At 42.6% G+C, this 70,903-nt stretch overlaps 3 protein-coding genes across 19 annotated transcripts in view; 1 reads left to right on the forward strand and 2 right to left on the reverse strand.

Moving 5' to 3' along the window:
- Positions 1–4,628: 4,628 nt before the first annotated feature.
- ALDH18A1 (aldehyde dehydrogenase 18 family member A1) lies at positions 4,629–41,404 on the reverse strand. 7 transcript variants are annotated; one of them, XM_061376757.1, is made up of 19 exons: positions 41,299–41,404; positions 39,100–39,214; positions 31,707–31,830; positions 29,763–29,986; positions 28,080–28,229; positions 27,887–27,991; positions 26,160–26,312; positions 25,497–25,587; positions 23,860–23,984; positions 22,444–22,588; positions 19,288–19,361; positions 18,554–18,653; positions 16,597–16,817; positions 10,956–11,093; positions 10,652–10,847; positions 10,378–10,499; positions 8,137–8,323; positions 6,476–6,571; positions 4,629–5,443 (listed from the first exon to the last, which is right to left on the reverse strand). In XM_061376757.1, exons 3-19 carry the CDS (start codon positions 31,798–31,800, stop codon positions 5,262–5,264), a joined length of 2,403 nt encoding a protein of 800 aa, XP_061232741.1. In that variant the 5' UTR covers positions 31,801–31,830; positions 39,100–39,214; positions 41,299–41,404; the 3' UTR covers positions 4,629–5,261. The 7 variants fall into 7 exon arrangements, with proteins under 7 accessions (XP_061232741.1, XP_061232738.1, XP_061232739.1 ...); XM_061376754.1 differs by having other exon boundaries at positions 26,154–26,312; XM_061376755.1 differs by lacking the exon at positions 41,299–41,404 and adding an exon at positions 39,342–39,459 and having other exon boundaries at positions 26,154–26,312.
- A 2,502-nt stretch (positions 41,405–43,906) lies between these two features.
- TCTN3 (tectonic family member 3) lies at positions 43,907–59,317 on the reverse strand. 11 transcript variants are annotated; one of them, XM_061376702.1, is made up of 13 exons: positions 59,215–59,317; positions 56,571–56,689; positions 52,681–52,811; positions 52,240–52,348; positions 52,053–52,171; positions 51,268–51,303; positions 50,776–50,850; positions 50,549–50,674; positions 49,345–49,440; positions 48,979–49,085; positions 48,237–48,402; positions 47,370–47,507; positions 43,907–44,723 (listed from the first exon to the last, which is right to left on the reverse strand). In XM_061376702.1, the coding sequence occupies exons 4-13, from the start codon at positions 52,277–52,279 to the stop codon at positions 44,502–44,504; spliced, it is 1,125 nt and encodes a 374-aa protein (XP_061232686.1). In that variant the 5' UTR covers positions 52,280–52,348; positions 52,681–52,811; positions 56,571–56,689; positions 59,215–59,317; the 3' UTR covers positions 43,907–44,501. The 11 variants fall into 11 exon arrangements, with proteins under 11 accessions (XP_061232686.1, XP_061232684.1, XP_061232683.1 ...); XM_061376700.1 differs by lacking the exon at positions 59,215–59,317 and adding an exon at positions 57,388–57,671; XM_061376699.1 differs by lacking the exon at positions 59,215–59,317 and adding an exon at positions 57,388–57,671 and having other exon boundaries at positions 48,979–49,076; positions 56,571–56,707.
- A 210-nt stretch (positions 59,318–59,527) lies between these two features.
- The window catches only part of CFAP46 (cilia and flagella associated protein 46), a 75,302-nt gene continuing 63,926 nt past the window's right edge, over positions 59,528–70,903 (forward strand). Inside the window, exons 1-5 of the mRNA XM_061376770.1 lie at positions 59,528–59,665; positions 60,200–60,324; positions 61,280–61,411; positions 63,724–63,788; positions 64,312–64,476. Coding sequence (XP_061232754.1) covers positions 59,617–59,665; positions 60,200–60,324; positions 61,280–61,411; positions 63,724–63,788; positions 64,312–64,476 — 536 coding nt within the window. The 5' untranslated portion in view covers positions 59,528–59,616. The remainder of the gene's footprint in view (positions 59,666–60,199; positions 60,325–61,279; positions 61,412–63,723; positions 63,789–64,311; positions 64,477–70,903) is intronic.

Consider the following 70,903-nt stretch of genomic DNA (forward strand, 5'->3'; position numbering starts at 1 on the left):
CTGCTGCAGAGAGGTGCTGCTGGCCTGCTTTCTGGGCTGGGGAGTTGGAAATCAGGAGAGCAGGAGTCTATTCATAGGGCTGTCACTGAGCTGTTGTTGCCCAGCCTTGAATATTCTTGAGGAAATTGCTTAACCTCTCCAAGTTACTGTGCCTTTTCTTGCAAGAACACACAGTAAGTTGCTTGGAAAGTGTTTGGACACCTGTAGCTGAAAGACTCTAGCAACACGTGCTGTAAATGTGCATACTGCCTTTCTGTATGGTTTAATTGTCCTTTGCATCAAGGAGGATGCTTTTTGATCATTGTTTTTTCCATTAGGCGTTGCTTATTAAGAATAATCCCAGGTATTACCTAGGTGTAGGTAATCCTTAGTTCACAGGAATCCTTGGTGTGCTAAGGACGACATCCTTGTCTCGCTTGAAGGCCTGTGAATTGCTTTGGCAGAAGTACAACTTCACATTTTAAAACTATTTATTCCACATTGCCCTATTAATGTACCTTAGCATTGCTCCTCAGGTCTAGTGCTGATGAGCAGTAGTTAAATTTCTGTGCTAGTGCAGTTCCTTGCATCAGCTGACGTGCTGACAAATGTACTATTTCTAGAGGCATTTGACCTTTAAAAACTGGCCCTGGATCACTTAGCTCCTTCACATTCATCCCAAAATTGCTTTGACACTTTAATGGGGATGAGCCTAATGTTCAGATTTCATTGTGACGCCTGTATGGAAGTAGGATGCAAAGTGCATGTTGCCTACAACTAAATAGTAAGATACTATAAGCCTCTCTCTCTGTTTGCCCATTGTTTTGGTATGCATTTTTTTGGACCTTGGTGGGTTGTTCCCAAATAGTAGTGCTGCTTTTAGCAGAGTTGTCATCTGGACTGGTTGTTGGACCCAAGCTTGGTCAGGAAGTTTTTACCTTTATGAGTTTGTTTTTGTTGGAAAGCCAAGCTGAGTTTTGAAACATTATCAAATTCCTCCCTCTATCTTTTCCAGCTTATCTGAGATCATGAAGGTATTTCTGATGGAGTTGAAACCAAGTGATAAGTTTTTTCTTTTGTATTCTGTTAATTTTTTGTGCATACCTCAAACTGTGGAAAAAAAAAACCAACAGTGAAAGTTGCATTTTGAATTTTTTTTAATATAAAAGTAACCCAAAATATTTTAATGCCATTGAAGTTCCACTTTCTCCATATAAAATAAACACATTCCTTTGAAATGTGTGGGGGTTTTGACTACTCTAGGGATAGCTTTGCAGTATTCACATTGCAGAAGTGACTGATTTGAACACAGGCTATCCTGAGCAACTATATTTCAGCTCAGCAGCTCCCCTTGCTTCCCAAAGAGACAAAAAAGTTGGTCGTAAGGGGGATTCTCTTTCTAAATAAGAAGAAAAAAAATCAAACCTCACAACCAAACAACTACCTCCTCTCTCAAGTTCCTAACACAGAAAGTAAGGGCACTTTTATACTAGGATCCTGAATGAGAGAGCCAATTTCAAAGGCTTTATTTGGAGATTACTTGACAGCAGATTAAAGACTTCACATCTGGAGATAAAGCTTTAAGAAGTCCTGTCTCTTCACCATCTGCTGCTCATCCCTAAACACCCAAGGTGACTTGCCGCCAACCAGTGCCAAACAGTGCCCTCCTGCATGGGCCAATGCAGGTCTCATCGTCATCCTCTGACGTACACTCGCCACTCAGAGCTCGTGCCATTTGTGTCACTCTTAGTGACATAAATCTCCATCTGTGTATGACCTCGCAGGGCAGTGCTCTCAGACACCCCATAAACCAGCTCCCTATGTGTGAATGTTCAGACTCTGTGCCTAAACCTAATGTGTAAACACAAAAAGAAATAGCTGGTCAGGTTCTACACAGGGTGCCCTCCAGAATGGTGCCCCCAACAGGTATATCCTCACTTACTTGGCCACCTACTCCATCTGTGTAAAGCTTCACTGGACAGCAGTCTCTGGTGAAACACAAGCCAGCTCCCTAAGTGCGTGTGTCCAGAAGCTATTCCCAAGCCTATGTGTTAGGCTAGAAACAAATAGGTGGGCATTTCCTACAAATGGTGCCCACCAGAACAGTCCCACCAATATGGATATCCTCACTTACTTACCCATCTAAAGCTCCATCTCCGTAAAGTCACACTGGACAGCACTCTCCACTGACCCAGAAAACAATTCCCTAGGTGACAATATCCACACCCTGCTCCTAAGCCTAACGTGTTAGGAAAGAAAGCTGGTGCTGGGTATCAGCTACATGTGGTGCTCTCCGACACAGTGCCACTGACACAGCAATCCACCCTTGCTTAGCCACGTAAATCTCTATCTGTGTATGACCTTGCAGGGCAGCGCTCTCATACACTCCATAAACCATCTCCGTAACTGTGAATGCCCAGACTCTGTGCCTAAACCTAATGTGTTAGTACAAACACAAATAGCTGGTCAGGTTCTACGTAGGCTGCCCTCCAGAATGGTGCCAACAACAGGGATATCCTCACTTACTTACACACCTAAAGCTCCATCTCTGTAAAGCCTCACTGGACAGCCCTCTCTGCTGACCCACAAACCAGCTACCTAAATGCAAACATCGAAATCCTGCTCCTAAGCCTAATGTGTTAGGACAGAAAGCTGGCGCTGGGCATCAGCTGCATGTGCTGCTCTCTGACACAGTGCCACCAACACGGCAATCCACCCTTGCTTAGTCACATAAAACTCCATCTGTGTATGACCTTGCAGGGCAGCACTCCCAGACACCCCATGAAACAGCTCCATAAGCGTGAATTTGACAGGTCAGATACTTCTTTCTCCTTGTCTCTTCCCTTCCTCTTCTGTAACTCTAGTCACCAGGCTGTCATCCACCTCAGAGAAAACGTGGGTGTCTCACAGCTCTTAGGAGACAAAGCTTCCTAGACACATTGCCTCACACGTCTGTGAGCTACATGGCAACGCTGGTGACTCATACAGTCCCCGTGGTGCAGGTCAGCAATCTGAGCTGCTGCAGACAAGGATGAGGGATCCTTCCTCATCCAGAGATAGGCTCTCTCTTGCCTGCAATGAGAAGCACCTGCTGGCTGGGTGGCCTTTGATTTCATCTTCATTAACTTTCTTTGGCCCCTACAGCTTCAGCTGTGACAACTCACACCCACAGCCAAAGTGCTCTCCTGTCCTTTTCACCCCCAGAAAGTGACGAGAGTGAAACTGGGCAGAGACAGCTCATGCAAGCCTGAGGTGGATGCAGTTAAGCAACATGCCCAGGGGTGGAACAGACATCCGCATCCTCAGCGTGGCCCCTGGGAGAGGCAAAGAAGCAGCAACTGTTATTACCACAGATCACCCCTGGCTGGAGACCCTCCTGCTGGTGCTTCTGACAGCACATTTGAGGTCTATCTGGCTGCTGCCACTTCAGGACTTGGAGGAGGCTCGGGCCAACAGGAAAAGCTTTTGGGGAGCAAACAGCACTCGCCAAAGGGTCTCACTTGCCTCCAGCGGCTTCAGCCCTCACATGCTGCTGGCAGCACCTAAGGCCACTATGCTGCCATGCTGCTGCTGGGTACTGCACGTGCCTCTCGGATTAGGACAGGAAAGAGGCCCAAGCAGCAGAGGAGGGAAAGAGAGACTTCAGTAGAAAGAGGTGGACAGATAGGCAGAGGAATGTGGAAGTATAAGGAGAAGAAAGGAGGAATGATCAGTAGTGCAATAGAGCAATGGAAGGTGAAAATGCTGGTGCAGAGTATGAAGTATTCTGGTTTTGGGGGTAAGTGAATCACAGGAGTACTGGGGGCTTTGTACAGGATTTATGGATGGTTTCAGAACTCTTAGGGCTATTTTAGTGGTGGTGGAGGGGAAGCATATGAGGTGGAAGGAAGAGGGCTGCCTCAGAGGGTCAGCAGGGGAGTCCCACCCCCGAGAGATGCTGAGTGCACGTGGGTCCTGCGGTTGTCTGCGCGCCTGTAGAGAGCAGAGGACACGCAGGCCTCAGTGCCTGGGGGCAGGCTCAGGGAAAGCTTTACTTGCTTAGAGGGCCGCCAGGTACCCGGCGGTGGGGAGATGGTTTTTACCCCGTCTTCTTGCTTCTCCAGTAACTCTCTCACGGTTGCAGTTATTGTGCCTCGATCAACCATTCCCAAACCTGCTCGATCGTTCAGCTTTAAACTCCCTTTCGCCAGGCCAGCCATGTCGCATAGGCGTCCACGGCATGCCCGTCCTGCTACAGCCCCTGCCCGCCGCTCCCGGCCGTCCGCGTCCCCAGCGCCGAGACACCAGGACCCTCACGGCCGGACAAGGCTGGGAAAAGCGCCCCGCTCACCGCGCTCCCGGCGCAGCCGGCCTGAGCTGCCGTGCCGCGCTGCGGCTCCAGGCCGCCCCCGGAGCCCGGGAACCACCCGCGGCTACCGCAGCGCCCCGCTCCCTTCCCCGGCGTCAGCGCATGCGCTAACCGGAAGTGTCGCTGCAGGGTCATGGGGCGGGAGATCCGGCCCTCGCTGCAGCACGCGGGGGAAGAAGCGTGCCGGCCGGCGTTGTGCACGCCAACAGTGAGGAAGCAGCACTGCTCTCGGTGGAGGGGTTGCAGAAGGTCAAGTTTTATATGAAACTAAAGAAAAATAAACCTTCGGTACAAATAGGTATCAAAGTTCACGGGAGAGACAGTTGCGTTATTTATCTACAATAGTAATCAATACAAAGAAATGAGATATAAAAGGTTTCTTGGTCAAAAGCTTATGCATTTGAAACACCTATGCTCTTAACCACAAGAGTAATCAAATACAAAGAATGAAAGTGTAAAGCTTTCTGGCTTTCAAGAGCTGCCTTGATTGTAAGACAGAAGGGAGAAAAACAAAACAAAAACCAACCACCCAAACAGAACTCCCGCAGCTATCTGGCTTGTTCTCAGGACAGACAGCAGCTGAACAGCACAAAGACTTAGAAAAAACTGATGCTCTGCCACTAAGCATATTTGCTAGGAGTAACAAGGGGATAAAAAAGAACACACCAGGTATTTAAATCTTTCCTTAGTTACCTGTGTTTTGAAGAATTCTATCTCTGGGAGAAGTCAGGTCAGTTTGCAAACACTAAGAAACAGAGTCAGAAATAAAAAAAATAATCTCACAGATGGGATAATTTGGTACTTGTTGTACTGTGGAGTGACTGAGAATAATGTTCCTGACGATGAAAACTAAACCCCATCCCCAGAGTGCCCTGAAGTCTGAACATCTCCAGAACTATTTATAGCCCTGGGGCTTCCCGCTGCCCTCATGTTCTCAACTGGTATTTCTCTGAGGGAGAGGGAGGCTCTCATGAAGATACTTCATGCTCCCATGCTCCGAGAAGTCAGAAACAACATGATTGTCCCCCCTCAGCAACCACTTTGTAGTTAAGAGTCCTTCAATTCCCACTGGTCCACGTGCATGGATACGAGAAGTACTAATTCCCACTTCAGCACCTGCAAGAAGCAAACAAGATAAAAGATAGTTAATCTTCGGAAGATGTTCACTTCATATTTATGAATTTTGCACCTTTAGGTAAAACCAGCTGCCTCTCAGTTATCGGCTTTTCTCTGCTCCCCTCAAAATGCCAGATGTTTACCTGATTTAAAAGTTAGAGGAGCTTAACTATTTCATTATAACTTGTAATGTTTATACTTCTGGCTGGTACAGAGAGAAAGATGTGAATGAAAACGTACCTCTCATATTGGATCATAGACTCATTTCCTGGGAGTTTAATCCTTTTTTTTTTTTTTTTTTTTAATTTTTAAATACTACATTAATCACAATTGTAATCTCATCTTCTGTCCTTTTTAATCATGTTGAGGAGGTACTGCAAGACCCTAGCTAGAATTTTTTTAATCCAACAGAACACTAAATGTTCCAGCTGACACAGTAATAGCCTGCTATGGAGATTTCCGAGTTTCTGCCTCAGGAAGGAATATTTCCCTTGTATTCTGCAATCATGGTAGGTGCACCTCTTTATTTAAGCAACAGATACTCTGTTTGTTTCTGCCTTTCGTTCTTCAACACCGCAGGGCTGGCACACCGGACAGCAGCTCAGTCGGCCCAGCAGGAATGAAGTATGGCATTCGTTACAGCATCATTAGAAAGATAAGCAAAAGAAAAACTGTTCACTAGTTTCAGATCCTGTGTTGCATTGTTCTAGCATTATGTGCATACAGCATACTTTGTTCTGACTGAATAGAACTTCAAAGGATCCAAAACATCTTTGCTTCCTATGCTAAATTAATCTATGTAGTCTGTGAAGCAGTATTAGCCGGTGCTGATAGGAAAGAGATACTAAACTGTCTGTCGTTCCAGACGGATGAAATGTCTAGGCTTCAACTTTTCCTGTGGTACCTTTCCTGAAAACCTCGTATTAAACAGTAAGATCAGAGACTAATTCTATCTTCCAGGACTCAGACTGCTACACTTTTCATACAACAGCAAATCCTGCAGTCACATCCCTGCAGTATTTTCTCCCTTACCAAGTCCAAATCTATAGCCATCAGAGAATCGGGTGCTGGCATTCCAGAAAACACATGCACTGTCCACATGCTGGAGGAAGAACTCTGCTGTTTTCTCTGGGGAAGAGGCAGAGAAAAATAAAATCCAGTACATAGAGAATGATCATGCACTCCAGTAAATACAACACAGTACAGTGAACAGGTAACAATACAACTTTCACATGGAGACTTATCAGACAGTATTTAAGCAGCCTGGGCTAAGACATGTTTATTTATACCATCTTCACGATACGCTTATCAAGTAGACACAGCTGCAAATGTTACAAGAAGTTTGCAAAGATTAGAAGAAAGCAAAAGCACTCCAATTCTAACCACATCTTGCCCAGAACCTGCAAACAGGGATAGTTAATATGACTGGGGAGAAAGGACAACTGCCCCAAACAGTATTTTGCAGTCAAACTGAGACAGTTAAACTACAGAGTCAGCTCTCCATTAAATCTTAGACATGGAATTGTTCCAGATAATAAAAAAATCCTAAGCTTAATTGCTATTTCAGGTAATACTTGGGAAATACCCAACAGCAGAAATAGCCCATGAAATCAGCTAACTAAATCTGTTTAACACAGAACATGCAAGACATGAGCAAGCTCAAGCAGAATCATACAAGTCTAGTCCTCTGGAGGACTCTGTTCTCTGTAAAACTGAGAGCTGCAGGTCCTTAGTGACAAGGATGACTTATAAACTTAGTATGATTACAGATCTTCGTGACATTAAGCTTTAAGTTTATATTAAGCTATATTAAAGATCAGCTATATTTCCAGTACACTCCCTAGCAAATCACTAGTGCACCAGCCCCATGGCAGTAGGTTATGGTATCAAATGCATACCTTTTGGTGACACTCATTTAAGCTCAGCAAGAGGTACAGAAACAGAAGTCTGCTTGACTCACACATCTGCCCACCCGCAGATCAACATGAACTTACTGCAGCTGATCCTCAGGAGTTCCAGGTTTGGTCTGGTTGGAGAATCAACGTTTGGCTGCAGCCCTAGCTACATTTTGAACTGGCACAATGTTCAAACTGCATGTGGGGCAGGTGCTAGGGATGGGAGCAGCACAGAGCTGCAAAAAAGGAGCACAGGTTCACAACTAAGAGGCAAGAAACTGCGAACTGAGATCAACGCAGCTTTTGTACTAGGGATGCAGAAGTGGGAAGGACTGGAAGAAGTAGGGAGAAAACATTTGTGGTCCTTGTTTACAAGGCATAAAAATGACATGGGAAGATAAAGTGGATAAAGTCTCATCTTCCCTACAATCCTTATTCCCACCAGCCTTTAGAGGCCTCAGGACATCTTCAGGATACAGGAGATGTTCCTGCAAAACTTTCTGATGCAGTAAGTCTGCATGATACAGGAACAGAAAGCAATTTGCCTGGCAAGAGCATGTGCTAACTTGCCATTGGCCATTCACTCAAGCATATTCCTTAAAATGGTGAATAAGGGTCAAACAACATGTTTTCTCTGAGCTAAACAGGACTGTAGGCACATTTAACTCATAGGCCTCCAGTTGGTTATGCCTGCTACAGACCCAAGAGAAGAACAACTATTGCAATGTAAGTGGCTACACTAACACCAAGAATCGGCAAACTAAAACAGTAGCTTAAGGAAGCAGACTGATCACTAACCATTCTCTGTAATGATAACATCTGTGTGAGAACTTCCATACTTGTGGATGTGTTCAACAGCCTCTTGGACACTGTCCACCACCTCAATGCAGCACTCCAGGTCCCCATATTCTGTGCGGAGAGATTTCACTTCTGAAGGGCTGAATGTCAAGTAAGATGCAAACTTTGGGCCAGCGTGAATCTTCACCTACAATGACAGAAACATTTTGTGCTGCAGACCATACCAATGTGTTCCAGGTGAAAGTGTGGCTTCTGATACTGTGTGGGACAGAGTGAATTTTCTTCTCAGCAGCCCTATGGTGCTATGTTTTGCACTTGGAACTAAAACAGTTTTGAAAACAAACTAGTATTTTTGGTTGTTGCTGAACACAGCTTGCACAGCATCAAGGCTTTCTCTTCCCTCCCCCCAAACCACACTGTTCTCCAGGCAAAAAAGTTGGGATTGTGCAGGAAGTTGGGAGGGGACAGAACCACCACAGCTGACCTGAACTGACTGAAGGGATATTACATGCCATATAAAATCATGCACAGCAATACAAACTGAGGGAAGGGTTTTTTGAAGAAGAAGATAGGCATTGCTCAGAAACTGGCTGGGATTTGGTCTGCATGTGGCAGATGGTGAGTAATAAGTTTTGCCTCACTTGTATGGCTTTTGGGGGTTGATTGTCCATTGCTGCCTCTCCTTCCCTCCTCCTTCCCCTTTCTTCTCCCTCTTTCTTTTGCATATCAAACTATCTATCTTTCAACCCACAATCACAGCAGCTGAGACACCTAAACAATGAGAGACAATATACAATCGATACAGCAAAGAAATCCCCATGCAAACAAAACACAGGAAATTTTGACAAGACAAGCATAAATGGGAAATAAGGCACAAGTCTGCAAAACTTGGAGGCTTTTAAGAAGGTATCTGTAGAATGGCATTTTCTTGTGCAACTGTAAATTACTTTACTTGCAAAATCCTGCTCAATCTGAAGCAGGCCTGCAAGGATGCTGGAGATTGACTCTTCATCAGGGACTGTGGTGACAGGACAAGGGGTGATGGGTTTAAACTAAAACAGGGGAAGTTCAGGTTAGACATAAAGGAAGAAGTTCTTTACTGTTAGGGTGGTGAGGCACTGGCACAGGTTGCCCAAAGAAGTGGTAAATGCTCCATCTCTGGCAGTGTTCAAGGCCAGGCTGGATAGAGCCTTGGGCAACATGGTTTAGTATGAGGCGACCCTGTCCATGGCAGGATGTTGGAACTGGATGATCTTAAGGTCCTTTCCAACCCAAACCAGTCTGGGATTCTGTGTTTGCATGTTTCTTGTTGTCAGGTCATATCAGACAGAGGTAACATCCTCCCCACTGTATTAGGAGCTAGATGGGTAGTGGTGGAAACGTACTAGTCCTCACACTCCCCTCATCCAAAGTCTGAAGACCCACCCTTCACTCTGCCCTTCCCGATAAGCAACCAAATGACATTAAAAAAAAAAAAAATCCATTAAGTGAGGACTTGCTCCTGATTACCTATCAGCTTCTTCTACTGTGACCCTTTCAACATCATCAGGGCATACGGCCTCCCTAATTTAACTGCATTAATCACTGCCTGTATGCTCTACTTGCCAAACACACACTGCTGTGTGAAAATCCTTGATTTATGTGCAGTTCGCGCTACTTCATGGATATTTCTCTCCCACTGCACCTCTGCTACCTGTATTGAGAAAACCATTACCCATGTCAAGACAACTAATTAGTATGCTGGCCTTTGACTGTTTCTTTGACATACTAGGAGGGTGGGGATAATGGGCAGGCAAGATGAAAAGTTTAAAAAATGGGGCTGAAACATATTCACAAAGGAGAAAAACATAAAGTGAATTCACTAAATTAATGAAGAAGAGGCCTTGCATCTGGGAGGTTAACAGCAATTAAATCATAATTAAGAAGGGTAGAGCAAGGGCTGTGTGTATGCTTTTTCAAGGCAGATCATTTGTGCTATACAAAAGGAAGTTATTTGTATCCCAATAATGGCACATAGCTGTCCTGAAGAAGCTGCTTTCAGGTCATTTCTACAAAAAGCCTTGAAGTTGTGTGGAGAATTAGAGAAAGTTCTTCTGTAAGTTCATTTACATGTATGAAGAAACTTACTTAAGTGTTATGCTGTCATAAAACTAAGTACGGCTACACTAGCCAGATCAAAAGTTTCTAAAGTGCTAGGAAAAAAAAAGGCAACAGAACAAAACACAAGTATGAGTGACTAACCTGTTCTACTCTCAACATGTCTATGATTTGATCGAACAACGGGGTTCTCAGCAAGTCTCGATGAATTAAGAGAGTTTCCAAAGCATTACAGGCAGCAGGATATTCACACTTTGAGTCTCTGACTGAGGTTTAAGAGTAGATAATTGGTTACACAGTATTTACAACAAAGATTTTGAACAGCATATGAATTATCAATTACCATCACCATATTGCATACTCAAGATACCAAGTTCAATTACATCTGTGTGATTTAAGTCACCCTCTCCCAGCTTACTTATTCGTGTAACCTTCTCAACACTGGCATCTGTGTCCACATACACGTGACAGATCCCTTCACTGTGTCCCATCACTGGGATTCCCTTAGCAGCTTTCTGGATATTTCTGACTAGCTGTGATGAACCACGTGGAATGATTAGGTCTATCAGCTTATCCAAACGACAGAGATCTTCTACTTCTTCTCTTGTGTTCACCTGTAGTAGTTGAATACAAACAATCGACAGTTTGAACACTCAAGTTCTGCCCATACTTTTTATACATACCACATCAAAGAAATCATTGATTTAATTCTAGGCTCTTACTAGTTGCACTGCATCTCTGACTCCATGAATGGAGAGTGCTTCTTGTGTCAGATGATGAAGGATTTGATTGCTATGTGCTGCCTCCTTCCCTCCTTTAAGAAGTAGGCCATTTCCACTGGCTATGGCCAAAGCAGACACCTGTCAGAAAAGAATTTATTCAATGGGAGGGGGGGTGCAGAGACAGAGTAATCTGTCTCTTCTATCAGAATAACACCCACAAAATAATAACAGGATTTTTAGCCTCAATGTGAATTTACGGTTTTCATTCTATGCCACACAGGAAAAAAAAACTACAGAAATGAAATGTGTTAAGCGTTTCAGGAACAAACCTGAGTTTTCAGGGTACTGTTGCCAGGGGCAGACTGCAGCGGGGAAGTCAGAGAAAACCCTGGATGTAGACTCCAGTATGAATTAGGTAGCTATATGGGCAATCACCCCAAGGAGAATAATTTTAGGCGCAAGGGCTTCTGTCCCCAATCACTCTCGGAGAAAATGGCTAATGAGCTCTTCTATAAGCAGGAAGAACATTTTTATTGTGCTGTCTGAACAGAAGTCACAATCAGACAACACTTGCTGCAAGTATGAGGAAAAACCGTTGTAGACAGTAGGCCCAGCATCACCTATATAGGTTTTCTTTCATGTTCATAATCAGAAGCAACTGACTGATGCTGTTGCCTTTCTGTTTAAGGTGCCAAATTTCACCCATTTGAGACCAGCAACTTAAGCGGACCGTATTTCAAAAAGTGCTTTGAAAATGCAACTGCTTTTTGGATGTTGATAAAAAATTACTTCTGCTGTTGAAAATATATACCCAAGTCGTTAAATCTCCAGACACTAGTTCTTATTGGTGTTTTCCCCACAAAACTGAAAACCAAGTGATGGTAGGTCTTACTGTTTGTTTCAGTTTTTTGTTCTTTTCTACAGAAGAGTGTGTCAGACACGACAAGGCTCTCTTCCCAGACTTACATTATTTTTGTATCCCTTTCTGTCTTTCTCACCCCGATCCTATTCACAATGGCCTCACAATTTGTCCACCTCTTTGGGAGAAGGGGGAGGGAAGCAAAAAAAAAAAAAAAAATTTACACTCCTTTAGAAAAAAGTCATCTCCTCTCCAGAACCTCTGTGTGCAGCCATCCAGCCAGTTCTTTATCCACCAAGCAGTCTATCCATCACACTGATGTCTCTCCAGTTTAGAGACAAGGATGTTGTGCGAGATGGTGTTGAACGCTTTACACAAGTCCAGGGAGATGATGTCAGCTGCTCTACCGCTGTCCATCAGTTCTGTAGCCCTTCATAAAAGGCCACGAAATTGGTCAGGCAGGATTTCCCCTTAGTGAAGCCATGCTGGCTGTCACCAAGCACCTTGTTGTTCTTCGTGTGCCTTAGCATGCCTTCCAGGAGAATCTGCTCGAAGATTTTGCCAGGCACAGAGGTGAGACTGACTGGTCTTTAATTCCCGGGGTCATCCATTTTCCCCTTCTTGAAAAGGGGGGTTATAGTTCCCTTTTTCCAGTCATCGGGAACTTCACCTGACTGCCATGATTTTTCAAATATGATGGCCAGCAGCTTAGCAACTTCATTCGCCAGCTCTTTCAGGACCTGCAGATGGATTTCATCAGGACCCATGATCTTGTGCATGTTCAGGTTTTTAGGATGGTCTCGAACCTGTTCCTCTCCTACGGTTGGCCTAAGGTCTTCATTCTCACAGTCCCTGGATTTGTCTTCCAAGGCTTGGGTGGTGTGGTCAGAGCATTTACCAGTGAAGACTGATGCAAGGAAGTCACTGCAAACCTCAGCCTTCTCCAAATCCAGGGTAGCCAGTTCTCCTGTTTGCTTCCAGAGAGGGCTCACATTACCCATAGGCTTTGTTTTGGTGGCTACATACCTACAGAAGCCCTTCCTGTTACCCTTATCATCCCTGGACAGTCTCAATTCTAACTGGCCTTTACCCCTCCTGACCTGAGCCCTTGCTTCCTGGACAGCATCCCTGTATCCTTCCCGGGTTACCTGTCCTTGCTTCCGCTTTGTATAAGCTTCTTTTTCTCTTCTAAGTTTTCTCAGCACTTCCTTATGCAGCCATTGAGGCCTCCTGGCCTTCTTGCCCCGTTTCCTTCTTGTCAGCACACAACACTCCTGAGCTTGAAGCAGGTGATCCTTGAATATCAACCAACAGTCTTGGTCCCCCCTGCCCTGTAGGGCTTTATCCCATGGAACCTTATTGAGCAGGGTCCTGAAGAGGTCCAAGTCTGGTCTCTTGTAGTGCAGGGCAGTGAGCTTGCTGCATGCCCTTCTCACTGCCCCGAGGATCCTGAACTCCACCATCTCATGATTGCTGCAGCCAAGGCTGCCTTGGAGCATCGCATTCCCCACCAGCCCCTTCCTGTTGGTGAGCATGAGGTCAAGCATGGCCCCTCTCCTTGTCAGCTCCTCTGTCATTTTCAAGAGAAAGTTGTCTTCCACACAATCGAGGAACCTCCTGGATTGCTTGTGTTGGGCCCCTCTGAGATATCGGGGAGGTTGAAGTCCCCTACAAGGACAAGGGCCTGCAAGTGTGAGGCTGCTAATAATGGTAGACATGGGAGGTTAGTGCCTTGTCATTTCACAGGGACTTTGCCTAGAGCACACTCCCTTTCAATGTGAAATGGGAAGCACTCACAATAAAGCTGGCGAGAGGGGTCAAGGACAGCAGAAAGAGCTTTTTCAAATACATGGCAGGTAAAACTAACACCAGAGGCAATGTAGGCCCGCTGATGAACGGGACGGGTGCCCTGGTGACAGAAGATACAGAGATGGCAGAGTTACTGAATGACTTCTTTGTCTCTGTCTACTCTGCTGGAGGCAGTCCTGAAGAGCCCTGTACCGCTGAGACCCCGGATGAAGATAGGTCAACGGAGCGGTCTGCCTTAGTCGATGAGGAATGGGTTAAAGACCAGTTGAGCAATCTGGATATCCATAAATCCATGGGTCCAGATGGGATGCACCCGCGGGTGCTGAGGGAACTGGCTGAGGTCATTGCTAGACCGCTCTCCATCATCTTTACCAAGTCTTGGGAAACGGGAGAGGTGCCTGAGGACTGGAGGAAAGCAAATGTCACTCCTGTCTTCAAAAAGGGCAAGAAGGAGGACCCGGGTAACTATAGACCGGTTAGCCTCACCTCCGTTCCTGGGAAAGTGATGGAACACCTTATCCTTGGTGCCATCTTAAGGCATATCAAGGATAAGAGGGTTATGAGGGGCAGTCAACATGGCTTCACCAAGGGGAAGTCGTGCTTGACCAATCTTGTAGCCTTTTATGAGGAAATAACACGGTGGATGGATGATGGTAGAGCGGTGGATGTGGTCTACCTCGACTTCAGCAAAGCGTTTGACACGGTCTCCCACAGCATCCTTGCGGCTAAATTGAGGAAGTGTGGTCTGGATGATCGGGTAGTGAGGTGGACTGTGAACTGGCTGAAGGAGAGAAGCCAGAGAGTTGTAGTCTATGGGGCGGAGTCTAGTTGGAGGCCTGTATCTAGTGGAGTGCCTCAAGGGTCGGTACTGGGACCAGTATTATTTAATATATTCATCAACGATTTAGATGAGGGAATTGAGTGTACTATCAGCAAGTTTGCTGATGACACTAAGCTGGGAGGGGTGGCCGACACGCCAGAAGGCTGTGCTGCCATCCAGAGGGACCTGGACAGGCTGGAGAGCTGGGCGGGGAATAACTTGATGAAATATAACAAGGGAAAGTGTAGAGTCCTGCATCTGGGCAGGAACAACCCCAGGTTCCAGTATAGGCTGGGGAACGACCTGTTAGAGAGCAGTGTAGGGGAGAGGGACCTGGGGGTCCTGGTGGACGACAGGGTGACCATGAGCCGACACTGTGCCCTTGTGGCCAAGAAGGCCAATGGCATCCTGGGGTGTATTAGAAGGGGGGTGGTTAGTAGGTCGAGAGAGGTCCTCCTTCCCCTCTACTCTGCCCTGGTGAGACCTCATCTGGAATATTGTGTCCAGTTCTGGGGCCCTCAGTTTAAAAAGGACAGGGACCTGCTGGAGAGAGTCCAGCGCAGGGCAACTAAGATGATTAAGGGAGTGGAGCATCTCCCTTATGAGGAAAGACTGAGGGAGCTGGGTCTCTACAGTTTGGAGAAGAGGAGATTGAGGGGTGACCTTATTAGTGTATATAAATATATAAAGGGGGAGTGTCACGAGGATGGAGCCAGGCTCTTCTCAGTGGCAAACAATGAAAGGACAAGGGGTAATGGATACAAATTGGAGCACAAGAGGTTCCACTTAAACCTGAGAAGAAACTTCTTCTCAGTGAGGGTGACGGAACACTGGAACAGGCTGCCCAGGGAGGTTGTGGAATCTCCTTCTTTGGAGACATTCAAGACCCGCCTGGACACGTTCCTGTGTAATCTTATCTAGGTGTTCCTGCTCCGGCAGGGGGATTGGACTAGATGATCTTTTGAGGTCCCTTCCAATCTCTAACCTACTGTGATACTGTGATACTGTGTAATTTAGCCATGAAGTACCACGTTGCTCATTGGTTGAATCCCTCTTCCTTATAAACTGTCTGTAACCATCACTTTCTCTTCAGACACCTGCTCATGTTAGAGAACTCTTCAATCCATCTTCCTAGACACTAATGTTAATTGTGGGAAACAACTTGTGAACTGTGAAGTTTTTTTTTTTGTTTACTTATTAAAAATCTACTACAGTTTCTCAGTATAGTAGTTCGGAGTTAGAAAATAAGATTAAGGTTGCCTCTGTAATATTAGTTCAGTCCCCATATTTGCATGCATTATAATAGCATTTACTGACACCAACAGTCCCACACAGTGCTGCAGATGAAGGTATTTGATTTTTAAAATGCCGGCCTTATTCCCAGCACAATATAAATGACATTCATTTACAGTACACCTGTCAAGATTTCACCAGCCCTTCCAGAAACGTCAGCACCCAAGAACTCAGAACAGCATTCTTCGTGAAACCCATCTCACAGCAACTGAGTAACAGTTATCATTCCGCCTCACACAAGCAGTGTCAGTACAGGACAGATCTCTCAAAGCCTGCAACTTCTGTGCTTTCTGTGCTCAGCAATTTTTTATTGGTTTGTTTTTTTAACCATGTATTCCTAACAGTTACAGTTAATTGCTAGCATCTGTATTTCACAGCTCCTGTTTAATTCTAGTCTGCAGCTCAGCTGTACACAGCATGGACAGATAAAACAAGTGCTCATTGCTAGGAGCCTCCCACGCTATCAGTCAGGCACTGAACATGAATTTTTAAGACAAATGGAGAACTTTCATCATCTGAAAATAACTCTTATGTTGGGTTTATTAAAAAAAAAAAACAAAAAAGCACCACCAAACCCAACAAAAGCACATCAACAAACCCCAAAATAACAAAACAAAAAACCAAAAAACAAATAAAAACCGCACAACCTAAACAACCCAGGCCTGAATAACTCTGCAGAAGGAAGTCCTAACAGTACTTCTGCAGGAAACACAGGGATGCCAACAAAACCAATTTTAGAATAATCTACACAAGAATCCTCTGAGAGAGTACTTCTCAGAGCCTCCCAGTTGCCCACCAACAGAAATACCCTTTATTTTGGCATCAAAGAATTTGCAACAATGTAAATATGCCTTCCTTACCTGTGGAAGGCAGTCAGGTCGGGACTCAAAGATCACGAGAAGGACGCCAATAGGCACTGTCACCTGCTCCAAATCCAGGTCTTTTGCTATTCGTGTTCGGCGAATTACACGGCCAACGCTGTCCTGTGAGGATGCTGCGATCTGACGCAGACCAATAGCCAAGCTGTTCAGCTTCGATGTAGACAGGCTCAGACGTTTCAACAATGGAAGGGCCAATCTCCCTAAAAGCAAGGAAAAACTGGGCTGGAGACAGGGGGGCCCTTGCTACAAGAGAGACATTGAGGTGCTGAAGAGGGGCCAGAGAAGGGCAATGGAGCTGGTGCAGGGCTTGGAGCACAAGGGTGATGGGGAACCTGGCTGAGGGACCTGGGAGGTTTAGTCTGGAGAAGGCTCAGGGGGGATCTTATCGCTCCCTACAACTGTCTGAAAGGAGGTTGCAGTGAGGTGGGATCAGTCTCCCAAGTAACAAGCAAAAGGACAAAAGGAAATAGCCTCAAGTTAAGCCGGGGAGGTTTAGACCTAATATTGGTAAAACTGTCTTCACCAAAAGGGCTGTCATGCATTGGAGCACGCCGTCCAGGGCAGTGGTGGAGTTACCGTCCCTAGACGGATTTAAAAGTCATACAGATGTGGCACATGGTTTAGTGGTGGATATGGCAATAGTAGATTTATGGCTGGACTTAATGATCTTAATGGTCTTTTCCAACCTAAACAATTCTATGATTCCATAGATTGGTCTGCCTTGGCTCAAGCAAATGCAACTTAACCTAAGAAAAATTCAGTTATTTCCTACACCCTAGCAAGAAACCCACCTGAGATGAAAAATGCACAGCATTAAGTCCAGTCGCCACAATAAAACAGCTCAAATGTGACAATGATTTCACCCACCACCACATTTTCACTTAATGCGGTTTAAGTAATTTGTACATGAAGCAACATCAACATCCACAAAGGTAAGGTTTTTTTCAATTTCTAGTACTGCTATACGTCTGAATTTCTCACAAGTTTATATCCTTGCAGTAGTTCTGGAAGGTTTGGGCAGTAATTTCATCTTTCTAGATTACAGCTAGAAATCTCAAAGCACAGATGCATGCACAGCATTTCTGTTCAGACTGCTCAACAACTGTCTGCATTTTCTAGTCTGAACACATTCAGACAATAAGTTAACCCAGCTACATCCCCTCAAGTGCTCTGGTCAGTAACAAAAACAAAAACAAACAAAAAAAAAAAGGTTCTCTGGCTTCTTCCACAAAGTATTGCAATTCATGATATGGCATTTTCATACATTTGCCATCCCAATCCCAATTTCTGACAATATTATCAGTCTAACATGGAAGAATGGGCTTAATCCAAGCTACCTAAAGGAAACCTTCCTTAGTCAGAAGGGGGCATGAATTTTTTTAGATACCAGCAATTTAAGTATAGAGACAATAGCTTTCTCTTCAGGAGCCAAAAATAAATATAAGCAGCCCAGAAAATACTCACTTTATGCATGAAAGTAATAGAGGTGATGTTTGTCATATTTAATTTTTAAGCAAGCCTCCTTTGACAAAACGGAGCCCTGATTTTTATTTATTTATTTATTTATTACAATACACTGCTTTATGTTTTACAAGGCCTTGGGATCTTCCCTGATGAAGGCACCTGTTTTAAATAATTGGACGAGGCCTTGGGTGATATGGTGTAGTGTGAGGTGTCCCTGCCCATGGCAGGAGGGTTGGAACTTGATGATCTTAAGGTCCTTTCCAACCCTAACTATTCCATGATTCTATGATTCTATAATTAAGGAAGCTGTAGCTGTCTACACTGAGAAGGTCTCAAGGTCCTGGGTTCACGACTCTGTGACAGTCATACTACTCAATCCCAGGAGACGGAAGATGGTAGTTCTGCTCATTTCCTTTGAGGCTCCAAGAGGCTCAAGACAATAGGATTACCATGGAAGGACTTGAAATATTACCTTTATTTTCAGCCTCTTCTAGGTCCTTTTTGTTTGCCAAGAGAATTTCTTCTCTCTGGTCAGTTAGTAAGTCAGCAAGACGATAAATAATTTCTGCTCTCTGAAAGAGAAAACAGTTTCTGAACTGACTTCTTATACAAAGTTCACATTAGTTGACATCTGGTCACCTTCAGTCCATTTATGTTGACCACAACCTCTCAGTGTCTTGACTCCCTGAATACTTGGGGCCTGCATCACATTGAAAAAATGAGGCTGAACACTGCTTCAGCCTTTGCTGTTTATTATCTTGCTTTTCATGCCCAGTCTTCTTCCCCAAACCCAGAATGTTCTTTCTTTAAGACCACTTTCTCTTCTTTGCAACAGCTGCAACTATTCTACCCAACTGTGGAGTAGTAATTGGTTGTCTGCGTCTCCTCTTTTGCATACACTACCCACAGGATTGAATGGAGGAAGTTTCTCCAGTTAATTCTTCGGCAGCTCTGAGCACAATTAATTTCTGTGTGATATTCAACACTATTAACATTTTTAAAAACCCATATGAAAGCATATATTACTTCATAGCCCCAAGGTACATTATGTTTTTCTCATCTCTTTAAGCATGTTCCAATCCAACTGATAGACCCGGCACACAAAGAATTGATTCTTGTCCTAAGTGGACCATCTGTGTTATAAATCGATGTAAAACTTGCAACACATTCACAACCTTAACAAGTGAGGCCATATTGTTCTGTCACCTGCTCAGGCTGTAGAGCTGCCAAGGTCCTGCCACCAGTCCGAGCCATTTCACCCTGCTGCTCTACTGTAGGACCTGCAGAAAACCCCAAAATATGATATACAAAGTAACAGCACATGTGAAAGTAAACACTAGCCCTTCCATTTTCTACTTTTTTTCTGCAGGAAAGCAGGTAGAGTCTGAAACAGACATATTCAAGAAAACTGATGTATGCTAGAACAGGAAAATCTGTACCTGATACCATACTACCGTGGTCCCCAAAGACAGAGAGTCATGATAGAGATTCTGTAAGGTTGCTGCATCAGAGGCAAGGGTGCACCTTGCATCAAAAAGACTTGACAAAGGGGAAAAGAACCAGGGTTGCTAAGTCTCAGGCTACTGAAAGAAGAGGCAAACTTTGAAAAGTTTAAGTATTCAAATCAGGAAAACAGAAAGGATTATAAAATAGCATAGGAACGTATAAACAATTACAGAAGCCAAACCTCAACCTGAGTTAACAGTTCACAGAAAATTTGCTTCCCCCTGTCTCTCTCTGGACTCATTTCAGAAGAGCTCCTGCAGAAGAAGGGGTGGGGTTTGTGGTTTTTTTTCCTGGCAGGACCTCAAACAATCCCTCTCAAACTGAAATGATACAGAACAGGTCAGTTGTTTCTATTTCTGAACAAGTAGCCAGGTTCAAGCAGCATTTTCCTGAAGAGTCTGCAAGCAGCTCATGGATAAACCAAAGTGTGAATTTAACTCCCCTAAAATTGTCCAGTTCTGGGCTCCCTAGTACAAAAGAGACATGGACACTGTGGGGAGAGTCTAATGAAGTGCAGCAAAGACGATTAAGGGACTGGAGCACCTCTTGCACAAGGAAAGACTGAGAGAGCTGGAACTATTTATCCCAGAGAAGAGGACTTGGGAATCTCAGCAGTATGTACCTAAAGGAAGGCTGTGAAGAAGATGGAGACAGGCTCTTTTCAGTGATGCTCAGTGACAGGACAAGAGACAATGACACAAACTGAAGCACAGGAGGTGCCTCCCATCAGAAACCACTTCTGCACTGTGAGGATGACCAAGCACTGGCACAGGTTGCCAGGGAGGTTGTGGAGTCTCAATTCTAGGAGATACTTAAAAGCTACCTGTACACAGTCCTGGGCAACCTGCTTGATCAGGGGTAGGACCAGACGACCCTGTCATCTATCATATTCTCCCTTCCAACCTTGGCCATTCATCAATTATCACAGAATGTTTTGGGCTGGAAGGGACCTTAAAGCTCACCCAGTCCCAACCCCTGTCACGGGCAGGGACAACTCACACTAGAGCAGGTTGCTCCAAGCCCCTGTGTCCAACCTGGCCTTGAACACTGCCAGGGATGGGGCAGCCACAGCTTCTCTGCACACCCTGTGCCAGCGCCTCAGCACCCTCACAGGGAAGAGCTTCTGCCTAAGAGCTTATCTCAGTCTCCCCTCAGGCAGGTTAAAGCCATTCCCCTTGGCCTGTCCCTACAGGCCCTTATCCCAAGCCCCTCTCCATGTTTCCTGCAGCCCCTTTAGGCACTGGAGCTGCTCTCAGGTCTCCCCTTCAGGAGCCTTCTCTTGTCCAGGCTGCCCCAGCCCAGCTCTCTCAGCCTGGCTCCAGAGCAGAGCTGCTCCAGCCCTTGCAGCATCTCCATGGCCTCCTCTGGCCTCGCTCCAACAGCTCCACATCCCTCTTGTGCTGCTGCCCCAGAGCTGGATCAGGGCTGCAGGGGGGGGTCTCCCCAGAGCACAGCAGAGGGGCAGGATCCCCTCCCTGAGCTGCTGCTCACACTCTGGGGGTGCAGCCCAGCACACCGGGGGGGTTCTAGGCTCAAGTGCACACTGAAGCCAGGTCATTGGGAGCTTCTCACCCAGTGCCCCCAAGTCTTTCCATGATTTCTTCTGCAGCCAAATTACTAAGCCACAAAAGGCCTAGTGTAATTCACACTAAATAAACATTAAGCAATGTAGAGGGGAAATGGAATTATCAGACCTTAATACTGTCACAAATAATATGAACTACTATGAAAACATCATCTCGGTGAACATCAACATCAAAAAGCAAATTAAATGTTTGGAATTATTAGAAAGGGCAATTAAAGAACAGATCAAAAAATATCATCAATCTTACTAAAACTCAGCTAGGTCCTGCCATCAGATAAATTAAAGCTTCATTTGCATCTTGAAATCTTGATTTTTGCCCATCTCAAAAAGACCACAACAGAATGAAAACAGTTTCAAACAAGAGAAAGAGGGATGACCAAGTTTTTGGAACAGTGTCAGTACAAAATGTCTAAGACCAAACCTCTTTCACATGGAAGAGAGATGATGAGTGGAAAGACTGTGTATCACATCTTTGAAGTTGAACAGGGGCTGATCACCTGTACAGGCAGTAGGGGCATTCAGTGAAGCTATCAGGATGAAAATTCAAAGCCTTCTCCACCAACCCAAACATTATTTAAAGCAAGCAGTCTTCACATAATTCTAGGTGCAGAATTTACACACAGTATCTAGTTAAGGCTCTTGACTATTGTGACACTGTGTATGTCAAGTCTTTACAGGGGTTCAAAGGATGATCCAACAACTTCGTACGAGAAATCAACTGAGGATTATTATACACAAAGAAATTTGCTTGGCTTAAAATTCAAGTCAAACGTGTCACTCTGTACTTGTCCTATTCAGCTAAGGACACATCTTTGGTCTGATTTTCTCCAGTGACTGTTAAAGTGATTCTCCAGTGACTGTTGAGGTGTGCCAGCAGTGTAGTGGCCAGAAAATATTTCTACCTACCATACCAGAAGACTGAGCTGTAAAAGGAACTTATGTTAAGAAATAAAAGTAAACACTATCTTAGTTCAGCTGTTCATTCTATGTCCACATTTTCACACTGAAATCTTCAATGTTAGATGACAACCTCTAAGACTAAAAATGGTAACAACTCTACTCATTACATTCTTCAAATGCAAGTTTGATGCAGCAGTTTATCAGCTGGAGGAAACCACAGAAAATTCAAAATTTTCTATTCCTACTTTAGAAAACACCTTTCAAAATCCATTTTTCAGAGTGTGGCTTCCCAGTTATTGTACAGGTCTAGCTGAACTGTAACTTTTCACGAACTCTGCAAGTCTCAATGTACACATTACCTCTGTACTCACCTGCAGGTTTTACCTCTGAAAAAAAAGTTCCAACTTTTTTCCCTTCCACAATGTCTGTGATGACATGACCAGAGATCTTTGGGTGGGTTCCATTTGCAATCACTACAGAGGTGCCTCCCTGGAGGGCCCATAGAGCTGCTTTCACCTAGTGAAGGACAGAGCCAGTTTCAGGAAATACACTTTTTATTTGAATCACCACTCTCAACAAGACTTCTTGCTCCACTTTGATGTGCAAATTCAAAGAACATTCAGCACAATTCAGGAATTTCCATAATGACGTAGCATTGAATGAGATCACATATTTGTGCCTTACCTTCCTTTCCTTAACTAGCTGCCGCTTTACGAGTGTACTTCAAGTTTTCCTAGCAGCCTGCTTTTGTCAAGACTTCTGCAAAGGCATTTTGATCATATGTTATTTTTCACCTTTACCTTCTGTTTGAAGTTCTGACTGTCTGAAGAAACCAATTTTTCTTTCTTTGTTTTTTCTTTTTTTTTTGGTTGTTTGGTTGGGTTTTGTTTGTTTTTGGGGGGGGGCTTGTTTGTTTGTTTTTTTAAGATTCTGTTGCCAATTTCCCTGATATGGATCAGCCATTGATAACTAATCACTTTAAGGGACCACAGAACACTACTTGTAATGCAGAGGACTGTTCTTGCTCCAGGCCTAGCCACTACCATATACCATTAAAATATTACTCAATACCTTTAGCTGTTCAAATTACTCCCTCAAAGTTTGAGCAGCTAAGCACTCCTTGTGGTTCTGGTTAAGATGTAGATGTATTCTCATTGTTTATAACCCTTTGGTGAAGTTATGAAGTTCGTTGAAGAAGCTTAGGTTTCCACACAATGTTTTCACCTACTCTGTTCACGTTTCCTGTTCATGTCCTAATCAGTTATTTCTTTGCTTCTACTTTTTGCTTGGGAGTACACCTACTGTTAGAATAGTAATTTCATTCAGTAGGATCTCAGCCTCTCCTGGTGTGTCAGATGCTCCAATTCTGTAATCATATTTATTGATTTAGGGCTCTCTACTGGATTCACTGTCATATGCTATGTCCTCCTTGCGCTACGGTGTCCAGAACTAGACACAGCTCTACAGATGTGGTCTCACTAATGCTGATAGAGGGAAAAACTAATTTCCCTCGATGATGGCTATGTTCTTTCTAATACATCCAAACCAAGACCCCTGCATCCCTGCTTTCCAGCCAGTCAGCTCCCCAGCCCATATCACTGAATGAAGCTGCTCCTCCCTAGGGATAGGACTTGGCATGTCCCATTACTGAACTCTATGAAGTTATTCTGCCCATTTCTGCAGCCTGTCAAGATCCATCTGAATGGCAGCACAATCTTTGTATCTATCTCCCATTCCCAAACCTGCTTTTCCTTCGCAATTACAAAACAAATGTTCTATATTTCTACCTTGGCTTCCATGCCTCCCATTCCCACTCGAGATTTAGTTCCAAATGTTACAGACTGCTGATCTCCTGGGTAGAATATGTCAATTAGCTTTGCATCATCAGATCCTGGAGGGCTGTCAAAGAGTCCTGAAATAAATAATAAAAATCTGTTAGTGTTATATACCCTCATCTCCAAAGCTCACCATGGAAAAAGAAAGAAAGAAAAATAATCCCTGCGGCTGAAAAGCTGTATTCCACTTCACAGGACGGCAAACTCTGACTGAACCCTACTTTTTGTGGAACTGAAAGTTCAAGAACTACAACTTCACCAAAAACGTAATGAGTAAGAAACTGAAAGCCCCCATGCTGAATGGCAGCGTGCAGGCTGGGAGGTAGTGACATTTGGTTGAGGTTACAAAGACTTTTTTATATGTTCAATATAAAAATACATATGTAGGCTTACATATACAAGCCTATAACTAAACAGGCAAAGGACAGTCCTCCTCACCAAAATCTCAGCTGACATTCTTGGTTGCTGGGTTGTACAGTGATAAACTGGGCAATTTAGAAATAGGTAAAAAAGGGTAACTATTGAATTCTGCTAAGAAGGAACACCATATTAGAGGCATACTAATTTTTTTTTTTTAAATCTGGTCATTTTATGTAACTGTGTTGTTGACTGACACTTTGATTTACATAGCATGTTAAACCTGAACTTGTTACACATTAAACTAAACACCACACTTCCCAGAAATTCTATGTGAACAAATACTGTCACTACAAATTAGAAAGCACAAGTGCAGACTATCTGTGTCCTAGCTGGCAGAGGAGAGAACATTAATCTTTCCATAAACAAGATGTCACAATTGAATGAGTAAGATTAGGGGATGGTGGTGTTGGGGGTTAATTTTTTTAGAAGTTGTTTTGACTATTGCTTTTATGAGTTGTTCTCAGTAATTTCAACTAGAATCAACTATGAAATCCAGCTAAATGTGCTAAAAGAAACTGTGCTTACGGAAAGGTATCTCCTTCCTCCTCAGGGCTTACAGTATGTGCTAAAGTCCAGGATTCTTTCAGGATTCACTGAAAGAAGCCCGGAGAAGATGAAAAAGACTATGTGAGTTGCATGATGTTGACTGCACTGATCTGAAACTGCACTCACTACCCTTTTCTCTCCCTAGAAAAGGACCTTTAACACTCATAGGTGACAGACTTATGTCACAGCAGCACAGCTCAGAACACTATGGCAGAGTAAGCAAAAGGCCTGGGAGTCAGGAAAAGCTAGCAAGTTCCAGGTATCTGGAAGGCAATAACCAGGACTTGTACCTGTAATTCACTGAAAGAAAGAACCTGCTCCCAGGAGAAACAAACTATTGTAGAACAGTACTTGGCTTATACTCCTGATTCTAAACACATATGTATAAATCATGACTACATCATACAATTCTGAGAAGCTAGCAGAAGTACCATAGTACATATGGCATTCTGGGTTCTGGAACAAGTCAAAGTTCACACGCGTTCTGACAGTCTTTAGCTTATGTGACAGTATCAACATTGGATATATCCCTTAAGGAGTTATGTAGTAAGTTGTAATTGTCCCTGTAAAATATATGAGCTGAAGAGATCAGTAAACCCCAGTTAAAGAAATGACTCACAAACCTTCTACATCTGAGAGAACAATCAGGAGATCAGTTTTCATTTCCACAGCCAGTCGTGCTGCCAGACTGTCATTATCCTTCACACTTATCACCTGCAATGCACATGCATATCAGCACTACTGAACAGTGGGAGGAACTAGAAAATACATAGAAAAGCAAGCTACCTCAGCACTATCAGGTCCTTCTGAGCTTCTTTGTTCACACCCACCAGAAACTTAGGTGATCTCTGTGTTTAAGCAGATATACTTCTGGAATGCAGTAAAGTGGTACCAAAATGACTAGCAATGTGACCAATACCTGCGTTCTCCACCTTAGTGCCCAGTGACGGGGCAAGAGGTACTAACTGACTCTGCTTTTAAGAAGGGGTCCTGAACTACATGACCTGCAGAAGTCCCAACTTCAGCTCTTCAGTGAAAACCAAACCAGACATGCTTGCTTTTACAGAGCAGACATCACCTGCCCTGCTTTTACCCCACACCACTATACCATGCCAGAAACAGACAGGTCAGCATAGTCTTCCAGTACCCTCCATCCACACTACTAATTTTATATGTTTGTTTCCCATCTGCAGGCTTCAGAGGTCCCTGATTATGGCATTAGTGAAGTTCAGATTAGTGCTGTACCAGCAGGATCCACCCCTTTGCAATACTTTACCCACATTTACCCCCTGCAGATCACTGTTTGGCTCTGGAGGTGGAACAACAGCATCATTAGTGTTAATTATAGGGACGATATTCATTCTTAAAAGCTCATGCAATGTTCCATTTAAGTTTCGACGCTTCTGTTCATCATGGAAGTCCAGGTTGGTGACTAAAATCTAAAAGAAGGGAAAAAATTAACATTACTTAGCCTACCACTTTCCCTGAGAACATACTAAGTGTATGTATTAACATGCCATAACAGATCAGTGGTGCCTTTCAGGTCACTGCAGAAACATAGGATAAAGAATACAATTAAGAAATATTCTCCCCACAACATTTTCAGGTTTATGTGACTGAACTTCCACTGGAACCTAGAATAGCCTTCCTTAGGCTGACAGATCACAGGCTCCAAGAATCAAGTGGAAAAAAAAAAACAACGTAAGCGTAACATAGATGCTGATAATTACTAAGACCCAAAACAATTCAATAGCTTACTTAATACACTGCCTTTCCTGCTCTCCCTCACACTGTTATGCTTCTGGTGTTACAAGCAGGAGAGATGCTTTGTCTCAAGACTTTTCTCCAGCTCTCGAACTTGCTTTTCTGAAAGACTCTTGATGTTAAAGCCTTCTGCATGCAGCCTCCACCCATTTCCTTTTAGTATTTTAAGGGAAAAAACCCTCAATGTCTGAAGAGACTTCTGTTGGTTTGTTGTTTTTTTTTTTCATTTTTACTCTGCCATTGGGTATTTGAGAACTAAGCAAACACAACCACAACAGAAATGTTACAATAGCACTTGGAATCAAAGTGTACACTTACTTTTCTGGCATGGACAAGCAATTCTTTTAAATCAAAGGAATGACAGCTGTCTACAGACTTCAACAAGAGTAAAACCCAGTGCAACTTACAGTGATTGTTAGATATACTGTAAACATTTTAGTGATGACAGTCACTAAACAGACAGTCTCCCGGCAAAACTTCACACTTTAAGTACCTAAATTTATTAAAAGTGTTTAAATAAATAAAGCCTTACAGTTGATGCAATTCTGTATTCTCACAGTATTTAAGATAAAGCTTGTTTACAAGTACTTCAATTAAATACAGTTGCAGCATTTGGTATTGGTAGAAGACCCAAGCTAGGAATACCATCACCCACAAGTTAGAAAGGACTGAGGAGAAAGACAGGAAGCTCCAAAGTATGGATATGCACTTCTATCAGCATTACAGAATGAATGGCAGCAGCTTGGCCACTTGTGATTTTTAAGCACTCACTTTCGATCACCAACTACAGCTTTTGTTAGGAGATCTTAACAGGCACTCCCCCACCATACGTAAGTGCAAGACACACACGAACACCAAAAAGAAAAAGCATATTTGCTTCACCTCGATGACAGCTAACTCCATTTCACAAATACTTAGCAGGGCACTCCTGTATAAGCTACCATCTACACTATAATAAGCCCCCAAAGTAGGATGGCAATAGAAATCATAGAATGGTTTGTTGGAATGGACCTTAAGGTCCTGGCAGTGTTCAAGGCCAGGTTGCACGGAGTCTTGGGTGACACTGTTTAGTGTGTGGTGTCCTTGCCCATGGCAAGGGGGTTGGAACTAGATGATCTTAAGGTCCTTTCCAACCCTAACTATTCTATGATTCTAAGTATAGCAGCATATAAAACATGGAAAAAATGCAACAACAATTCCATCACTGACTAAAGTAGCAGGTCAGTCTAGAAAAGCAGTAATCCCTTACCTGAGCTGCACAGATGCTGTACTGAGTAAACATGGCCTCATACAGAGCCATCAATCCACTCTGGCCAGCTGCTGCACAGGCTCGGGCCTCCAAGACTGGAATAGCCTACAAAGATGAAGTGCTGTCAGGCAGTGCCCTTGATCAGGTACTACCCAACATTCAAGGGAAAACAGGAATGACGCTAGCCACTCACCATATCTTTCAGCTGACTCTGGCCTGAATGAAGTGCTTGCCTCACACTCTGAGAAAGCAAGATCTCATGACGCAACCGCTGCTTTCCAAAGGCTACAGCACCACTGGTGACAATCATCATCTCCCGGCCCTGATTTTGCAGCACAGACACCTGTAAGCACAGTACATAAGAAACAGGAGTATGATCACTGCAAGCATGACAGCTCTGGCTATTTATAGATAAACCTTAGGCTCACCAGTTCTTGCTAACACAAGTGTTTCTCCTTATTCATGTGCAAAGCAAGGCCATCACCCTCTTAAGATACTCCTGCACACCTTCCCAACCCCTTAGGAGCTACGCAAAGGACTGCATGCAGTCTATAGCTTCTGCTAAACTTTCTTTCCACAATACCAGGTTTTATGTCAAAATTATGCTTAAATTTTCAGAATACCTATTACGTGGTAAGACTTCCATGCCCTCACCCTCCTCTTCCATTGCTACAGATAAGGAATGATACGATGAAAAAGACGTAAAGTAGAAGCTGTCCCTTCCATTAACCTTCTTATTGACAATCCATTCCCAAAGCTGCCATTATACAGTAACTTCGAGTGCTACAAGTGAAGCTAAGTCAGTACAGCTTTAACTACTTCTTCCTCACGTGCATCTGGCCAGATTCCTTTCAAAGTTCTAAAGCTAAATGTCTTACATAAATTTACAGTATTATGTTAACTTTACTTCCCAGACATGTTCAATTCCCCCTCCGAGTCATAATTTCATTTTAGAGACTCAATCCATGAGTTGATCCCCAGTTGTTTCTACAAGTAATGAGGTTTCAGGCTCTATCTGCAAGTGCTCAGGTAATAAGAAAGGGTCCACTCTTTCTGCAGACATCACAAACTTCAGTGCAGCTTTCCTACTAGATCAAACTAATGTCCCAGTCATGTCTTACCTACTGCATAAAAATCTCACTGTCCAAATCTCTCCCTCTATACTGGGTCTGGCCAAGACAGAGGTAACTTTCTTCAGAGGGGCCCGTATTGCACTGTGTTTCGGATTTCAAGACCAAAACAATATTAATAACATTCCGATGTTTTGCCTGTTGCTAATAGTGCTTGCACAGCATTAAAGAATTCTCTTTTTCCCATGCTGAAAAATACCTTCACAGCATCAAGGCTTTCTTTTTCCACTATGTGCCATCACAGTAGGTAGGCTAGGGGCTGGGCAAGAAGTCTGTAGAGGACACATTATGGACAGCTGACATGAACTGGCCCAAGGGACATTCCATAGCATATAATGTCATGCTCGGTAAAGGAACTGGCATAGCAGAATAGGAAAGGGCAGGGGCTGTCTTTCAAGGTGGCTGTCACCTGGGCACTAGTTGAGCATATGTCTGCTTGTGAAAGGTAGTGAGTGATCGCCTTAGTATCCTTGTTTCTTTTCCCCTTTCCTTCACTTATGGGAAGTGTATAAGGATTTGGGTGCTTAGCAACTGGTCGGGGTGAACCCACCTCACCTTCAGTTATTTACTGAGTTACATGGTTTATCCGCTACCACAGCACAAGGGATGAAAAAGCAAAAGGCCAACATATTGCTTTAATGGGCCATCACCGTTTTAAGAGTTTTACCCTACAGTCGTCTGTGCCATCCAACAATCAACAAGTATCTGAAGTTAAAACAAACGTTCCACTTCAGTCCCAGAATTACCTGCTCTACGATAGATGCCAGCCTCCCAAGCGCCAAGCCACACTCATCCCCTCGAGTCACAACAGCACTACCCAGCTTCACTACAATCCGCTTTGCATGCTTCAGCTCACTGCGGTGCGCAAATGATTTTCCATGCGTGCGGCTGAGTGGCATAGTGATAAATGGGATGCTGCTCCAACAACGGATGGATTCATTCCTTAATCTTTGGTTATGATGAGGGAGATCTGTGGTTTAAAAAAAAAAAGAAAGAAAAAAACGCAGTTTTATTTCATTCAGACTTTAAGGCCTTGAAGTCATGTAACGTTTCCTCCCTTTCCAAGGCTACAGCTCACAATATACACTTCTCAGTGAGTGGGAACGAAAAGCTAACTTTCAAGTCACAAAAATAAAGAATAATATCCAAGCAGCACTAACCATCCTTAAGGTGTATAAGGCAATACCTCATGTGTCACAGAGCTTTGACTCTGCAAAACTAGGAGCCCAAACTGAAGGATGCTGTAAAAGAGCCCATACAGCTCACATTAGGAATGAAAGCAGATGGAAAGCACTTCCAAAATACTTCATATGAAGCTCTGCAGAGCCACAGTGATTTGTGTCTGAAGAAGGAGTCATGCACATAATATATGAATAGCGAGAGGTGTCCCTGTCCATGGCAGGGGGGTTGGTACTAGATGATCTTAAGGTCCTTTCCATCCCTAGCTATTCTATAATTCTATATCTGCAGCCCAAGCATGTCAGCTGGATAATTAATATAATATAGATAAGCCATACCACTTGAAAAAAATTTAAACTACATTTCCTTATTCAATATCTTCTTGTATTGCTATTTAGAAACTGCATTAAACCAGGTCAACTTTGGACAGTCTCAAGAATGCCAGGACAAAAAAAAAAAGGCTACTGACACCACATTCTGGGACCAAAAGTGCAACTTAGTCAAAAAAAAAATCAGACATTCATGAAAAAATTACAGAGATCAGAAGATCACACTGGATACTACTGAAAGGCATTTAAAGAACAATGCAATCATCAGGCACAGTCAACATGGTCAGGCAGTTGGACTAGATGATCACTGCAGGTCCCTTCCAACTGACCTGTTCTATCCTAATCAATCCTAAACAATATTTCATCTGAAGATGCAGAGGCTTCTTTACAAATCAATAAACATGGTCAGATTATGTGCCTTTATTTAATCTGTTCAGTCTCTCTGATTTTGATGCTCTATAATACAAATAGATTAATTTATAATTTAAAGTGACTATTCTGGGTATTATTTCTGCTGGAGAAAGATAGAAATGAACACAGTGCAACAGAAAAGAGAAATCAGTAATTTATTAATGTTTTAAGTAAATCTTTTGTTCTAAATGCAGAAGCAGCTTAAATGATTAACTGTAACTGAGGGCTGCACTAACACAGCACACACATAAAAGTAGAAAATGGAATCGTCCAGAGATGAGTTTCACTTACCCCTCATTTTCATGAGGTACTATCTGAGAATGCAAATAAGGCCTACAACACGTATGAAAGAATGGGTGAAGGAATCCAATTTAACTGTTCTTTCCAGCATTATACATAACTATATAGCAGTTACCTACCCTCATACAATATGACCAGAAAGAAGAACAAACAATTCATTTCCAATTCTCTTGCCTAGAGCTTTAGGATTTAGAAGGCAGCTTTGAGGGGTAACCACTGTCTGAAGAGACACCAAGAAACTACTCTTTTTTTTTAATTATTTTTATAAAAAATAAAACAGTTCTAGAACAAGCAGAGAATTTCCTTCCTCTCCACTAAAGTCCTAACTGCTAACTTTGCTCTATCCTGCATAAATCTATCCTTTGAATGATGTTAATGAGGTGATTTTCCTTAACACAGGAAAGAGTACAGGCATGCCCAGACACATACTGACCAGCATTATTAGAAATGTGTGCTTTCTCTCATACATACATAAACGTGAAATGGCTGCAATGGCATGTGGCGATAACACAAAGCACCATCCAGGGGAGCGGACAAGAGGGCTCAGAGCAGCTCGACACAACATTTTGAGATGCCTTCTGCAAGCCAAGGATATCTGCAAGTTAAAGTAAGGGAGGAGGGGGGAAAAAACTGGTTAAACATCAGTGACTTTTTATCTATATTTCTCTCCACACCCTCCCCCCAACTCTTCTTTGTCCTTACAGTCTTAATGAAATTTCCTTGTGCAAGAGACAGACAGCCCACACTCTCCATTTTGCAGAATCCTCAGACTGTGACTTAGAAGAACCAAAGGCCCCTATTCCCTCCCTACCTGCTGGCAGAAGATCATTATTAAAGATCAAGAACAAAATATGGTTCTCCAAGAAGGGAAAAGACCATTAGTGAGCGTACCTACAGTGGAGAAAAGTGGTAACTTTGTCCACAGAGAAACCTGGAAGAAGAAAGAGGGAAAAAAAAAGAAAAAAGAAAAAAGAAATTGAGAAGGTTGTAGCAGCCAGACTTCTCTGTACACCTCACAACAGAGCATCTATTATACTTCATATGAATCTCAGACCTAGTCAATATAGAAGACAGGCTGATTCCCTTTTAACTGAGCACTACCAAATGACAAGATGTTAACCATGATTACAAATAAGGACACCAATTTCCAAGGTATTTGGCATTAGTTTCCCTTAACTGAACTTGTAAACACTCAGAATTCTTGTAACAAAAAGTCCACTAGAGCAAGTACTCAGCAAACAAGGGATACACAATCAGCAATTTCCTGTGACAGGTTTAGTTGAATTAATGCATACAGTATCACAAAGAAAGGAGATTAACAAGAACCCAGTTCTCCCTGACAGTGCTTAAACCGTGAAACCTCTCCTCCCCCTTCTACAAAACTTGGATTCCTTTACTTGCTTTCCGTCCCTCTGCACTATTGGAACAGAGCAAATAGCATTGCACAAGCTATAAGGAGAAGGTATTGAAGAGAGGACAGGGAAAGCTCATAATAACTGCACTGGAAGACTGCTATTACAAATACCATGAAAATTACAGCTCCTGGCAGTTCAGCATAGGTGTACATGAACACTTAAAGTTGCTTCATTACCCTGCATCAATGTATTGTTATTATACCTCACTATAATCCTTACCAAAATATACACCTCTACATAAGGCAGCTGTCAGCAGATAACATTCTCTTGTTTTGTCCAGTAAACATTAAATAGCACAGCATTTTAACAATATTAATCTGCAATGTCTTTCCAGTTCTGTATTTCATCTGAAATGCAGTATTGACCACTGCCAGGATAAGGCAGCCAAAGGACTTGGAGCAGATGATACAACTAAGCAAGCAGTTCAAGTTCTCGTAACAGGGCAAGCTTAAAGGAGCTTGTTAACAGTATCAACCAGACGTGCCCTCTGAACCTCTCCCAGGCACCTCATGCACCTGCCTCTGGGAGGCACAGCAATTCCCACTGTTACGTGTCTACCTGTTTGAACTTCACCTTGAAGTTCACCCTCACATCTACTGTCATCCATCATCTTTCCAGTAGGTAGGGCCTTAGCTGTGTCTCAGAGAGATGCTTGGAGTTCAGCAGCTCCTGGCTAACAGCAGGTCCTTTATCCAGAACCCTTTGACCACAGTTATCCTGAGCAGAACTGCCTGTTCTTCTGGCAGCTCCTTTCACAAGACCATCTGCCTTAGTGAACAGAACCAGGCACTATGCCTGAAGTTTCAACCCCAGTTCCTGTTACAGCCTTTCCTGACAGGCCTTCGACTCCCACTGCAGTAATAATCACCTGGTATTGCAGTCAGTAAAATACAGACGCATACTAGCTAGCCGAAGCTGTGCCGTCTCCTGGGTTGCATGTACTGATGTGCCAGAGGACCACTTCACATTCTCACTACTGGGCTGCTGGCAACTAAAAGCAACCTTGTCTTTTGGAAGACTGCCCCTCATTTGCCTCTGCCAGAGACAACTTTGCTAATAAGCAGACAACGAGGAGTGAGAGAAAAGTGGTAGACAGCGCAGACCTTTTGAAGGAAGAAAAATAGGAAGAAATAAGGAATAGCACTAGCACATTTTTGAAACTAGATTGTGAGAAAAGGCAAAAATACTAACTTAACAAGAAGATAAAACCAAAAATTTTAAAGCAGCAGCAGACATCAAGAAAAGGAGGTAAGTGAAATGGGAATGATGTTGCCAGAGAGCACAGATAGAGCACAAGACACCCTGTTACAAACTGGTTTCCAGGCTAGTACGAGGCTACAGAAAAACTCCCTTCTCTCCTCCCGCTCAGTAAATAATTTAAAGTTAATTTCAATCATCATTTTCCACTCTACTCCCATTCCCACAATTTCCATGCTTGGGATGTTCTGGTCTACAGTAACAAACCGAAAAATGGTACATAACTTAGGGAAAAAAAAAAATAAACTCTTCTGCCTTACTTGGAGGGCAGGGAGCAATAACATGAAACATAACATGCATTATTCAGGTATTTCTCCAAGACTAATATCAACTTAAAAATCTGTTTCTTTCATTACCAGAGGAAAACCCACTCCCTCCAAACCAGTCTCCAAACCCGATTTTTAAAAATATAATTCTCCTATCATCTCTTTAATAAAAGTTATCATTATCACTTCTAGAAAGCAATAGCATTGGTTAATTTTCATTGATTTATGATCTTCAGAACGGCTGTTAAAGTAACACAGTATACTTAGATTCAGTTCAAAATCAGTGTTAAGTGACTCTGTCACCTTCCCAAGCATCAGAGCTCTAAACCCTAAAACTGATGCCTTTAACAGCAACAATCTGTAACGCTGATTTTTTAGTCTGTTGGCTGCAGCCCCACAGGATGTTCAAAACTATTTACAGCAAGTTAATAAAACTGAACATACTTTTTTCAGTTTTATATACAAGGAAACCAAAATCCTATAGAAAGTTACACAGAGATAAATTGAGGTTTTGTCTGGTTTGGGTTTTTTTTTTTTTTTTTTAACAGCTATGTTACCAATTAAAACTTTTGTGGAAAAATTTAAATCTGCAGTTCTTAGTCAAAACTCAGAAACAAGAAACCTTCCAATTGGGAAGCCAGTTCAGAAGAACTTCCTAAAATAAAGAAAAGCTTCAAATAAACTGTCTTCCGAACAGTTCGCACATAGCTTTGCCCAGGTTCTGTACAAGTTATACACACAGAGAACAGGGAATTCAAAGCAATATGCACCATACCATTTCTTTCTACCAAGAATCAGCAGGACAGTGTGGTCATGGCAGTCCGCAATTCTTGGCATTGCCTTGTACAGCAGAAAAAAAACCTGTCACTGGCCAGTTAGAATGGTTCCAAGTATCACTTTCAATCTGGTATCTCAATAGAGAGCATCTGCAGAAGCTCAATATCGTTCCATTCTGTTACACCTTGTGTGTAAGTTAAGCAGCACCAGCAGGGTGTACAGCAGCAGCACTAGAGACAGCACCAGGACCTCCTGCCCTGGAAAGGGTGAGCTGAGGAAGGGCACGATTCACACTAGGAGACAACAGCACCCATTCGAGCACAGACAGGAAGTTCAGTTTAATGAAAAGCAATGGCAGACAAACTACTTCTTGCACACGTATCACTGACGTCTGCAGGCGTCACACCCTGGCCAAGCACGTAGATCCAGCAGAATTCCCGTACCTGACCCCTCCTGCTGAAGCTGCAACACGGGTGTCCCGGAGAAGCAGCACATGCAGGGAGCACGGGAAGCAGAGGTAGCGGCGCCAGCCCCAGCCTCTCCCAGCAGATGCCACATCAGCACTGCAAGCGCAGTCTGAAAACCAGCTGCCTGCTGACGTAACCCTGGGGCCTCCAGCCTCATTCCTCCCATCAGCACGAACACCTTCCTGCCTGCTGTCCCAGTGGATGATGTAATTCTACTCCACGTTGCAGCACAAAATCCAGGGCTTTACCAGTTCCAGCATTAACAACTGTTTTCTGTCTAGTCCCAGACTAGTCCAGACAGCCCTTCCCACAGCTCAGGGTGCCTAGCCATCTCCCACATCCAGCTTCCCTTGACCTGGATTCTCCCTGTGCTGCAGACAGTAGATTAAAGCAGTCTGCAGCAAAACTTATAACAGTGGATTCGCTTCCTCAAACCCTTTATCTCCTTTGTTTTCTCTGCAGCCCAAATCCCTCCACAAGGGCCAAAAGTGCTGGCTTTGCTCTTCTCTTATAGAACAGAATCACAGAATAGCTAGGGTTGGAAAGGACCTTAAGATCATCAAGTTCCAACCCCCCTGCCATGGGCAGGGACACCTCCCTCTAAACCGTATTACCCAAGGCCTCATCCAACCTGGCCTTGAACACTGCCACGGATGGAGCATTCACAGCCTCCCTGGGCAACCCATTCCAGTGCCTCACCACCCTAACAGGAAAGAATTTCCTCCTTAGATCCAATCTAAACTTCCCCTGTTTCAGTTTTAACCCATTACCCCTTGTCCTATCACTACTGTCCTTAATGAAGAGTCTCTTCCCAGCATCCCTATAGGCCCCCTTCAGATACTGGAAGGCTGTTCTGAGGTCTCCACGCAGCCTTCTCTTCTCCAGGCTGAACAGCCCCAACTTTCTCGGCCTATCTTCATATGGGAGGTGCTCCAGTCCCCTCACCATCCTCGTGGCCCTCCTATGGACTTGTTCCAACAGTTCCATGTCCTTTTCACGTTAAGGACACCAGAACTGCACACAATACTCCAGGTGAGGTCTCACAAGAGCAGAGTAAAGGGGCAGGATCACCTCCTTCGACCTGCTGGTCCCGCTCCTTCTGATGCAGCCCAGGATACGGTTGGCTTTCTGGCTGCAAGCGCACACTGAAGCTGGCTCATGTTCATTTTCTCATCGACCAGCACCCCCAAGTCCTTCTCCACAGGGCTGCTCTGAATCTCTTCTCTGCCCAGCCTGTAGCTGTGCCTGGGATTGCTGCGACCCAGGTGTAGGACCTTGCACTTGTCATGGTTAAACTCCATGAGGTTGGCATCAGCCCACCTCACAAGCATGTCAAGGTCCCTCTGGATGGCATTCCTTTCCTCCAGCGTATCAACTGAACCACACAGCTTGGTGTCATCGGCAAACTTGCTGAGGGCGCACTCAATCCCACTGTCTGTCAGTGACAAAGATGTTGAACAAGACCGGTCCCAACACCAATCCCTGAGGGACACCACTCATTACAGGTCTCCAGCCAGACATTGAGCCATTGACCACAACTCTTTGTGTGCAGCTATCCAGCCAATTTTTTATCCACCGAGCGGTCTATCCATCACACTGATGTCTCTCCAGTTTAGAGACAAGGATGTTGTGTGAGATGGTGTTGAATGCTTTACACAAGTCCAGGGAGATGATGTCAGCTGCTCTACCGCTGTCCATCAGTTCTGTAGCCCTTCATAAAAGGCCACGAAATTGGTCAGGCAGGATTTCCCCTTAGTGAAGCCATGCTGGCTGTCACCAAGCACCTTGTTGTTCTTCGTGTGCCTTAGCATGCCTTCCAGGAGAATCTGCTCGAAGATTTTGCCAGGCACAGAGGTGAGACTGACTGGTCTTTAATTCCCCGGGTCATCCATTTTCCCCTTCTTGAAAAGGGGGGTTATAGTTCCCTTTTTCCAGTCATTGGGAACTTCACCTGACTGCCATGATTTTTCAAATATGATGGCCAGCGGCTTAGCAACTTCATTTGCCAGGTCCTTCAGGACCTGGCTTTCATCAGGAGCCATGGACTTGTGCACATTCAGATTTTTAAGATGGCCTCGAACCAATTCCTCTCCTACAGTGGGCCTAAGGTCTTCATTCTCACAGTCCCTGTGTCTCCCTTCCAAGACTTGGGTGGTGCAGTCAGAGCCTTTGCCAGTGAAGACGGAGGTAAAGAAGTCATTGAGAACCTCAGCCTTCTCCAAATCCTGTGTAGCTAGTTCTCCCGAGAGCTTCCTGAGGGGGCCTACGTTCTCCCTAGACCGTTTTTTATTTGCTATGTACCTGTAGAACCCCCTCCTGTCATACTTAATATCCCTAGCCAAGTTTAATTCTAACTGGGCCTTAGCTTTCCTAACCTGGTCCCTAGCTTCCCTGACAATATCCCTGTACTCTTCCCAGGACACCTGTCCTTGCTTCCACTTTCTATAAGACTCTTTTTTTCATTTGATTTTTCCTCAGCATATCTCCCATATCTCATTTACATTAATTTTTAAATTAAGAGAATAATTAAACATTTAGGTTGGAAAAAGACATTTAAGATCATTAAGTCCAACCATAAGCCTATCACTACCAAATCCACCATTAAACCATGTCCTGAAATGCCACATCTACATGTCTTTTAAACCCCTCCACCGCTGTGGGTATGGTGGGAGGGGTGACTCCTTCACTGTCCTGGGCAGCCTGCTCCAATACCTGATCCTCCTTTCACATTTTTCCTAATATACAGTCTCAACCTTGCCGACACAGCTTCAGGCTATTTCCTCTTGGGAGGTACCTCGGCAGAAGAGGTATCCGCACCTCCCTCCATCCTCCTGTCAGGTATAGTTGTAGAGAGTGATAAGGTGCCCCCTGAGCCTTTTCCATGCTAAACCCCCACAGATCCCTCAGCCTTTTCTCATTACACTTGTGCTCCAGGCCCTGGACCAGCTTTGCTGTCCTTCTCTGGCCCCGCTCCAGCACCTCAATGTCTCTCTTGTAGAGAGGGGCCCAGAACCAAACACAGGATTCAAGGTGCAGCCTCACCACTGCCCAGTACCAGGGGGTGATCACTGCACTGGTCCTGCTGGCCACACTATTTCTCACACAAGCCAGATGCCACTGGCCTTCTTGGCTACCTGGGAAAAAGCTGGCTCATGCTCAGCTTCATCAATCCACATCCCCAGGTCCTTTTCCCTGAGCAGTTCTCACAACCGTGGAAGCCTCATGAAAAGTGATCAATATGCATGTGCTGGGGGTAGAGCTCAAGACACTTGCAAAAACCTCAATAGTCTCAAGAATTAACAGAAGACCCAACTCACAATTATCACTATCTCCACACAAGTGAAAAGTAAACAACACCCCCAAAACAACCACCCAAAAGAAATATAAGGTCATCACTTTGTTAAAAGACTATCTAGAGATTTCCACTTGCTAGAAGTGGATTTTGTTTTCATTATCATAGTGCACATAAACCCTACTCTCCCCTCCTCCCACTCCAATTACTAGCAAAGATAAACCCTGTGTATGTAACTGCAGAATAAAGACAACTCCAACATCAGCATGTTGGTCACTCACAATCACAGCAGCTGAGTTTTTACATTAAGCCAAGCCTTCATTTTGTTTTGGGCTTTTTTTTTTTTGTCACAGATAACAAGAAACAATACTGCCCTCATTTTAGGCTCACCTGGCCAATTTTTAGCACACAAAACTTCTTTGAATGTACTTCCAAATAAAAAGCAACAGGTTTTCCTCTATCCCTGCAGCAGATGATGAGGAGCTGCTTTTCTTTTTTTCAGACACTGAAACAGAGGAAGAACTGGTAAGAGAAAATGAACAGAAACTAAATTGGTACTTTCATTTGTCACATGAAACTAGTAGTTTTATGGAAGGATGCTTGTTAGTGGTAAGGGATCCTAAAGTTCCTACCTGGTCATTAGTTATTTACCTCAGTGTACAGCAAGTATAGTAGGAAGTGAGCAGTGGAAAACTATGCTTTCAGATAGTTAATGGTAGTGAACACCTTGAGTAATCTTAAAAGAGAGTTCCATCTTCAAGAAGCATGGGACCATCTTGATGGAATTAACAGTTTGTGCAGGCAGACCTGCTACAGCCCACATTCAGTCCTAGACACAACTGCAACACAGGTTTATCTCTGTGCAAAGACTTCCCCACACACACCTAATTAAAACAAAAAAAAATAAAAAGCACACAGAGTAGCTGCTTTAGTCAAGATTACCAAGTGAGGAACACAGGGACACAAATTTGTTTAAACAAGCACTAGTCCTCACTACGAAACCTCAAGATAGGGTTACTTAGCATCTTTCAAGCATTTCCTTACTCCTAACATAATCTCTTTACTCTTGCATTGATCAAATCTGCCTACTTTCTTCTAACACCTTTTTTTCAGCACTGAGAAGCAGTTTTCAGCACTGAGCAGCAAAACATCCAGTTCCACCAGCTGTTATGGATAAAGATCATAGAACTGGTATCCCAGTTCTGCTCCAGTTTTCCGAGAGCCCCAAAATAAACATTCTACAAGTGCCAAAGATCATTCAGGAAAAGCAGTTAAGACTGAATAATCATTTCTAATAGCTATGGTTAGTAGAGTGACAATAATGTCACTAAGCAACAAGGTGCAAATCAGGTACCTGGACACATATTCATATCCAGGAGAAACTGTAGAGAGGGACATGCAAAAATGGAATGAAAAGTCTGAAAAATGTAGACTGAAGTCAGCACTTTTGTTTAATGTTTCAGGAGAAAGACTGACTACTATATTTAGTACCCTGGCCTTTCTTCCAGAACCTCTTACAGAAATTTTAGTCGCACTTTGTCAGCCTAATTTTCTTTCTATTCATATGCTCCATACCCAAATCCCTATTGTGCAAGCTCTTCAACAACTGCCTTTTGGCAACAGTTAAGTCAGTCAGCCGCAACTTCCTAAGGAAAACTAGAAAATACTCACCAGCTGTAGGATTTATGTCTAAGCCCCTGTCCTATCATTTCCAAAAGAAGAGCACCACTCAAAGCAGTATTCATCAGCATCTCAACCTGAAGGGAACCGTGCATGCTCAGCTCAGCAGTACCTCCAGTTCCTTATTTTTAAGCCATTTGCCTTTATCTACCTTTCCCTTTTTTTTTTGTTCTCTGCCCTCACAATGTGCTTCTTTTGGAGTTGGAGAGAAACAAGATGGCATTTAGTTTCTATAAAGGCTAAGCTAACACCCAAATCCTAATGAGGAAAATGAAAGTAAAACACAAAAGTAGAAGAGCAGTCTGTCATATGCCCAGACAAAGTACACAGGCAGGACAAGAAAGCACTTAAAACTACCTGAGTACTCTCCTAGTCTCCAGCTTTGTGTAGCTCTGGGGCTATTCACCTTCTCCACACCAATCATGATTTTACAGACTTACAGTGCACCCAACCTCTCATTGCTCCTTCTGCTGTTGTCCTAGCACCAGAAGTGTGTCAGTTTTGGCACGTCTCCTGCTCAAAGCTGCAGTTCCCACCCCCCCTTCAAAAAACAGCTTTTTACCAATATTGCCAGTGATTATGGTAATATTCTGGTCATAGACCAACTGACCCACCTGTCTACACAGTCATGTGAGTACTGCCACCACCAAGAGAGATCCACAGCAACTTCTTAGCCTGCACTGCCATTACTATATTAGTATAGGATGCTCTTGCTGTTCTTGTATCAAGGCTATTTCATATGTACAATAATTTCCATTGCTCTTCCTCCACCTCCCCAATTATCCTAAACAGAGTTCAGCATATTAGTCAAGGGAGAGTCCATAACTACACAGAATACTCGAGTTTGGACAAAGCAAGGGTTTATATAGTTACATGATACCATCTTTTAATCTGCACTTCATTCCTTACCTGATAATTTCTGCCATTCTATTTGACTTTTGGCTTTCACTACACCTTGAACTGACTTTTCAGAATACCATCCACAGTGACTCTCAGATGTTTTCTTCCCTGGATCCTGCAGAAAAACACAAGAAAGCATTGCATTCATATTCTTACTAATACAACACGCAACAAGAGCAGCTAAAAAACCGCGGAGGCAAAACTGAAAGGTGCTCACTCTGCCACTGAATACACTTCTTATAACAACTCTGGCAAGAGCAGTTTAGAACGGGAAGGTGGTACAGCAAACAAATGAGTAAAGCACTTAAAAAATTACTGACACAAACACAGTAAAGGTAACACTTTCTAAAATGGCTAAATATAAATATTTTAACACAGGGAAGAAAAAACCCCATTACTTTAACACTTAATAAGTTGTCTGTCAGTGTCAAGTTTGAGAAGAGAAAGAAGGTAAATGCTTCCAAGCATCCATCACCGTCAGCACAGCCATAAGCATTTACATGAGCATTTTAGTTACCTTTCATTTAAGAAATTAAAACTGCTCTTGATTTCATAGTTCAGAGACACTTGCCAGAGGCTTTTGGAAAACTGTCTAAGCTTTGCTCGTTAAGTCTCCTTTACCTACAGTTTTATTACTTCTTTCAGGGAGCTATCAAGTTTCTTAAAAACCCCTCTTATCTGCTCGTGTTACATCTCCAGTGAGGAAACGGCAAACAACACCGGCTTATCACCAAGAAGTCACAACCCAGGTAATCGTTTTTACGTGTCACGCAAGTGTCAGGAGGGTTTGAATATTTTCTTTGGATATGGAGAAATCCTGTGAGTGGACACAGGAAAGGAGCAAGAAAAAGGAAACCTCAAGAGGAGCAACACGAAGAACAATGAGGCCAACACTGCTCTTACCTAGTCTAGTGCTTGCAGTCTAGTCAAGTGCTAACCCTAACTCCACTCTGCCAGTATCTCCACTCAGTAGCAAAGCTCTGCGGCAATCAAGATCTGAAGCAAAGCCTACGAGGCTCTGGGAAGCTGGCGAGGACCAGTAGCGCAGGGAGCGTCCCGTAGCAAGCAGCACTACAGCGACTGCCCATAAGGGTTACGGCGTAGCTCGCTTCCCCCACCCCAAGCCCTCATCCCTCTGCTGCAAGCAGCACGGAGCCCGCTCCTGACCCTGCAGCCGCAGGCGGGAACCGACTCACGGCAGCCACTCACGGCCGAGCGCAGCCGCCCCTACAAGCCCCGCCGGCGGCAGGGCGAAAACCAGGCCCCACCCCTCTCACAGCTCGCGACCCGGGCCCAACAGCGCGGCCACCTCAGCGCCAAAAGACGCCGGAGCGCGCGCACGCGGCAGCACTCACCCGCGCGGCGCAGCCGCCCCAACTGCACCCACGGCCCCGCTGTGTCGCTTCCGGCCCCGCCCCGCGGGACGCACGTGCGGCGGCGCCCGTGCTCCGCCGTGGTGGCCGTGTTGTTCCGGCTGGGGGCGGGTGCACGGGCGAGCGGGGAGCTGCGGACCGGGCCGTACAGCAGCGGCAGCAGGAGGCGCGCAGCGGGGCAGCGTGGGAGCGCGGGACGCCAGTTTCCCCTTCGGCGCTATTGGGCGGAGCCGGGGGATGGGCTTACCGCGTGGCCGAGCCGCTGCCGCGAGCGGGGGGCAGCACACGGCGGGGGGCAGCGCGCGCCCCGTGTGCCCCGCGCGGCGGCGGTTCCTTGCCGGGTGAGGGCGCGTGAAGGGGCGGTCGGTGCGCGCCGCCTGCGCCGTTCGCAGTGCTCGCCTTGCTGCAGCGAGGCGCGAGCGGTTCCTGGAGCGTTAACGGCGGCTTCTTCCCCGTTACAGGCGGTGCGGGCTCCTCGCGCCTCCAGCCGCGGCTCGGGCCGTGGGGAAGCCGAGGGTGAGGACGGACCCCCTGGTGCCGGGTGGCGGTGACGACTCCGCCGCAGGGCGGGTGTTGGTGGGACTCGGCTCTAGCCACCGGTGGGCATAAAGCGGCGCTGGAGGGAAGTACCGCTTGCTAGGAGTGCTGAGGTGCCGCCGGTGTGAGGCGGTGACACGCTCCGTGCTCCGCCGGTTCTTGAGTGATCTTGTGAGGAAACAGGACCGCGTTTATGTGTTCTCGTGGTAACTTTCTTAAGGCACACGGACGTAAGAGTGGGGCACAGGGAAGATGAGGAAGCAGGTGTTGGAAGCACGGTTCGTGAGGCACCTCTCCTTTCCTACAAACCCTATGGTGGTGAAACAGCGACTATAAATTGGCGAACAAACGTAACAGTGGATCATGTACATAGTGCCTGAAGAAAGTGGCAGCACATTAAGGAGCTTATAGACATTTTGAAAATGCCTTCTTTAGCTTTTTCTTTGCATTTTATGTACATTTTACATTATAGAAGGGGAGAATGATCTCAGAATATTTCATTTCAGAAATTCATTCTCCCTATTTCTGTTTGCTGGGGGGAGGTGAGAGGTTGTAATCTATGATGATCATAAGTGGGACTCTTTCAAACAGCAAGAATGGAAACACTCACTGCTCTTCATTTCCAGCACGACAACAAACTGAGCACCCCATAGGGAGATGGCTTTGTGTAACACTATTGCTAATGTGAACACTGATTAAAACAAAAATTTCAATTGAGTATCTGTATTTGAAAAGGCAAAACAGTAAGTAAAAAACTTAGAGAGGTGTGGTTGTCATGTAACAAGGACAGGTAAAAGGTCACCAGTAGACACATCTACCCATAAAATAATACTTCAGTCTGCTTGGGAGGACTCCTGAATTTTAATGTTTGGTTAGTTCCATGTAGAAGAATCACATGCTTCTCCAACAGGAGGATGAACGAATGCAGTGCCAAGATGCTTGCATTGAACTTTGCTCCTCTCTTCAGATTCCTTTTTTCAGAAAGCACTCTTGTCTTCTGAGAACATGAAATACTCATTTCAACATCTTCCTCCTTGTTCCTTATCAATGCAACATCTCTCCATCACTCCATCTCTCAAGTGTTTCACTGCAGTAACATTTGCAGATGGTGCATACAGAGAATAGGGGCATGAGAGTACACAAGACAGAAACTAGTCACGTAGCTTAAACCAAGAGCAGAAGGCACACAGATGTCACAGGCGCAACATCAGAATCTGAGGAGAAAAGTCTGCTCTAGATCATATTCTGAATGTATAAATTCACTTACCAAACTTTAAGTACAGAACCCAGCTATTTGACTTTTCAATAGCAGAGAATACTACAGATTATTAGAATCAAGAAAAAACAGCCAGCCAGATAATCTCTGTAACTTCTTTCCAAATTCACTGCCACCTTAAATGGGAAAAAGATGTCAAATGGGAATTTCCAGTGTACTTGGGGCTGGCCTCTTGGAGGTTCTGGCCATTCCGTTATGTCAGTGAAGGTAACAACAGTTGTCAAAGGTACGGTGCTTGTGCTTAGGAACTGTAACAAGAAGGAAAGCACAGAGTTCAGCAAGCTAAATACAAAAGATACGTCCCCCCACTTCGGTTTGGTACAGCGGAGACCCACTGGAGATTACTGGCAAGCAAAGTGTCTTTAGGATGGTAGAAGCATTCCAGATAAAATTTTTAGTGGAGTAACTGTTCTTTCCCAAGATTGATACTTGGCAGGTAAACTGAGGACACAGGTTTTGACAAAGGTCAGTAACTACTGAGCATTGTGTTACAGAGCTCCAGAATGTAAGCAGTAACTCAAGCTCTACTAGAGTATACCTTCTGTTGAGAGAAAAGATGTACAAGGAAGCTGGTAATAAGAATAGAAGCAAAGCTAGCTTTATTTTGTATTAAATTGTATTTTTTCTGTAAGGTAAGATCGCCTGGCCCTTTGCTGCCAGCAGACATGACTGCCACAAGATTTGATCCTCTCAGTGTGATAAAGCAAGGACCCAATAAAACATTTAATTTATTTCTTACATTTTAGGATATTGTTTCAGAAAGGAGACAGACTGGTAAGTCAGCTGGTAAAGACAGAACAGTGGACTGAATGTCTAAGGCCTCTATTCCTTTCTGTTTCAACCAGATGCTGCAAGACAACCAATACACTCGCTTCTTGAGCCATCTGGAGTTTCATGGTTAGCTTGGGGGACTAAAGACTATGCTGTTGTTGAAAGAGCCATCTCGCTCCTTGCCCCAGCTCCCCATTTCTGCATGCTAATCTCTGGCAGCATACTTTCTCTGCTTGCACTACTTTAAGCCAATGTGTAAAATCACTACCTCATTCACCTCCCAGGAAAAAAGCAGGTCAGCATGTGGGGCACATCAGCCCTGCTGTGGGACCATCCCCCAACCCAGCTCTGCTGCCCAAAGGTGGCGCCTGAGTTTGGGACCCTGAGCGTTCCCATTCCAGAATGGCTACAAAACAAAGCTGAGGCTGTTAATCACCCAGGGAAACCTCATTCACTTGCAAGGAGTCAGTCTCCGGCATTCCTGCTTCCAGCTAGTTTAACCCCTTCTTCCAGTTGGGCCTTCTTGCACTCAGTGCCAGCTCATTTCTCTTACAAACTGCCCCTGCTTAGCTGTTACGATTAGAATTATCCCTTCACTCCTGATGGATAAAAGTTCTCCTATCAATGAGTAAATACACGATAAACAAGCAGCAGTTTCAGGTGATCAGCAGTTACCTGCAGAATCTCTGCTTCTTCCAGCTTGGCTGATCCCTCCTTCTCAAAGGGACCAGCCTCCCCTCAGCTTGGCCAACAAGCCTCAGAAAAATTCAGGCTTTGTGACTGGACCTTCAGAACATGCCTTAAGATCAGAGTAGTGCAGAAAAAAACTCCATACACAACCCCTCCTCAACTGCTGGGAGAAGACAGGCAGAAGCAACTTTCAGCATTTACCTGTATAGCTCTACATCATTCAAGACTATCTTATATTTTCAGGAAGTTCAAATGTAACTGCCACCAGGTATTGTGGATGGGTGTAGAAAACAGGATGTTTTTCCTGGGTTCTATGTTTTCTGGTCAGTCACTAAGGCAACTCTCCAGTGTCAGAGTGTAGTCTAAAGGAAAAGATTTTCTCTAAAGAATGGATAGTTCTCAGATAGAGAATCTGTAGACTAAAACTGGGCAGTGACATAATTCAACAGTAAAGCAATACACAGCATGCATTGGTGATCTCACTGCTGTGCTTACAAATAGCTGCAGATCTTAACTGCTGGGTATGGTACCAAACAGTACTTTTGCTAAAATGTCTTTACTAGCAGCTCTAATTTGTGGATTGCCACTGGTGAAGTGTTTTTTTCTTGCTGCCAGACTTGCTCTTTTATCATTTGCTTTGCAATATACCTTACAGCTCTAAAGTAATTAGCATCAGTTGCTCAAGCAGATGAAACCTAAATCTCATAGTTCCTGATTGGCTAATACTTATTGAGGCATATACACCCTGCACCTTCACTAGGAGCGCAAATCTTCCTCAGACAGAAGTTTCCTTTATGGAGCCAGATAGCAGCTCAGATTTAGGAAATAACTTTATGGGGTGGAGGTGTCAGTTTGCCTCAGGGCCACATGTGTTTTACAAGGTGAACATTTTCCTACTGTGTTCTTTTCATCTATGTTGCAGGAAGGGAGGATGAAGAGGTATCAGGAGACAAATCCAAATAAGTGATGCAAAATCACATCTAGACAAGCCTGACATTAAAAGTGTGATAACAGATCACACACTTGCCATGTCATACCCCACTGCCATAAGAATGTCATGCGCAGGTGTCAGCTCCTCCCCCTAAAGCCCTTGTAGAAGAGTATAAGCCTTGAAATACATGTGCTGCTCAAAAGACTGTAATGTCAGGGCCTGCACCAAAACTGGACCCACTGACACGGGCTTGAAAAATGCTATCAATTGTCCTGTTAGCTCCCCCTTCCTGCTGACATCATAGAATTGCAGAGTAGTTTGGGCTGGAAGGAACCTTGAAGCTCATTCAGTTCCAACCCCCTGCCATGGGGAGGGACACTTTCCACTATGTCAGGTTGCTCAGAGCCCCATCCATTCTGATTTTCAATGTGTTTAATCATCTAAGGTTCTCAACTCAGTGATATCAAGACCATTTGATTCCTTGCTTCATAAACAACCATACCTTCAAGGGGTGACACTGATAGAGGTATCGTGCACCCAGTATTTGAGCCTGTGGGTTGGACAGGAGGCCCACTTTTGTCCACAGTATCTGTATCTCCAGGGTCAAAGGAATCATGCAACAGGAAGTGCAATTCACAGCCTGAAAATAAGACACCCAAACATCAGAATAGAGTATTTTTAAGATTAAAAAGGATCACTATGGTCAAAGTCTAATATTTTGGACAGCATATGTTACAAAATCTTAATCAGTCACTTCAACACTAACCCTGTAACTTCTGGTCCAGTCAACCACCTATTTTAGAGCTATATCCATCTCAGTGTCCTCTCATTTCCAAACAGAATTTGCCTCAGCACTACCACTTGGATTTTGCATTCTATTAGCCCACTTCCTGACAGATTTATAATTATTAAAATAGAATTTCTGTCCTCCAGAAGTACTTGTATTGCAAACTTTTACCCTTATTATGTAATATATAAATATCCCTAGAAACTGGAAAATCAGAAAGGATAATCATAAAACTATCAAATTAACAGGAAGTGACCAGGTAGTATTAATTCTAGAAGGCTGTGAGAAAACAGATAATACAACACTGGATTGAGTCTGAGATTCTTTTTTCCCTTTAAAATGGCAGTAACAGAATGCAGGGTTGGGTTTGGTTTTGTTGTCGTTTAGCAAGTACAGTAATATGAACCATAGTAAGAATCACTGCTTACAGGCATTGAGACCCCTGAGCCAGTGGCTCATCACACAAAGAAAGTAAACCTAGATGAACAACCTAGTTCTCTTTTTTTCCCCCATGCCCACACTTCCCCAAGGCAAAGAAGAAAGGAAAAATATTCACAGCTGGTCTTTTTGCATTCTTATTACCTGCACACTGCAGTTCTGAATCAGAATGGTGACCCACTGTTCTGCCTGGGTGGAATGAGCACTGCCAGTTATAGCAAGGTTCTCTACTCTCTTCATCCCCTGAAAAGCCTCATACAACTTCTGCTGGGTATACCTACAGTTACTTTCTTCCAGTACTGGGGATAGGCTGGAAATTAGAAAATAACAGCTCTGACAATGTGATTTTCAGGATAAGAAAGAAAAAAGCTATAAAGATTCTTCCTTCATAATGAGCATTTCTTCTGCTCTTATGAGTCAACAGAATCATTACAGGAAGAACTGGTATTAAATGGATGCAGTTTCAATCCCTTCTGCAGTGAGAAGGGAGAAGAACCACATAGCAGGGTAACACATGATAAGATGGCTAAAGAGCTGTCAGACCTGCTCTGTCACCAACAAAAAAAAATTACCCAAATCAAAACAATCACTTTTTAAGGTTCTGTTATACTTCATTCCTCAAATACAAACTCTAGTCTTGCCCAAGACATCGCCACACTCCAGCTTCAGAAAACATTCACGATGTTCAGACTGTTCTAGAGTTCCATCATCTTTCTGACATTCAAGTTCCCTAAGAAGTATATGAAAGATCTGTAAAGACCCATTGGTGATCTCAGGGAAGGACCTAGGCTCCACAGCAGTGCATGACAGGCTACAGAAAAACGTGCTCAATGAGTCCACAACTTCCAAATGCATCAGGAAAGGTGACTTCAGAGTGTGCTGCTACCTGAGCTTGCAGCCTGATCTCACATTTCTTCCAAATTGTACTGTGTGTCGGAGGAACTGTGAGCAACTTCCATCACCTTCACTCTGTAAAATGCTCACCTGACAAGACTGCATGTCAAGAAGTCAAACAAAAGCATAAACAGACATAATACAGGACACCCAATTTGTATTTAGCTATTCTCTCACCCAACATTCCTCATCCTTCTAGCTGGACTGCAATTCAGTCATGACCAAAAGGGCTGCTGATGGCTGCAATGTAATACTCTCCTCACAGGTAACAGCTGAATCTGAAAAGTCCAGACAGTAGAGTACCAGAAGTCAATACACCATTTATGACTAATAAAACTTGATAGCAGAGAAAGGATACATGCTGCATTGCACCCCTGTTTGTAATCAACAGTGGTGCTCCAGTGATGTAGCCAGGGTTTCCACTTCTAGGCAATGCATGAGAAAGAGTTCTGGTCTACAAAGAGGCAAAGGGAAGAAAGAGAGGAAAACGTTAGTACCAGTCAAATCAAATTTGCATTCTCAAAGATGTAAGTGTAACCCATTTTTGAATAACTGAATATTGTACACTACCAAAACCTCAATTACTTGTTTTCAATTCTCTTTCTTACCTGGCAAGTTCATCTGCAGTCCAGGAGGTAAAAAAAAGTCAGTACCCTGAAAAGTGGATTCTACTAGGACATTTCTTGAGACAATGAATTCCTATTGCTCAGCATTTGTCTCTAAGGAAGTGAATGTATCAGTCTGGGCAATTCTACAGATATCTGCAGAACAAACTCTGCCTTGACCCTGATTCCAAGTGGCAGATTACACTTCTAAATTGTTTTATGGGGAGAGCCTCTGGGGATAACTTCAGCAAGGTTACACTGCACACTTACCAAAACCCGAGGTCACCACTTATCCCACTTCACATTGCCCTTATGATGCAAGGTTTATATGAACTTCAAACACATAAATATTTCCCAGATTTACACCCCCTCCAAAGCAGCTCTTTTTCCCACTGCACAGGCAAAATTAAGTAAGCACCTGGAATAAATTTAGTAACTTTGTTCACAAACATTGAACACCTCAGACATAGCACCAGTTCTTTCACAAGATCATGCTGGTGACCCTGATCTCATCCTCTCCCCTTCTCCCCCCACCATTAAAACAAAATAAAATAAAAAAAACAAACCCACCACACCACCAAACAAAACAAACAAACAAAAAAATGAAAAGAAAAAAACCCAAACAAACCAAAAAGACCAAAAAACCAGCAAACAAACAAAAAAAGCAAACCCAAATGCAAACCAAATTAAACCAACAGCAAAAAACGTTCAGGTAAAAATAGCCAGCCCCTTCCAGCTGGTGCCGTGCAAGATTGTGTGCTTGTATCAAGCCTGAGTCTTTCTGCTAACATGGTTTACTTGAGACCAGAGCAAGTGTCCCCTCCTGCTTTCAAGCACCGTGTCCCAGGGTTCTGGTACTACCATAGCACAATGACACTGCTCTAAACTCTTCACATCTCATCTGTACAAAATTGGGTCACAAACTTGGTGAGAGCCTGGGAGGATGGGGGCACTGACCCAGAAGTGCAAAGTGAAGCGCTGCTGCAGAGCAGATCCTGAGTTCCCAGAGATGTTGCTCATTTTGAACTGGACAGAAACACTCTGAATCCCATGTGTGCCACTGAATTCTATCTCATAGATCACCTGTAAATCCAATTGAGAGAAGAATCAGAGGCAGAGTAAGATAATAAGGCAATGACTTCAAGCGAGTGTTGAGCTGCCCAAAGGGAAGAATGACCAGATACCTCAGAAACAACGTTGATACATGTGTTGTCTCTGATCTGGGGAGCTTCAGGTGGTGCGACTGCAGTGACCTTTACCTGGAGACAGCACGCATGTTAACTGTTAGTAATGTTTAATAGGAGTGTGCCTTTCCTATTCTTCTCAACTGCTTTTCTATCCAAGTCAGATTTACCTTCCTACTGTAGCTGTCATATATGGACACATCACCCTGCTCTAGATGCTCACTTTTTCCCTAAGAAAACAAGCTATCTCCCTGACTCCAGCACTATCTATGTCCATTTATTTTAAAGTACATCTTTCCTTATACCCCTAATTCTTTTTTCTATAATGTCACACTGTCAAAAAAAACAAAACAAAACAAAAAATCTTCTCTTGGACACAGAACATTCCCATTCTCCCAGGTTCCCAACCCATGGGCATTACTATGAATGAATGCCTAAGATTCCAGATATGTTTTATTTTAGAAGCAGAACTTACTGGCAATAGAGACTGACCTTCATGGACTGCTCAATGGTGTCATTAATTGGCACCTGGGGAAAACAAACAAACCAATATACAACACCAAAAAAAACAACTGATTTTCTGGGTTTGCAAGTGCCTGAAGTCATAAAACCATCACTAAATGCAGCCTACATATTATACTGACAAGAATTTTTTTATTACAGACGTGTAAAACTTGTCATCAATTTGTGATCTAGAATTTACAGACATAATCCACAGAAAGCATTTTTAGAACATCAGCAGACAAATTTTGTACTTGGCTCTGCTAATGGTCTGCAGAATGCAGGCATCCTTGATCCATTCCTGGAACTCTCCTTTCTGGAATCAAGTAATTACTTCAGCTTCCATTTAAGGAAAAACTGAATTTGGGCCACAGTGACAAAGAGAGCCCCGAAAACATGAGTTAAATTTCATCAGTAGAAGACTTTCTACTACAGTTATGTAGCTTTAGATTCCCAATATAAGGTAAACTGAATCATTAGTCTTAATAAGGTGTTATTATTTACAGCGCCATTTTCTCCTGGAACACCAGAGAAATTCGAGAAGTCAAGAGGAGATATTTTCATATTAATATTCAGTAAGACCAGCATGATGAATCCAGAACAATAAATCTGTTATTTTGAAATTATTTTTAACAGGATTTCCAGCAAGAAGGCCTTAACAATTGGGAGATCAGGGATGACATACCAGGTGACCTTTAGTTTTCCAGTTAGATGAATTTGCAGTGGAAAGTCAAGCAAATAAGATGTTGAGCAAAATGAAGAAATACAGCATGCACCTTTAGCACACAGAAGTCACGGTAGTAGGAGGCAGCATCTAGGCCAGGGTCAGTAATGCAGCTCTTGCTCAAGTTGGCAAAAATCCGAGTACAACTTGTGCTTTTACTGTCCAGGAAGCCTGAGTTAAGACACAACAACAGATAAAACAAGCAAACCACACTGAGAAATTCTTCCCCCTCTACTAACCAGCAGGATTTCCATCAACGCAAAGTCCACTGGATCCCATTTTTACTGGCTGTCTAAGTGTGCTCAGTACAGATGATGAACCAAAGTAGACTAGGATTGGATCCCCAGCCTGCAAAGACAATTTGGAGAAATCACAGACAAAGTTGACTGTGGAATACTAAAGCCAAATGCAAGATGATGACATAATCAGGGCACAGAGGCAAATTTATACTTCTCCTTAGTGTACACCCAATTTTGTTTAAAGAATTGTCCAAAATTCTAAATACAAGAAAACTAATCAGATTTTTCTTTTACACAATAAGAAATAAAAATAAATGAGTGATAATATAGATTATAGGTAGAAAAAACAAGAATCTTTCACTCTGTTCTCATTAGATCTCATTGCAGACAGCTTTAGTAAAAGTGTATCTGCAAAGTGATTGCTATTTTCTTTCAACCTACCCGGTAAAAGGGAGAGAATGATGGCTGGGCTTGTGATGGTGCTATGAAAGAGTGTCTACCATACTTCTCTGAGAACTTCAAAAAATCAGATTCTTGGATATCCTGTGGCTGTTGGTAGTAGTTCAGCTTTGCTGAAGGTTGAAATGAGGAAAGAAAAAAAAAAAAAAAAAGAAGTGCCAGTGTCAAATTACTAGAAAAAAAAAATATATCTAAGACAAAGTATTTTCTAAAGGAAAAACTTCAGTAATTATAAGCTAGATAGTGCCTTGTATTAAGTAACTCATAGTAACACAGCCAACAGCCTAATATGATAGTATCAGTAGTAGTTTGTATAGTTTCATGGAAAAACATGGGAAACAGGTGTTTCAGAAATCACAAATGCGATTTTCCAAAAATGATGGGAACTGCTGAAGGCAATTATCTTAATATGTGCTTTAATTTCCGTAAGATGTCCAAATTAGTCACACAAGACACATGAGTCCACAAAAGGCAACATTAAATGGATTCAAAGTAATTAAGGTTGGTAAAACCCAAAATAAGTATGAATAAAGAATAGGCCTCCTAAAAACCCCAGACTTTCTATTAGCATTCCACAGTAATGCCCTCCTGAGCCAGTGGTATTCAGTATAGTTACAATGGTTTAATGTACTATTACTGCTAAAACACTGAGTCATAAAAAAATGGCAAACTACTAAGGGTATACTATGTAGACTTACCCTAATGAGTCAATAAACAATAAACTTTTGAACATATCCAAATAAAACATCTTACAAGGTCTGAGGAACTACAGATCATCCTGGCAATAGGAGTGAGTGGCAGTATCCTTGATTACAGTAGTACCAAAGAAGAATTTAGGCTGACTAGTAGGTTGGGGGGGACAGAAGGGAAGGGTGAAGAAAATCTTCAAAACTTCAGCTCTCAATGTAATTTTGTTGTTCAATGGCTGAGCAGATCCTCAGATATATAGAGCAGCAGGATGAAATAAAAGCTTTTTTATATCCAAATACAGCATTAATCCAGCTTAAATCTTTTAAGGTCATAAAGGCCAAAGGAGTATTAAGCTCCTATTTCAGTCACAAAAATAGTTGCACAGAACAGCTTTCTTATTATTCACTTGAGAGTATAACCATTACACTGAAAAGGGAAGCATTGATAGTTGTGCTTATCACAACCATTTCTTTTCTTTGGAATGCAGTTCTTTAAGTACTCTCCTGTTATCAGAGCTGAGTACCTGCTAATGCAGACTAACAACTCTACATAATGCAAAATATACCTGAAAACTGGAAGAAAAGGCCTTCTGCAGCAAAACTTAAGATATTCAAACTGCTCAGGTTTTCAGACATACATAACTTGTTCATAGCACACTCTACTTGAGAAAGCACGCCAGCTACTAAAGAGTATTTAATCTTGTAAAAAAGGGAAAAAAAGAATTTCAGACAATTTAATTTGTCTGAAGCCAGAAAAAAAAAAAACAAACAAAAAAAAAAAAAATCCACCACCACCAAAAAACCACACAATCACTCAACTGAAACAAAAACAAACAAACCCAAACCTAACCAAACCCCACAAACAAACAGCAGCAAAAAAAGAAAACAGGAGTCAGGCTCATGGATGGTTCTTGTAAGTTTAAAACGCATTTTAGTTCTTCCACTGATTTAGAAGTGGAAATAGCAGCAATATTCTCCTAACATCTGCAAAAGTTAAAGACAAAGTTGTCATCTTGAGAAGTTAGTGGGTGAAACAGGAATGCTTTTAAAAATATTTTATACATTTTGAAAATATCCAGTATTTCCAGCTGTCCCTGAGAACTGATCTCTTCCTCTTAAAGAGTTACTTTCAGTTGGATCAGCAAGACTGCCTGACTCAGCCAGCTACAGGATCATCAGACAGAAGGAACTGTTAGGGATGTGGTGAACAGCCACGCTGCTCCATTTAGTATCAATACAATCTAAAATCCATTTAAGACATACATGAAACTCAACCCTTAGCACAAGACAGGCAGTACTGGTAAAAATTGCAAAGGAAAAGAGGGCTACAGAGGGGACAAAAGAAAGATTGTGTGTGATTAGCTCTCAAGGTTAGAGGAATGCCAGAGTTGTGGACAGCTGTTAGATGGAGAACAGTATGAAAAAGCAGAAAAATAAAGCAATTGGAAGGATGGCAATAGTAAAAAAAAATATCTATAGGCAAGAAAGATGACCGGGTGAAGCAAAGTAAGCTTTATACTTCAGAAAAGACAGCTGAAACAGTCCTGCAGCCAGGAAAGAATGAGGACAGTCATGGAAAGAGACATTAGTAACAAGCAGAGGAATAAGAAAACCTCCATCTTTTAGAAGTATCCTTTCTAAAGAAGTATTAGTAAAACTTGAACACTACTCTAGTATCTGCTAGCAATGGTGAATGATGCTTGTGCATCAGACCGTCTTTGTTACTGGCCACAATAGTTCATTAGGGTCAGAGCCTGTTCCCACTCGCCCTTTTCCAGGAGGCCATCTGGAGTCGGCTTGATTATATTTCTGCCAGATGCAGCTCATGTCACGTCCATCCTGGAAAGGCATCTTCCACAATCAGTTGATGAGAACATATGCATTTCTGTGTTTCCTTGGGGAAGGTCAAAGGGGAGAAGGCTGTTTCTACCAGAGAACTTTTATCGTCCTTCAGGTGATCTCAAATGAAGTTTCTCATATTTCTTCCAGCAAGCACAGAAAAAGAAAAGGCTATGTAAGCAGTGAATTCTGTTGTCCCCAGGTGTGCTACACCTAACAGACATGTGCAATTAAATATCTATGGCTTGTTTAGTTGGTCAAATCATGTGATAGATACAGGGCCCAAATAATCAACTGACAGAAAAATCTCCTGACATCAGTCTGGACACAGATGATCCTTCCTTTGGACAAGATTACAGATTCAGAATTCTTCTAATCCTATTTCTATGATACTATGGGTGGTATGGGAAAAGGATAAAATTTAGCTACTTCCAAGTTGGAGGCTGCAATACCCAGGAGCCTGATGGCACTTTCAGCTGTGGTTAAACCCTCACCAAAATTCATCTTTACTCTGAGACCTACTGAAAATTGGAATGGATGAAGTTCTAGCACTACTACTTATCATACCACGTACTATGAGGCTCCCATTGTTTCTCCGCTCTTCCCTGTATGCAAAACATTCCGTCATCATCTGTGAAGACCTGAAAGCAGGACTAGATAATGGGGAAGCTAACCCTGTTTTGACTAGTTGTTGGACCACTTAACCTCCTGAGCCCCTCCCAACCTAAAATGCCCTATGATTTGGGTCAGAAGTAGATGGGACTGTGGGTCAAAACTCCCAGACAAAAGACTCAAATGGGAAAACCGTAAGTGTTCAAATGTTAGTGAATTTCAATGAATGTCAGAGCTGGACATTAAACCAGCTGACTGATGTACAATGTGGAAAACAGAAAGAGGAAAAAAGCGTTAATGGCATGTTAATCCTATGAGGGTATATGATTAGTAGAGAAAAAGCATTGCCAGAAGAGAAAAAAGTATGAAAATAAGCATATGAAATAAAGAATCCAACATATAACAAATCACTTTCTGGTAAAAGCAACAGTGGTGTATTTCAAACATCAACCCTTATTTGTTGCTGTAAGTGTAGCAAACTCAGATACAGAAACAACTGATAAAAGCTGATTTGTGTTTAGCAAGAGACTCTACCCTTAAACTGACTGCAATGATCTTTATTTTTGTTTGGTTTTGGAGGTCGGATCCTGAGTCACTGTGGTCTCTCTGGAACTCCTATCAGCCCAAATACTTAGTAAAAATCATAACATGCGAGTTGAAAGTTAAAAAAAAAATAATCCCTAAGCAGAGGCAATCTATCAATTAAATGCATGGGAAAAATAGGCTACTTACAGTCATGCAGCTGCACACAGAACAGAACAGGTCCATCCAGGACAGGAACGGTATCAGTTGGATAAGGAGCGTTACTTCTGAACAGGAGTGATTTTTCCACACACACTTGACTTACAGACCTGCAAAGACAAGTTCCCCTCCCCCCCCCAGCAAACTGTTAGATTCTATTCTTGCATCATTTCATATTTTACATTACTAAATGCCAGTCACAGAACACTATTATTTTTCATGACTTTACATGAGATATTCTACAATTCACATTGATAATTAATTACTGAAAGGCTCTCTCGTCATTGTAGTAACTATGAGGATACTCTCTAGTTGAATATTCAGAAATCACTCTGAAATTTCCTGGAACAAAAAGTGGTAATTTCATGTCTGCGTATTAGAGCTCTCCTCGGTCCTCCTCTCAACTGCAATCTACAAAGACGGTCAGCAAAGATCCACGTATTTGAACTCTTCAAGCAGCTGAAGCTATCTTCCTCACTCACAGCATCTCGCAATCTGGAACTAGTTCACTGTCGCTTCACTGTCTCCAAGCTGTATACTGAAGCTCTTCTTCCTTGAGATAAGACTTCCTAGTTCCCACCGCCAGTGGCCTCACCCCAGTAACCAAGACCTGCTCTACTCGGGCAATTAAGATGTTGGCCACGGGACCTCTTCCCAAGCCCTCCACTGGGGGTTAAACTGCCCCGTACCCACAGGCGCGGCCCGCACGGCAGCAAAACCAGCAGAGCCGGACGGCGGCTCCCACTGCCCGCCCGGGTTCAGGGGCAGCAGCGCCTGCAGCTGCGCTGCGGGCCTGTCCCCTGCTCACCTGCTGCCACCGGACAGGTGGGATGACTCGGCGGCCCCAGGGTCGCGCAGGCTGCGGGCGCCGGGCGGCAGGCGCCGGGCGGGGAAGCTGCCGGCGGAGGGGCGATGGCGGGCTGCCCGCGGAGCGCGGCGACGGATGTGAGCAGCGGGACCGTCACAGCAGGGCCCGCAGGCGGAGGTCTGGGAGAGGGCCCGGGGCGCCGGGGCTCGGCGCGAAGCCACCTTCTCGCTTCGGGGAACGGCTCGATGCGCGATCCCTGCAGCGAGCTCGGCGGCGGCTCCGGGCGGGGTCACCCGCACCAGCAGCAGAACCAGCAATACCTCCCAAACCCCGCGCATGGCGGCGCCTCGTCGCTAAGAAACGTCGGCCGCCGCAGCTTCGGAGGAGGGGAAGCGCATGCGCACCAGGGGCTCACGTCCGCCCGCGGGCTGGGGATGGCCGGAGCGCCGCCCGTCCGCTGCAGCGTAGCTGGGTCACGTGTGAAGAGGTATGAAGTTTGGGGACAAACATTGTAGCATGGTAAGTCACAGTACGCCGTTGCTGGAACTACCTGACATAATTACACAAGGCCAATATATTGCTTTCTTCTTCGGAAATCACCGCAGGTTCACTATAGGGTTTTGTTTCCTTTCCCACCTAAAGTACACAGATGAGGCTTATTTATTAACATTTATACAAGCATATTCATGCATATTTATTAACATTCATACAAGTTACTTAATTTCAGAGGGCTTCGTGGACAGGAGCAGGTAGGAGAATGGAGAGAATAGGAAGGAGTCTACTGCTGAATTCTCGTCAGATTCTTATACATATTTACAATGTTTCCCATGCTTCGTAAACGGAAGGACCTTCTACTGTTCTGAAATATACAGCACGTGTGACTTATTCAGGAGCTGAGCCTCTAGCAAAAGAATTCGTTGCACTTACCATTTGTATTTTTTGTTACCCTTACGGCCCTGCTAATAGTCATCTTTCATTCAGCTAAGGATGGCTGCAAGAAAATGTCTCTGGAAAGTCACCAGCAACACCACACATAAGAGTGATGTGTTCTGTCATTGGAATTGAATACCTGGCCTGCACAGGATTTCAATTTAGCAGAAAGTGCAAAGGGCTTAGGTTTAAAATTAAATTTATATATGTAAACCTTTCTATTGTCTTCATGACTATGGTGATTTACCTCATAGAATTTGCCATGAAGAAGCAATTGAGGGAAATCATGAAGGCCTAAATGCTTCATCTGGTGTCCTCATGTCAGGGCAGTCAGGGAGCTTCCAGGGGTTTTTTGACTTTCTCTCTTTTCTGAACTGTTTTTATCTGAAGGTTTTTGTTTGCTTGTTTGTTTTGGTTGGTTTTGTTTGGTTGGGTTTTGTTTGTTTTTTCTTTAATCATAAACTTGTGAGTGGTGACATGCAGTGAAACAAGTCTCCGAAGAGAACTGTTCATACTCCAGCCTATGGCTCCTCTCTGCATTGGCAGAAACGATGAAAACGTACTTTCGCATTTTGTTCTGCCTGCTCCCCAAGCTTCGTCACTGGTGGTGTATGCTCAATTTCCAAAGGTTTCATGTTAGAAGCTCTCAAGACAGGGACAAAAAGGACCAGTGACAGCATTTCTCAGTAATAGTTTTATCTGTAGGAGGCTACCAGCCATTGCCTTTGCTACCTTGCGGCTGGCTGAGAAGTTTATTTTATACAGTTTAATCACGAAAGCGTGCGTTACATGCACTGGTTTTCAGGGGGAGTAGGTGACACGTGCCGTGGCACAAGCCGCAGCGGTAACATTGCTTCAAAGGCAGCAACGATCGTTACCGGAGAAGGATGTTGTCACTTTCCCTCGGAAGGACCCGTCGGGGTGCCTCCCGGTGCGCTGGCGGCCGGTGGCGGGCTGTTTCCAGGGGCCGAGGGGCCCCTGTGCAGCGCGGCAGCGGGCAGGGCCGGCGGGGTGGGCCGGCGGGGTGGCCCCTCCAGCTCACCGGGCGGGATCTGTTGTGGAGCGTTGCTGGGACACGCGCGCCCGAAGGGTAACGGCAGTCTCCAGTGGCGGCGGGCGCGAGGAGAGGGCGCTGAGGCCGCACCGGGGCCGCCCTGAGTGCGGGTCTCCGGGCGGACCCCTCCCGCCGCCGGTGCTCTCGGTGGTTCGGCCAACCTCATCGGAAAACGCCTCGTGCTCCGTCGCTCGGGGTGAAACTTCGTGGGGGGCGGCCGAGCGGGGCCCGGCGCAGTGTGCGGCATGGAGCTGGCCGTCAGGGAGCGGCTCTTCGTGGCCGAGAGATGCCGAGGTCAGGGGCAAGGGGGAAGAAGTCTCGGCCCCCTTTAAAAGAGAAAACCCCCACTTTAAACACGCTCACTGCTTGATCTTAATCTGTTTTGTTGCCAAATATGTCGAAAACGTATTTCTTCTCTGAATGCTTTGACTGTGCTTACTTAGCTATGAAGAGAAGTAGCTGCTATAGTGGTGTTAATTTAGTCTAGTTTTCTTCCAGACAAATTAACTTCGGGTAACAGCTTAATTTGTGTGTCAGGCAGTACTGCTGAGTTCAGGGAGTTGAATCGGGCCCTCAAACTAGTTTGCTTTCTCATGTGCTAACATTGTTGATTTTAAACTGCAAGAGGGTTGTTAATGCTTCTTCATCTTACAACTGTGGCTGATTTGGAACAACATTTGTTTGATATTATTTTCCTTAAGCATTATTTGTTTCTGTAAAGGAGAAACAGGATGCCTTATAGTTTGTTTGAAATAATGCAGCCGTGTATGCTGGTCCACCATGAAGCCTGAATTTCCTGTTACATTCTTTATTCTTTTTTCATTTCAGATGTTCAGGCTTTGAAGAATGCTTATGAGTTGATCAAATCAGCCAGTCAAGGAAAATTTGCAGTTGACTCATCTGATAACTTCAGCACTGACTTATATGTTTTATGTGCTGAACAAGCGTTTCAGGTTTGTCATTTAGGCAGTTCATTGAATAAAAACATTTATATGACGTACTGTATTTAGAGTTGTTAAAGTTACAACTTAAAAATATTCCCTGAAGTGAAAAACATCACTTTTCTATTTTTGGAGAGCAATTGTTTAAACATACATTTTCACTTAAAACTTGACCTCTAGAGTATCACTTCTTTATAATCAGTCAGCAAAATGTAGTTTGTGAAGTATAATATGCAAGGTATACTATAACAATATAAAATAGTAATATAAGAAACTAAAATTGAAAATTAACATTAGCAGTTTGGTTATGACTGAAGAAAATGTGTTTGTGAACTGTCCCTGCTGGGCAAAAGGAGAAAAGATAACATCCTAATTATGAAAGACTGTTGCTAATTGAGCTGACTTTTATCAAATGCCCAGGTTCTTAATTTGGATGCATTTGTTTCAATCCATGGGTATAAGTGATTGGATTTCAAGCAGACAAAAAGTTTCTAATAAAACAGTTTTATTTTTTTTCCCAGGCTGCAAGCCGTTCAAATTCTATCTGTTGTCTGAAAACTGAGGTGCAGCACTGACATTCATGCAAAATCATGTGGGCTAATATCTGTCATTTAAAAATTCTACTAAGAATTTTGCTTATGTGTTAACAATTCTGTTAATGGCTATTAGAAAAGTAAACTTTCTTTGTTGCCTGTGAAGGGTTCTATGACTGACTGATCTGGGAGCTTTGTTAAATAAAGGGTATATTTTCCTATACATTTGGAATGACAAAAGTCTAACTTTAAATTTTAGTAAGTCTGAATGAGTTTGTGCCAGATCTGATATACAGCTTTATGGAGTAATGTTCGCACACTGACATGCAGACAGACACTACATTTTTCTTAGGTCTGCATTTTTAAAAACCAAGAAATCTTAATTATTTGTTACATGTTTTAAATCTTAAAATGCCTTTTTTTTTTGGTCTTAGCTGGGGTGTCTGGAAATGAGCAGAGACTGTCTAGAGATGTATTTTAAAGGAAGATTTCCTGTGAACCAGTTTCTTGGCAGAGCATATTTGTGCCAAGGCCAGTTGTACACTCCACTGTCTACAGATAATTTGGTGAGAAATTATGAAGTTTGTATTATATTTAGACAGTTTTTAAGAGTTTTTCTTCCTAGGTTTTTATGTATTGCTTTCAGTCACTGAAAATACACAAGGTTAATCAGGACTTGGGAAAAATCAAAGGAAAATATATTAATGGCTAATTTGGGAATAAACAGAACTTACCAGCTGAATTAGACTAATATTGCAAACACTTTGGGGAGGGAAAAAGAAAGCTTGCAAAATTTTTCAGGAAGGGTGATTGTTTTAAAGTCAATCTTTTCACTTTTTACATCAGTATGATACAGATCAAATTTGGCTGTAACTGGTAAAACAACTTCAGGTTTTATTCAGGTCACAGTAAGCATGTCACAGGCTTGTGGAACTGAAGGACTAAAGGGGCTCTCGGAGAGGTTTACAATTCATTTCTCTTCTGGGGCAGTTTGCTTCCAGCACTGACCAGTGACCTTTCCATGTAGTACTTTGGATGCTGAAGCTTTCTGGTAGAAGCTCAGCAGGATACTTTTGCTTCTAAAGGCTTCTGTTTGGTGGTACCTTGCTGTACATGATGAGCAGTTTGTACCTCCTGCGGAGTTTGAAGTGAAGTGGGATGCTTTCAGTATTTCAGTTGTCCTTGTACTGTGGTCAGTCAGCTTTGACAATTTGTCAATGATATCTGACCTTCTAAGATAGGCTTAAGATATACTCGTGTTATTTGTGTTCACAAATTTCCCTGACAGTAGTTTCTGTAGTAGTTGCTGTAGTTTCTTTGAATAATGGGCTTGAGTTAACTTTCAAACTAGAATCTTTTCCCTGTTTTATTATCTGTATTTTCTCTGCCTTCTCCCAGTGCATACGCAGAATAACTGATCCAGGGTTCGTTTAAAATTGCATACACATTTGAAAAGTATTTTCTAATGTCCAGTTACCGTTTCATGTGTCTAAATTAAACAAGTGTCTACTGTTGTCTGAATCTCAGCCAAATTTTGCTGGTTTCTTCTTTCTAACTTCTTAGAATTTAAGAACCAACTCAGTATGAGCAATACTAACTTGGTTCCTTGTGCTGTGTGTAGTAATATACTTTTAAGTTACACTTTATATCAGCTGTAGAGTTTTTACACTGCTGTGTTCCTAGGTCATTTCTGAAAGTAGGAGTGGCACGACACTGGTGCTGTATGACTAGTAATCGTCGTTCACTTAGAAAATATGTTTGATCTTATTTCAGTTTCCATTATAAGCAATCCTTGTTAGCTGATTAAGAAGCTTATATTCTTAGGGGCCAAGTGCAACTTTTCTGCTTTAGTGTCTTAATATCTCTCAGGCTCTTAAACCTGCTTTTCTCTTTATGTAGGTAGTTGCATCTCATTGCTCAGTAACCTTCTTATCCCAGTCATGGAGTCCAATAAATCAATCCCAACTCTTGGAGTTCTGTTTACTCAGTTCTATCTGTCTGAACCTTCTTGACTAGGTTAAACAGTCCCCGCTCTCTCAACCTTTCCTCTTATGAAAGATGCTCCAGTCCCTTCATTATCTCTGTGGCCCTTGGACTCTCTCCAGAGTATTCATGTCTCTTGTACTGGGCAGCCCAGAACTGGGCACAATACTCCCAAATGCAGCCCCACCAGTGCCAAGTATAGGGGAAGTATCCCTTCCCTCAACCTGCTGGTAATGCTTACTCAGTGTCCTGTTAGCCACCGTGCAGCAAAGGTGGCTTAACAACAGCCTAGTGAGTAAAGCCTAACAGAACACTGCTAGCCATCTTGGCTGCGAGGGCATGCTGCTGGCATGTGTTCAGCATGGCATCCCAGGTCCCTTGTGTCCTCTGAAAAGCTGCTTCCCCACTGCTTTGATGACCAAAAGAGCATGCCTGACACGCCATTCAGGTGGCCATTCAAAATCTTGTTGGAGCTTTTTCTGAAGAAAATAATACCTCAAGTTTTTAGTGGGACAAACCAGTATTATTTATTTTTCCTGGCCTTGCACTTGGATGTGTCTAAGCTTCTTTGCTGAAGGCTTAAAAGGTACACAGCTTTGCTGGTTTGGAAAATTTCAGTCCTGATAAAGTTTGGCAGAAATTAAAGAAACTGCAAATACAGTCTTAAAATCTAAAATCAGGAAAACATAATAATAGTGCTACTGATGTTTAGTTATTCTGTTTCTGTGTCAGCAAATTATTATGGCAGCATATTTCATTTGACATTGGTCTGAAAATAGGAAAAATAATGTACTGACTTGTAAAAGCCATACTCCAATTGCACTAATTTTTTGTGGGGCTTTTTTGTTTGTTTGTTTGTTTTGTTGTTTGTTTGTTTTGGGTTTTTTTGTTCTAGGAAGCGTTTGAAAAGTTTGTGCAGCTTTTTATGAAGGCAATAGATTTTGCCATCCATGATCAAAGGTAGGCCCTACTGACAGAATTAACTTTTTAAATCTCAAGAAATGCTGCTGATATACTGTTTGGCCTAATGTCTCCGCTGATTGTGTCAGATTTTCGCTAGGTAGTCTGGGGTTGTGCTGTTCAGGTGTTTTTTTCATTTGTGGATTTTCCTTCCATTTTGTTACTGTACTTCTGCACTTCTGTAACTGCTGTGCATGTTGCAATGTAAGAGTACTGAACAATCTTAAACAGATAGGATGAATCAGCCTGTTTAAGGCTGGTAGATAACTCTGAGCATTTATTTCCTTTTTATGTTTATGGTCTGTAACAGAGAGCACCATGTTATCTTATTTTAAGTGGTTAATTACTGGGTAGAGTATAGTTGTTGTTGGGCTGTTCTCAATTCTTAGCCAGGCTTGGTTCTTATTTAAACACAGTAAAAGTCCCAATTTTTGATGCTTAAAAGTGTCTTAAAATACTCCATCTGTAATTTTATGTCTACCTAAGTCCATGAAATACTTAATTCCTGATTCTTATTTTTCAGATACTATTTTTTGATATATAATGCCTCAGTTCTTTATTGGAAACTTATAAGGCCCTATCTTAAGCCTGGATTCCGCTATTGCCTTATTCCCAGCCTGTCTCAGATTGTCAAAGTGTTAAACCAAACTGAAGAGCAAGACCATGAATGGAGAGCAGAACTCATGATGTATGTTAATTTTAGTTTTTCATCCGGGCATTCTGTAGTCGTCTCGTACATGTGACTGCCACCTGAGGTAGTCTTTAGTAATGTATATTTCATTGGCAATATTGTAGACACATTTATTATAGAAAGCTTAATTCATAACTTTTTAAAGATATATAAATGTACTGCCTTTTATGAAGCAAAAGGTGCTTCATTTTAATATTTACTTTGAGGTTAAAATTTTAGTGGCAGAGGCAGTTAGGCCTTATATATAAATATTATATATATATATATAAATACTGTTTATATAGCTATAAATACTATATATATAGTGACCTGTTTATTATATATAGAATCTGCATAATGAAGAGAAAATTATAATGTATCCTGAATAAATAGTATTTTATATAGTATTTATATGTAAATAGTATTTTTATATATAAATACTATATATATAAGTACTTTTTGTGTATATATAGTAACCTAAGTTATCTTTCTTACTATTTTTTCTTTTGTTAATCCATAAGTCTATGTTGAAATGAAACTTTATGAAAAATAAGTGAACAAAATATTTTTTGTATCATTAACAGAGCAATTAAGAATGCAGTGATGAGTTGTCATCAGTAGTGATGTGGGTTTTTTTATATGCCAGTCACATGCTTTAATGTGTAATTTGGTAAGGTATAGTTCTTATCAATGTAATTAGTTTACATCAAGTTTTCTTTTCTAACTAGTGTTATAGGCAGCTTTATTCAGTATTAAATTAAAGGCTGTCCCTGATAATTTTGGTACACTGTTTGGCCTAATGTTTCAAAGCATAAATGAAATAGGTGTTCTTTTAATTAGTCTTATGCAAAATAAGAGCAAAAATTATGAAAGAAGAATAACTTGCATAAATCTTAATTATAATTAATCTTAATAGTTTTGGTTTAACCAATAGGTTTTCTTTCTGGGAGGTAACAAAGGGAAATGGGTTGTTATTCAAGAGTTAAACCTCCCAACAAGGTGAATTCACAGAGTATCTTCAAGTATTATGCAAAAAAAAAAAAAAGAAAGAAAGAAAGAATTAAAACTCTAATAGTTTTTAGCTAAGAGATTAGTAATCTACGGTTGAATAAAAGTGCTTTCCACATTTATTTCTGTCATAAATGAAAATTTGAAATTTTTCAGGCAATTTAATGTTCTATTTAGGAAATATGTAAGTTTTTATGCATTCAGTTCTGTTCAAAAGTATGTGTACTGTAATTTACCCTGAATTAAATAATTAATCCTAGTCAGAATTTTAGCAATTGATATTTCACTGAAGACAAATTTGTTGCTGAAGAAGTATGTTGTAGTTATTTTCCCCATTTCAAGATTGCTCTTATTAAGCACGACTTAGAGTCCTTATTACTTGTGTAAGGAAATGAAAAATGCAACCCTATTAAAGGTAATTTTGAAATATAGGTACAGATCCAGAGTTTTTCAGTTGACATGTATGTTGTTACTTTCTGCTCTAGCTGCTGGGGTTTAAGTGACTGAATAATATCTTTTGATGTGTTGCCTTTAAATACATTTTTCCATACTAAGAACAGTAAAAAGGTACATCTTAACATATTGTACAGTATGCTTAAATACTTATCAGTGTATACACTGAAAATATGCTTGCTTGTTTGAGCTATGTATGGGTGGTCTCAATCTGACTCCCATTGAGTGTTGAATGGTGTGTTGTATGACGACACCTGCATGCCCATTTTTTGGACATCATCAGCGGATTGTTCAGGCAGTAGGATTTAAATCTTTTTCTGTTTAAACATTATCACTTCTGCTAAGAAAAAGTATGTGACTGTCCTCATGGGGGAAAAGTTTTACTTAATTACTACTTCAAACTGCTCTTTTTTCAGTGTACACCTGTTGTCACTTGTCTTCCTGCCATGCACCTTAGTAAAGAGCCTGAGTGCATCTTCTCAGGAATCCGCGGGGGCCTCCATGATCTACTGTATGAACTCCTCTTAATACAGCCCAGAGTTCTGCAGCTGCCTTTGGTTCCATAGCTGAACACTGCTGGCTGGTGTTCAGTTGGCTGCCCACCAGCACATCAGGTCCTTTTCTGTTGATCTGCTTTACTGATGTGTTCGAATGCTTTCCCCAGGCACAAGGTCTGGGAGACTTTTCTGGTGAAAACTGAGGCAAAGGTGGCATCAAGTCTCCACTCTCATCTTCTAATTTGAACATTAAAAGGAATACAGAAAGTTAGAAAAACTATTTTTATAGCACCTGATTCTGCTACTGAATTAATTTGTCAATGGTAATTTTACTTTTAGAACTGCACTGAATGTTTTTTTTCCTGAGATTAAAATGGAGGTAAAAAAACCCGCATAATCAATCCAGTGCACTATTTGAACTATTATAGATATTTGCTTTATTATCAATTATTTGATAATAATTTGATAGTAACTGTTAATAAATGGTGTACCAGTATCAATTTATTACCATTCTTACATTTCCTGAGTGAAGTTTGAGCACAAACTTTGAGATATTTTACTGAGAGAAATAGTTAGATGTGTGAAATGAAGACCATCCATGTAATTTTTCAAGATCAGACAACTTTTCTCAGAGATATTTTGGTCTGCTCTTCTACAGACTGTTTCCAGTTCCTGTTACTGCTGTTTTTTCAGTTTCTGCTGTTTTTTCCCTCATCTTTCTGAACTTTTCTGGTTTTGATGTTTTATTGCTAGGCAGCATTTTCTTTATAAGCTGAAAATGGAGGAAAGTAAAAAATTAAGTAATGAAAAATTCCAAGGGTAGGCTAAGGGTTATCTAGAATATCATGCATGCACTCCTTTTGTACTGCACATACTCTTGACAAAGTATTGATGAGACCTAACAAGTGCACATAATGTGTTACAATGCTACCATTATAAATCTAATGGTAGCATTTTTTTTCTTACATTTGTATTTGTTTATTGAATATTTTTTATTATTACTATTTATTTCATGGAATCACAGGCTCTTCTTCTGTTAAATCTGATAAAGTATTGAAAATCTAGTAGATATGTTGCAGTTCCCAACCTGAATAGTTTTACTATATGGCTTTGAAATACCAGCCTTTCCTGTAGTTAGGGGAGTCTTGAACTACATTTCACAGAATATTTTTCTCATACAACTTTAAGTAATTGTTTTAGTTCTAGGGGTGCCACTGAGAAAACTTTTCACAAAAATCTCCTTTTCTGTGATTATTTTTGTGATCTGCAATAAGTGTATGGTAACAGCTCTGTATCTCTGGAAGATACAAAGATGCAGAAGTTAGAGGATCTTTTTTGAGTCAATGCCTTATAGCACTAATCACTTGCACTGCATTTAAGAATGATACCTGGAATATAGTCTCTTGAAAAAATTATAATTCTTTCAGAGAGCATTAATAAGTGTTTAATAAAAATATTTATTTGATCTGCAGAAATTTACTGGAGTGCTTCCTCGATGCTTCAAAACTGAAAGAGGCAAAAGAGTTTTCCTCTGCTGCAGCAGTCTTTATCAAGGAGAATGTTCCAGATAAATACTCTCAAATATTTTCTCTAATGGTAATGCTGTAAAAAATATTTTTAAACTTCCAGTAAGACAGGAGCTTTCTTTGCATTTAATCAGATCATAGTTATAATCATTAAGTATGTTGTTTCCTTCACTTAAATTTTGTGAGCTACAAAATGACATAGTGGATACATGCAGAGATTTTTACAATTTATACATTTTTTTATACTATAAGCTAAAAAGCTCCCTACTGCTTCACGTTCTTTTAATGCAACATAATGTCATTGGGGTAACTGTCACTAACCATAGAATCATAGAATCATAGAATAGTTAGGGTTGGAAAGGACCTTAAGATCATCAAGTTCCAACCCCCCTGCCATGGGCAGGGACACCTCGCTCTAAACCATATTACTCAAGGCCTTGTCCAGCCTAGCCTTGAACACTGCCAGGGATGAAGCATTCACAACCTTCCTGGACAACCTATTCCAGTGCCTCACTACCCTAACAGGAAAGAATTTCCTCCTTATATCCAATCTAAACTTCCCCTGTTTCAGTTTTAACCCATTACCCCTTGTCCTGTCACTACAGTCCCTAATGAAGAGTCCCTCCCCAGCATCCTTATATGCCCCATTCAGATACTGGGAGGCTGCTATGAGGTCTCCATGCAGCCTTCTCTTCTCCAGGCTGAACAGCCCCAACTTTCTCAGCTGATCTTCATATGGGAGGTGCTCCAGTCCCCTGATCATTCTCGTGGCCCTCCTATGGACTTGTTCCAACAGATCCATGTTCTTTTTATGTTGAGAACACCAGAACTGTACACAATACTCCAAGTGACATCTCATGAGAGCAGAATAAAGGGGCAGGATCACCTCCTTCGACCTGCTGGTCACGCTCCTTTTGATGCAGCCCAGGATACGGTCGCTTTCTGGGCTGCAAGCGCACACTGAAGCTGGCTCATGTTCATTTTCTCATCGACCGTCACCCCCAAGTCCTTCTCCACAGGGCTGCTCTGAATCTCTTCTCGGCCCAGCCTGTAGCTGTGTCTGGGATTGTTCCGACCCAGTTGTAGGACCTTGCACTTGGCATGGTTAAACTTCATGAGGTTGGTATCAGCCCACCTCACAAGCGTGTCAAGATCTCTCTGGATGGCATTCCTAACCCTAAAAGTTCTGTCTGGGGATAATTGCTATTAACACAGAAGGTGCAGCTTAACCTGCTTTATGCTGCTGAGGGCATATTTAGCATCTGTTGACTTTTGTCATACTGACAAATATGTAAATGACCCAACTAAGAACTAATTGCTATAGATTGTTCTGGGAATTGGAGAATATGATAATAGTTCACATTTCTTAAATGCCCTTAATTTAGGAAATAAGAGTCTGAACATAAACTTGGCAAAAGCAGAAATGGGGAAATAGAACTTGGAAGTTGCGTTCAGTCATATTTTCTTTCATTCTGCTATATTGTTTATTGTGTTTTCTATCCACTCACGATCACTGCACTTTTAAGAGCATATGTTTATAAAGTCATTTATAATTTGGATTAAGAAAACCAATACATGACCTTCCAGAGGTGTGATATTAACAAAGCAATAACATTTAGACAACCTCAAAATTACTTTTGTATTTTTTAGAGGCAGCGTTGAGCCTTGACCTTAAACAGAAGAATAAAGGAGTTCTAAAATTGTACTTGGGTTGTGTATCTCAGCAGGGCTACAGAAGTACGATCCACGCTATCGAGTGCTTTAGTAACAGCACATTCAAGTCCTGCAAAACTTAACATGCCAGTATGGCTTAAGTAATCAGTATTAATTGTGATGGACAGTCAGTGTGGGAGAGTCAGACAAAATGATGTGTATACGCTTAATGTGTAACTCTAAGGTTAAACTGAAGTAACTACAGTTTATTGTGATTTCTTCATAATATTTTTGGTTGTCCAGAATTTATAGTTGAGGATTAATCTGAATAGGGCTCATTTCTTGTAGCTGGCTCAGATGATTTCACAATGGTAATATCAGAAGGTGTTAGTTCCACATTTGGACTTCTGCTGTTAATACCGCTGATCCTCACTATGTAAAGATTAGTATAGCTCTAGCAGTTGATCTTTGTCGTGTCTCTGCAGAGCAACATAGATTATCATAGTAGCCTCACTGCCTTTAGAGTCCATTAAAAGCCTATATTCAACATGTCTGCTTTATTTTAGCCCTGTTGAATGTCCTTTGTGTTTTTGTTTTGGTTTGGGTTTTTTTTTAGTAAATCAATAATTAAATTATTATTTTATAGGTATATCACAAACTAATGGATATTTCCCAGCTAGAGAAGGAAATACAAAATTCCATCTGTTTTTCAATTATTTATAAAATGCAGATGTTTAAATTGTAAGTATTAAAATGTATCCTTATGCTTGTACTTTGATGCTTGACACTAGGTAGGGTCAGGTTCTGGTACCCCATATGCCAGTATAAAATCTACTGCAAAGATTAGTTTCTCAAAAGGAAAACTAAAGTGTCAGTTTGAGTAGTAACTGGCAGGCCAGTCTAGAGTACAGCCTCAGGTAAAAAGTGGGGTAGTTCTTCGGGAATGTAGGGAATGGTGTATTGTACAGATATTCTTGGGTGAACGGATTTAAGAGGTTAAAAGACATTTTTATATCCAACAGGTTGCATTTCAGTACACAAGTCATGTATAAGAGAGTAAAGATGGAGTGGGGAAATCACATCTAAAATGTAATGCATGAATCACAAGGATGGGAAGCATAATACATTTTAAACTTTTAAATCTTTTTAAATTTTAAAGGCATAAAACAATTTTGAAAATTAGACTTAATAACAAAATATTTTTTTCCGATGTCTCAACACTCCCCCATTTTAAAAGTATTAGTTCTTCTCCTAGTAACAGTGAATTAATTTAAGTTGACGTTACAGGAAAGGCAATTTGCACACCAT

Source organism: Neopsephotus bourkii, unplaced genomic scaffold (genome assembly GCF_033783945.1).
Source record: "Neopsephotus bourkii isolate Nb327-2 ecotype Australia unplaced genomic scaffold, CSIRO-AGI_Nbou_v1 NB_1735, whole genome shotgun sequence".
Taxonomy (NCBI): Eukaryota; Metazoa; Chordata; class Aves; order Psittaciformes; family Psittacidae; genus Neopsephotus; species Neopsephotus bourkii.

Excerpts from the sequence above, each read along its gene's own strand:
- TCTN3 (XM_061376702.1), bottom strand. The coding sequence starts at position 52,279 with ATGGGATCCAGTGGACTTTGCGTTGATGGAAATCCTGCTG. Across the intron at positions 49,086-49,344 it reads ACAGGGGTGCAATGCAGCAT|TCTTGTCAGGTGAGCATTTT; the intron begins GTATCCTTTCTC and ends CTTGACATGCAG. Across the intron at positions 48,403-48,978 it reads AGATCAGGCTGCAAGCTCAG|CCTATCCCCAGTACTGGAAG; the intron begins GTAGCAGCACAC and ends TCTAATTTCCAG.
- ALDH18A1 (XM_061376754.1), bottom strand. The coding sequence starts at position 31,800 with ATGTTGTGTCGAGCTGCTCTGAGCCCTCTTGTCCGCTCCCCTGGATGG. Across the intron at positions 19,362-22,443 it reads TTCAGAGGTAAAACCTGCAG|GTCCTACAGTAGAGCAGCAG; the intron begins GTGAGTACAGAG and ends GGTTTTCTGCAG. Across the intron at positions 10,848-10,955 it reads TCAGAGATGCAGTGCAACTA|GTGAACACAAGAGAAGAAGT; the intron begins GTAAGAGCCTAG and ends CAACTACTACAG.